We start from the raw sequence: 71,333 nt of genomic DNA, 5'->3' as shown, positions 1-71,333 counted from the left end.
GGAGCCTGTGGAAATATACAGTCAGGTACAGTTAAATCTAGTGCTAACTGTGCACTGGTGAGACATGAGTTAGCTTTGATCCAACCCTGCTGGTTCGTCAAGGTGGACCGAAGGAAAACCTACTGCAATACAAATATCTGTATCAGTCCTTTTACAAGTAAACACTTCTTTCACACTTCTGGTCTAGATTCATTCTGTGATATCTGTGAACTCTCAGTGGGGTCATGATCCCTGGTCCCTCTGTTGCCTCTGAGGAAAGACAAGCAGCTACAAAGAGCAGTTGAAACCTCCTCTGATGACACAAAGCTGGAGGAGTGGCTGATCCCTCAGAGGTCTGGGCAGCCCTTCAGAAGGGCTTTGACAGGTTGGAGAGATGGGCAGAGTAGAACTGTCTGAAACTGAGCAATAGCAAATGCAGGGTCTGTACTTGGGGAGGAATAACCTCAGGCACCAGCACAGGCTGGGGCTGATCTGCTGGGAAGCAGCTCTGCAGGGAAGGATGTAGAAGTCCTGGTGGACAACAAGCTGCCCCTGAGCCAGCAGTGTGTCCTGGGGGACAGGTAGGACAATGGGATCCTGGGGTGCTTTGGGAACAGCATTTACCAGCAGGTTCTGCCCCTTTGCTCAGCCCTAGGAAGGCACATCTGTGTCCAGTTCTGGCCATTCAGCACAGAAGAGACACAGAGCTCCTGGAGTGAGTCCAGCGGAGTCTGGGGAGATGCTGGAGGGACTGGAGTATCTCTCTTAGGAGGAAAGGCTGAGGGAGCTGGGGCTGCTCAACCTCCAGAAGAGACATGGAGAGGGGATCTCCCACATGTCTGTCAGTGCCACCAGGGAGGGGACAGAGGATGGACCAGGCTCTGCTTGGGGCTGCCCAGCAATAGCACAAGAGGAATGTGCAGGAACTGATGCCCGGGAAGTTCCACCTGGACATGAGGAAGAGCAACTTTGCTGTGCAGTGATCCAGCACTGAACAGATTGCCCAGAGAGGGTGTGGAGTCTCCTCACAGGGGATATTCCAGAACTGTCTGGATACAATCCTGTGCCTTGTGCTCTGGGATGGTCCTGCCTGAGCAAGGAGGGGGGACCAGATGACGCACTGTGGTCCCTTCCAACCTGACCCTTACTGTGATTCTGTGAGCTGGTTTCCCACCAGAGGGGTCTACCTCCCTCTGATGATCCCCCAAATTGCTCTTCTTGAACCAACTGCTAATTTAAACACTTTACAGAGGTGGCAAAAATCCATTGCAACAAATAAGGGCTCATATTCACAAAAGGCAATTAGAGGTATTTTAATCAGCTGTATTAAGATCCTAATTTAGAAGTAATTTTTAAAATTGACATTGAAGGCTTGGTCTGTTTTACAGAGACTGTGAAGCACAGATGTCTCCAGAGCAGAAATGCTTAAGCTTGCAGTGTCCAGTGAGACAGTATGAACATCTTTTCTTCCAAAGAAGGTGTAACAGAATCAGAGAAGGAGGTACTTGTACATTCTTCGGTGGTTGGTTGAACTTGGGTGAAGGATATTGGTGTGAATATTCATCTTGTGTGAGAAGGCAAGGGCTTTCCAGAAGTGCTAAAGCAAGCTTGTTGCAGAGTTGATGGTGACAGTGAAATTTGGGGTGGCAGGTCTGATCCCCAGCCCTAGTTGCTGGATTGTTATCACCTCCATTTTTACTGATGGCTCCCCATGTTTTTTTAGGGAACAGAAAGAACAATTTGCAGTGGAGAACACTGAGATGTTCTGGCAATGGAAGCTTGTTTTTGCTTTTTATTAATTACAGGAGTTGAGTGACTGCTTCAAATGCAACAGTGTGGCACCGGTGTGCTGTAAAACACATGGGCCCAGGAGACAGGTCTGACCTGAGCCTCCCCTGGTGTCTCCTGACATCAGACCAACTACACCTGGTTAGAGCAGCTGAGGGAGCTTGTCTCATGTGTGCAAAGCTAAGCTGTTTTCCTAAAGGGCAGCCTCAGCTGGGCTGAAGGACTTGCTTTAGGATGATATGGATGGTTCTGTACTTCCCATTTAGTTTTTGCAATGTTTGCATCATCTTACTGATGAAGTCTTGAGAAAGGGAAAAGCCAAGCCTTCCCTGATGAGTCCAGGGTAGCATGTGTTCTTTAACAACCCCAGGAAGGGAATGCTGGCTTCTCACTGTGAGGATTTCCTGGAGATAAAGCTGATCAGGTTCTGAAGGTCACTGAGTGTCTGACTCTTCTGCGTTGTCAGGAGCAGAAACACAAGTGTGCCAGGGACAGAGGCTCAGATGGTCTCTGTTCCCTCGAGTTATGGCACCAAATCTACAGCTGGAGAAAGGTAGCATAATTCTACTTTGCTGCCTTCTGTTTGAAGCTTCAGCCCTGAGGATTTGTTTATCAGCTCTTCATCATGCCATATTCTGATATGAAAATCCAGCATGTTACAATGCTATCGAGAATGGTGTTTTAATTTTAGAAGACACCTCCTTTAGGTGTGTGGGAAGGCGAGTTTTGCTGCGCTCTGAGGTGCACAATGGGGTTGTTAGCAAACATTCCCGTGCTGGTGTGAATGAGAAGCAGCACAGCTTTAAAATCAGCAAAGCTGTGCCCAGTTTAAACCAGTCTGCTTTCAAAGTCTTCACAGGGGCATTTTGCATTTGCTGTCTCAAGTGACAAAGTGAGTCCCGAGGGTTATATTTTCTCTGGAGCCACATCAGTTTATATCTGCTGAGCTGCTGCCTTGGAATGCTTATTTTATCAAGTGTGCCAGATTTGCTGCCCTGCTTTGCAGTAAATGCCTAAAGACTCGAGCGGTGCCTGGAGCAGTAAATAATAACAGGACTTGGGTACGCCAGTGACCAAGCAACAAAGATGACTTTCTGGGGAAAGAAAGACTTTTTGGATCACCTCTGCAGGGAGGGAGAGAAAGGGGAAGGGAGGGAAGAACAGTGCATGAAGCTTCCCTGTTAGAGGATTTGTGCAAGAGCTAGTGCAGAGGAGGATGAGTCACCTTCAGGCTTTGGCTTGGGTGGCAAGGGAAGCGCTCCCACCTCCAGAACGCCTCCTGCTTTTGCTTTGTCACTGCCTCTCTGCGCTCTGGCTCTGCAGTGACCCTGGATTCTCTGTTCAGAGAGGAACAGTGGCAGTGCCACACGTGTGGGAAGAGCAGAGCAGGAAAGCACAAACACCCACAGTGGGGAGGGATCTCACAGTCCTGCCTTTTCCCTGGCTGCCAGAGGACTGGCCATAGAGCTGTGAGCAACACTGACTCTCTCATGTTTTATGTATAGCCAGTTACACCCACAGTGCTGGGGGAGGAAGCACCAGCAAATCAAAGCTTCTCCATTTCTTTACTCTACACTTTACTTGCTTACATTATGATCCACAGAGAGAAATTACCTCAGAGAGCCCTCAGCAGAGAGCTTCAGACTCATGTATTTCCAGTGGTGCCATCAATATCCAGGACTCGGGGCAGGAAGAGGGACATTTCTCTCTTCTGATTTGAACTATGCTACTTAGGCATAAACTCTCAGTTAGCTATCTAGGCTCTTTCTTTTGTGAGTACAAAACCTAGGCACTGCTAACTGGTGATTCATGGCAGATCTGACAGGCACTGTGACTAGTCCCCTAATAATGCTGGTTTGTCTCCACTTGGCTGTGGGTTTGCTGAAGACATCTAACTTTCAAGTGGGTAAACTTAGGTGAGATGAATCTTATCCCAGGAAGCAATTTCTGCTGCCATCTCTTACCTTCCCCTGCAAACACCTCCAGTGCAAGGTGTGCAGTGACTTGTGGAGGAATGTGCTCTTCAGTATGAAGCAGCAACTCTGAAATGAACATTGTGAAAAGTCAGTGGCCCATGACCACCTTGTAAGAGAGTAACTATCAGAGCTGGAGGCAGCCTGAGGGATGTCAGGAGTAGAAAACCACCAGTCTGAGGGCTCAGCTTGTCTCTACTCACACAGATTCAGTTACGGGCTGGGATCTCAATGGTTACTCTGAAATCCACAACCAAGTTTTATTTATACACAAAGAAAATTTGCCTATCGGAGCAAAGCTGAATGATCAAATGCCCAAATCAATGTAGTAAAAAACCCAAACCAAAACACCCCCTCTCCCCCCGCCCCCACAATTATAAACAGCACTATTGTTTTGGAAATACCCATCTCTTTTGACTACTTTAGAATAAAAAAATATTTTTCCAATAGCACTAAGTACAGCCTTTATGCATAGGTGAGGTACTTTTTTCGGACTACCACCACCAGGGAAGATGTCAGATGTGCTATAGCTTCAAATCAAATCCACAAACAAGCTAGATGTGAATATTTATCCCTAAATTTCTATTTATTCCTAACCTGAAGCTACCTGGCTGGGTGTTTGTTCAGCACATCCCAATCTAAGCAATATTACACAAGGGATCATTCCACGAGTTTTAGAGAGGGCTGAGGAAAGTTGCTCACTTGCAGAATGCTGTAAGATTTGGCTATTAAGGGTTTTCTCTTATTAAACCACTGAGTAGTTGCTTATTTGAACATGTTCTGCCATTGGCAGAAAGTTGTCTTCCGAAGCTGAAATTAAATATGTAGAAACTTCTTTAAAATCATTATGCAGGTTTGTACTCATGGTACTGTTGTTCCATTGACAGATAATGTGGATTTTTCCAAATGTGCAGCACATTACAGGCCTCTAGTGGTAGAAGTAAAAAAAAACAAATCTACGTTAGGATCTGTCCTAACTGTAACAGTTCCTGATGGTACTTAATTCCAGGCTTAATAAATTGCATAATGCTTTCTCTTTATAGATTTGGCCTGCTAGTTTGCTCACCTGAGGGAAATGGAAATTCTGCAGAGGTTAGAGATATCAGTGACAATTTTCTGTTAATTTGAAAAACACAATGAGAAAGTAAACTAGGTTAAAAAAATGAGAAAAGTACCTGGTGTATAGTCCTACTCTTGCTTAATTAAGGTCTCTTTGCAGTAGCCAAAAGAGGTAGAATGCCATGAGTCTGGCAGGTGACAAACAAGCCAAACCATACCTGCCTTACCACCACTTTTTCTCCCAGGTCTGTGTGTGCCTCAATCCTGCCAGTACATCCTAAAGCCTAGTTGGTACCACCTCCCTGACAAATTCCCAAATGTTAGTTGTCCAGCAGCATTCTCCTTACAGTCCTTGTAAAGGAGCACACCATCCTGCCAGGCTGATCTCATAGCATTTAACATTTTATTTGCTCAGCACAAATTTATTTATCTTGCACAAAGTACAAGACAGTGACTATGCAATTTCCAGGGGGTTGATAGGTGATTTATTTTTAGTTTTCCGCTTGTTTTTAAATATTTTTTATTTACAGTTTTTTCACTAATATTAATAATAATAATATTTTCAAATAAAGCTTCATTTCTGAGATAAATACGGTATGAAGTTATACCTCCTAAGGCTGGACTTCTATTCCATTTCCACTGCTGCCTTTATTCTCAAGCTTGCATTCAAAAGAAGCTGAGAACTGCAGGTGAAGAGCAGAAAGAGAGATTGTTTGAAGGATGTGAAGGTAGTGATTCCTGTTTCTTGGGCAGTATTAAATGCAAGGTAATCTTGAAACTTAAGAGGACTGGAGGGGAAATTCCATCAGCTGGATAGAACAGAGCTGGGAATACCTGCATATACTAAACAATGGTGGTAACAAGGCCAGTGGTTGTCATACAGTGTCTCGAAATGAAAAGATTTCAGAAAGCTGCATGAATGTTAGTGATCCTGTAAGGCTTGCAGGTGGCCTGTAAGGAAATTATCCCTGTTTTATGGAAGTGATACCAGTGAAAGACTAAAGGTGAACACAGCCTGGCTCACACAGGGCTAACTGAGAGCTGTGGGCTGTAGTGGACTGGACTGACATGGTATAACCCAGGTTTAGGCTCTGCAAACACTAGTGCATGCCTCAATCTCAACATTTTATTACATTTTTAAGGGAGTTAATGTTGCTGTCAGGAGTACTATATGCAAAAAAAGGAAAAAGTGGGAAGTGTCAGAAGTGATTCAAGTTAGATAAATTACTCCATTTTTTCACTTAAGTGTTCTTTATTGGTCACTGGCATTTTAGGGGAGAAGTAGGCAAATTTGAGAGGCTTCAGAAGAGATCATGTGGAATGCTGTATCTCTGGCAAGTAAAGAGCTGTGGAGGAAAGCTTAAGGCCATTCTGGAAGACAAGAGACTGAGGGGATGTGTAAGCAGAATCTACATCAAAATGGCCTGTGTGACCAGAGGCCATGGAAGAATTGGTGGCAGAAGAGGGTAAAATTCTGTTGAGGGAGGCATTCAAGTCATATTTGGAAGTGAATGCATTGCTATTGGAGGCATCATCTTGGGCTAAAATGTCTTTAGATCCTCTTGGGGATCTATGGAAAGCACCTGGTTTAGTGGAAGGTGTCCCTGCCCATTGCAGGGGGTTTGGAACAAGTTGATCTTTCAGGTCCCTTCCAACTGAGGCCATTCTATGATTTGTCTCTGCTTATCAGACAGGAGAGGAAGTATCTACACTGTTGAAGACTCTGAGGTAGAGTGAAAAAGAACTTGCTTATCCTTTCAGACAGTCATGTATTGCTTTCTTTTGTCTTTCCTTGTTACACTCCTCATACCAGTCTGGGGGATGTTGAATTCTATCATTTTGGTACAAATAGCACCCATATTTCTCAAACACTCCCTCTCATGATCTGAAGTGAAATTCTAATCTCCAGCCACAAGCTTGGAAACCATCACTCTTTGTGGTACCTGTATTCACACATCCTATTGTAGTTATGTTTGAAGAGAAGCCTTCAGTTGCTGTCCAGTGAGCTGAAATCCAGTCCCTTACTGGGAATCACATCCAGTTCATGAAATTCTGTGCAAAAAGTGAAAACTTCTTCTGTACTATTGAGTAGTACCTGGTTATAACAAAAAAAAACTTCTATCCCAGTATTCCAGTTGCAGGGCATCCTGAGGGAGACCAGATAGCTGTCCACAACTTTCTCAAGAGGGAAAGTGGAAAGGCAGACACTGAACTCTGCTCTGTGGTGACCAGTGACAGGACCTGAGGAACAGCTGGAGTTGTGTCAGTGGCAGGTTAGGTTTGATATTAGGAAAAGGTTCTTCCACCAGAGAGTGGTTGGGCACTGAACAGGCTCCCCAGGGCAGTGGGCACAGCCCCCAACCTGACAGAGCTCAAGCAGTGTTTGGACAAAACCCTCAGGCACATGGTGGGATTCTTGGGATATCCTATGCAGGGCCAGGAGTAGTGGACTTGATGATTCTTGTGAGTCCCTTCCAACTCAGAGTATTCCATGGTTCTATGATTCTATTGCTAAGTCAACTCATTCAAACTTTTTGAACAGATTTTTTTGCAGCAGATGCAGCCTTGAAATGTTCCCAAGTACAAAAGAAGAGACTGTAGTGCCTGGGACGAGAATAAAGACTCATGGTTACATGGTAAAAAAGTATTCAATTAATAAAATAACTGGCATCAATCCCTAGTCCACAACTGAGCCCTGGCATCTATGGCTGACTTGCAGGTGGCTCAGAGGGAATGAGATCTGCATGGTATCTCTAATAATTCATTTAGTGATGTATAAAGGACCTGACAGAAGTGATTCCCTGATAGTGCTGAGGGGCAGGTTATTCTATTCATTTAGGACCACCAGTGGTCTATCCTCTGTGTGACAAATCAGTGTCTTTCATGAGGATGGAAGGGATGGAATCCTTCTTGCCACATCCCACACACACTGCTGAGTGACCTCTCAGGCTGTATCACCACCTTCCCAGGATATGACTGCATGCACTTAGATGTGACATTTGGCCCTTCTCTCATCACCTTTTACTGTGACAGCTGTTTTTTGGCTGGGCAGATGAAGCTGTGAAATCCTGAAGTGAATATGTTTAAAAGCAGGGTGGGAGGGATCTACTGATGAATTATGTTGAGGGTAATTCTGGCACTGCACAAACCAGCCTGCTCACTACTTGTGATGGAACTTATCAGAGTCCTAAATGCATGCCTTTGGATATGTTTCTGCAGGGAGCAGCAGTAAACCTTTAAATCTGTGCTTCTGCCTTACCTACTTAGCATAGAGATGGAACTCTGTACCTGGGGCTCAGCATATTATTCTAATTTGAGTGTACAATCTCTTTAATCTTCAGGAAGCCCATAAGCCATGTGGATGTTTTTTGCAAAAGGAGGCCCTTTTTCTTCTGTCAGCTCTCTTTATATCATTAGCTTAGGCACTGCTAGCTATGCAGTCATTATATCATGTTTTAATTGTCTAAAGCTCCTCATGACAGAAAGTCATTTGAAAGCCTTCCTTGATTTGTTAAAAGACAATTGAAGACAAATTGTACACCATCTATTAAGAAAAAAAAAAAAAAGAAAAAGAGACAGAGGTATGTGACCTGCATAGTCAGAAACAGACTTACTATCAAATGTCAGTGCCTGCTCTGTATTCCATTGTATCTCCTGTGACAGAGGTCAACATTTTCCTATCAGAGGGGTAGTTTGTTGACTTCCAACTAGGAGTATACTCTATCATTAGGAGTGTTTTTCCTATAGTGATATGTAGAAGACTGTGACTCAGAGCCCCATAAGGGCGACAAGGACACAACCACCAACTCAGGAGCATGTGCAATCCCAAATGGATCAGTTCCAAACTTCTTAAGTAATTAAGTTAAGAAGGAAGGATGAAGTATATTGCAACTTGGAAGTACAGTGAGCTACCAAAGCAGTATTGCTGGTCTACACCATCCCTCAGGGTTTGGCCTATAGCCTGGAAGTATGACAGAACCTGTGCCTATAGCGTAGGTTGACTTGCCCTTGTAGGTAATGCCATTGCAGAGGAATGGAAAACAGGAGGTTTCCCACTGCTGTATCCTGCAGCAGGAGGAGAGGGAATTCCTGCATGCCCCTCTGGCTGGTTTGCTGTCACCTTTACCAGGACTGCATTAGCCAGCAGCAGCAATGATATTAATGATGCCTCCCATGAACATATTGTCTTTATATGAAGATCTCTAAGCATATGTAAACAGTAATTAAACCTCGCAACACCTCAGGGAGTTCCAAAGGGTTCACATCAGTTATTTTGACAGTGCAGCTCTGCAGCTGTTTGACTGCATATGGCCCTGCTAGTTCTTGACTGATTCACCACAGGACTGAGGAGTCTGCTAGAGCTGGAGTCACAGCCACATCCTTTCCCTGCAATAAATGGAGGGGGAATAGCACTTTTTTTTCTCCACTCTCTTTCCATAGAGTCACAGAATGGTCTGTGTTTAAACGGGAGCTTAAAGATCCTCTTGTTCCAATCCCCCTGCCATGGACAGGGACACCTTCCACCAGACCAGGTTGCTCAAAGTCTCGTTCAACCTGGCCTTGAACACTTGAACACAGTGTTAATTTCTGTAAAAGCAATATATAAAATCCAGTAAAGTCCTCCACAGTGAGGAAAACCAAACTCTGTCAGTGTGAAGGAAGGTAGATTGCCTCAGAAAAGATTCCACGTCATTATGCCTTCTGTTATGAGTTAATTCGAGGTGAAGTCTTCTATTTCACATAGGCCATGCATAGATAGAGATTCAGGATGTACCATGGCAAAACTGAATATTTTTGCTGTTGTAAATGCAAGGCAATTTCAGGGAGGTGTCTGCCTGCTCTCCAAACAGTAATTGCATCAGAAGGACAGAGATCAGAACATTCTGTACTACCTATTGGCTACACAATCCACCATTAGAGGTTGGAAAGTCAAACTGCTCATTTTCTGGCTCCTATAAATATCTGCTCTATTTGGCTTCCAGATCACTGGGAGCAGATGTAGCAGATCATTAAGGGAGCAAAGAGGATTTTGCATCTTCAATTTTTATTGCTACCATAAATACTTTGGTAGTCACCACATGGGGAATCGGACTCTGCAGAGCTTGCAATCTGCATGTTAGACACAATCAAGTGCTTTGCAGACATGGGCAAGATAAAGGCAGGAGTAGGCAAAGAATAAAAAGTAAAGTGTTAAGAGTTGAGGAGACATCATGTCCTGGTTTGGCAGTTGCCTGCTGACCACCACATGTTGGGGATTTTCAGGCATAATTAGAGTGAAAGATTTGATGATGAAAAGGAGTGAGACAGTAGCCTTACTAATTTCCGTGGGGAGGTTTCTCCAGGTGTAGGGCTGAAACAGAAGGGGATGAAAACATGGTACCATCACAGAGAGATTTAGGTAAGACTAGTTTAGTGGGGACATCTTCGCACATTATTTTCTTCTAACAGCAGCATTTGAATTACGAGAGCATCCTCTTTCCTGTAGTGGGAGCCCCAGTCATTTGCAGGTGGCCTGCACAACATCTGTGCACCATTTATATCTCTCTTAAGCCTCTGAAGTAAAGTCTAGTATGACAGGCCTGTTTAATCAGCTAGGTGCACATAGTGGAGGAACATCAGAAGGTAGAGGAGAGGCAAAGGAGAAGAGAATCCCTTCTCCGGTGAAGTGGATGTTCAGTGGCAAGTTCTATTATGTACTTTCCCTTCCATAGGAACAGCTGGGTGGAATTAATTTCTCAGTTCAGTGCTGTTTGTGAGTTTGAGTGGGAGTGAAATGGAAGAAGAAAATTCTGAAAAGGACTGAAGCATTCAAGTATTACCAAGAGAGAGTTTTATAAAGATTTTATACTCCCTTGATTTCAGATGGGAAACCAAGAGATAGGGGTCATCATTCCAGACCAAACAGCCGCGTTATATGGATACTTCACTACTTGTATCAGGAATTAAATGTGTGTTCTGCCCATGGCTCAGGCATATTGGAAATGCCATGAGGTCTGGGTTTGAAGATCCATATGCTGCTTATAGCAGAGGCTTTGAACAATCTGGTTCATTCTGTGTCTTTGTAGAGCTCTAGGACTAGAACAATGCTCCTGGTAGCCCTTGGACTGGGATTTCTCCCTCCAGTCTTATTGCCCTGATTCACAGTTCATCATCAGTGACTCCTTCTATAGCAAACAGAGAGAGAGGTGCAAGTCCAGTGGACAACTCTTTTCTAAGACTGATATTTAAGTTATGGCAGATAAGTAGGTTACTAGTGGATCCTGTTTCTCTGTCCAACCATTCCTGGGTCTTGCAGTCACCATTTCAGAACTGAGAATGTAAAGCTTGGTGAAATAACCCCCAGTGGCTCATCACCTTCTGTTTTTTTCAGCTTCTCATGTCTAGCCAGTTTTTAGCATAAAAACCTTGTTGCTACCACCATGCCTAAGGATTGCAGCTTTTTTAATAAGAAGCTGCTACTACCCAGTTGGTCAAGACATAATTTTGAGCTCATTTCAGGGACCTTTTTGAATGATGTTTGGGATCGGCATTAAGTCACTTCTGCTTGCCAGTCACAGTGCAACTTTGAAAGTGATACTGTTTCAAGACATGCTGAATGGACAGGATATTTTGAGATGAAAGCCAAAGGTTTCTTAGGAGATTTTGGGAACACATTTTGGGAGACGGGGCTGCTTCAGGTTCCTGCAGCCATGGTCACAAAAGCACATAATGAGAAAAGATTCTTATCTCAAAGAACTGGTTGAGTAAGTTGGCAGGATTAACAAAAGGTGGGTATAGACGCAAAGGGGACTCAATGCGAATGCCTATACATAGTTAGGTACCTAGTGCCACTGGAGATGCCTTAAAATAGCTCTGAGATCCATGTGGAGCTCACAGATATGACACAGAACTTGCAGGAATCCTTTGACTACCAGAACAACGGGAGGTCAGGTGAGATACCTTAGGGCATCCTGAATGTCCATAGGTTCTTATGTGTGGGCAGCTGGACCAGTCCTTAGAACTCCTCTAAGCATTGTAGAAGTTAATTAAATGTAGGCATCTAGATTTAGTTGTCTTGTAAGATAATTCACACTTGAAATCACTTGCCCAAGGTCACAAAGATAACAGCCTCAGAGCCAGGATCTGGTTTGCACCTAAATGGGTGGAATATGGTGGATTTGGTTCTACACTAACTGCAGGTTGCATTCACCACATTCCTGTGAGAGAGGCAAGGTTTTCTTCTGCTTTACAGGTCTGGGAACTGAGGCATGGGGAGGTGAATGACTTTTTTGAGACCTCAGAGTAAACTTTATATATTGTATGCAGGAAAATCTATGCCAGTAAAATTAACATTCTGGTATTTAAGCCCACGAGAACTGCTGTAATCTTCCAGTCCTATGCATAGAGACAGACTTCTCAGTAACTCTGCCAAATCTTTCTTCCTGTAATCTGTTCTAAACCTTTCAAACTTTTCTGTGCAATTGGTTACATGATGCATAAGTGAGGCAACTGAGAAACAGAATCCCTGTGCCAGAAGGAGCTTCTTCCTTCAACTGCTTCACTGTGCATCTTAAGGACTTCTGTTTGCTCTAAATAGATGTGAGTTTGAACTTTTTCGTGCATAATAGCTTTGTGCACTAGACCCAAATATACTGAAAAGTTTGGTTAGGTTTTCAGAGGGCTTCAGTGATGGTTGATTGTCACCTGAAATCACTGTATTTCTCCAGAAACATATAAGCTTGTAATTGCATATTAGCAAAACAAATGCAGTCATTCAGTTATTACTCTGCAGGAAATTCTATTGCTGTAAAAACACCTATTATTGTGTTACCCCTTGTTGAGCATAAAGCCAGCTGTCATTTATTTCTGTTGTTGGCAATTGAAAGCTGATGTGATTGTTAAAATGAAGTAGAGGAGATTACATGCACCTCCCTTGACAAATGTGCACATGAAAATGCCATTCCAGAAGTTCAGAGCTTTCTCTGGAGGACAGTCTTGCCAAGGAGCAAGGCAGTGCTTCATCTGCTGATAGTGCTGACAATCTGTTGCTGTCCTTGAACTTCTCATGACTAGGAAGTACATTATCCTATAAGTGGCTGTAGACCTTGTTTACCAACAGTGCAGATGTAGAAATGAGCTGAAAAGGAGATTTGTGTGTTTTTCACCTTCCTTCCTGTTCTGTGGCACCTGCAGCACTGATATTTACATCTTGTTGAAGCCAGTTTCATACAGAGGTTACAGTAATTTTAAATATCTGCACTCCAATGTGAACATCTGCATGCATAAAACACTTGAGAGGTTTGGTTCAGTTAAATTGCATAGGAAGTGATTTTAATGCCATTCAGGTTTTCCAAAGGCCAGGTATATGCAGGTTTTAGAAGGTAGCAAGACATCTCAAAACCTTAAATGTGGGCTGGTAGTTAAGGTTGTGGTGCTTTAACTAGTTAGATATTCTTGTTGCTTATTGATGTTGTATAAACACACCTTACACTTTTATGTGTGTGTGGCTCAGCTAACACAGTGGAAATACACATAAATGGGATATTGGCTTTGAGACTGTCCTGCCCTATAGTACTTGGCCTGAATTCAGTGGGTAAATACAATAACATACTGATGTTATTAAAGACTGAAAAAGTAAAAAATGAGGTCTTAAATTTGCTTGATTAACAGCAAGAAGTTTCAAGCAATATTAATTTTATTAGACGAAACTTTTTAGGTAGGTAAGAAATTTTGATCTATGAGACTTAGTTAAATTGCTGACAGCTACAAAGAGCATCGCTATGAGAGGTGAGGTTTAGATGTGTACCACAGCACATCTTCTCTGTAGGAACTGCAGGTAGGAATAGCAGCACACAGGATGGTCAGATGGATTAGAGGGATGGAGCAGCTCTCCTATAAGGAAAGACAGAAAATTGGGATTGTTCAGCCTAGAGAAGAGAAGGCTTTGTGGTGACCTAGTTGTGTCCTTGCAGTGCCTGAAGGGAGCCCCCAAGGAAGATGGAGAGAGACTATTTCCAAGAGACTGGAGTGACAGGACAAGGGGAATGGCTTCAAACTGACAGAAAACAGGTTTAGATTGGATATTAGGGAGAAATCCTTTCCTGTGAGAGTGGTGAGGCCCTGGCACAGGTTTCCCAGAAAAGTTGTGAGTGTCCCAACCCTGGAAGTGTCCAAGATCAGGTTGGATGGGGCTCTGAGCAACCTGGGCTAGTGGAAGGTGTCCCTGCCCATGTCAAGGGTGTTAGAACAGGATGATCTTTAAGGTCCCTTCAAGCCCAGGTCATTCCACGATTCTACAATCTGCCAAATCTCTGCTGTGGTATTGAGAGCATCACCACAATGTCAGGAAAAAGTTCTTTACACAGAGGGTGCTTGGGCACTTGAGCAGGTCACCCAGGGCAGTGGTCACCTCCCCAAGCCTGATAGAACTCTAAAAGCATTTAGGCAACACTCTTAGGCATTTGGGGTGATCCCTGGACTGTCCCATGCAGTGCCAGGAGTTGGGCCTGATGATCCTTGTGGGTCCCTTCCAGCTTGGGATATTCTATGATTCTATGACATAGCCTGGATATCCAGATGAGACTGGCTCCTTCCTCCTTGCCTTTCTCAAGTGTTGATATGGGTCTGTTTTGCTAATTTGTGCTTTTAGTACAGTTTTGGTCTGTGTGTGTGGCTCAGCTTCGCAAACGAAGATTTGGGAAGGGCTGTCCCCACATGGGTGTGCCCTTCCAGCCTGCGCAGTGGATTTTAGGTGAGGCTCAGCGTGTGCAGAACTGGCCCCACCGTTTAAGTCCTGAGGTTCACCTGCCACGGCCGAGCAAGCTTGGACGGTGCCAGTGAAGTCCTCAGAACTAGAATCTACAGCACCCGGCATTTCCCAGGAGGTCTCCCATCCAAGTACTAATCCGGGGCTGACCCTGTTTAGCTTCTGAGATCTGATGGGATCGGATGTCAGGGAGGCATTTAACTCAGGACTTAAATGGTGGGGCCAGTTCTGCGCACGCTGAGCCTCACCTAAAATCCACTGCGCAGGCTGGAAGGGCACACCCACGTGGGGACAGCCCTTCCAAACCTTCGTTCGCGAAGTTTGGCCATACATATACATACAGTTTTGGTTGAAAACAACAGCAAACAGAGGACCAAATAGCAAAACCTCCATCATCTAGAAGCATTCAGAGTTGTTTTACTGTTATTGGTAATGATTTTGTGGCAAAGACCAATAAATGCAGGACATAATCAGGTTTTAAATTGGTTAAAATATGCCAAGTTTTAAATCTCTGATGGAGTTTTCTGACCTGTCACATACTGTGCACAATGGAGTTGCTTATTACTATGGCTGTAATCCATGTTCCTGCAATTCCCTTTTTTCTTGACAAGTCACTGAATGAAAAACCCAATTCACTTTGGCATTCAGAGCTCCACTAAGACTATTCCAGTGAAGGAGCAATGCCTTTTTTTTTCTTCTCTTGAGTTTTTGCTGAAAGTGAAAGCCCTGAGGCTTTTGTGTGTGGTCCCTGCAGAGCTGACCTCATAATTGTACTGGTATTCATCAAAGGGCACCCATTCCTGGAGTATAAAAGTACCATGTTACTGGAGTTATTTCTCCATCTGCCAGTCAGGCTAGTGAACATCTGCAACAGCACCTCTGGGAATACTTCAGGAACAGGGCAGGTTTTAAAAAATGAAATTTGCTTTATGGTATTTAAAAAAAAATCCAGCCTATATGAACAATAAAACAGTTTTCCCCAAATTAAATTTGTGCAAATTCACTTCAGATTTTTTTTGCATTTTTTTTTTAATGGAAAAGTTGGTGTCTGTAACCTGAGTCTTATACATCAATACAAATAGCTCAACAAACTTTACTTAAAGTTACCAGATAGATGTAATAAAATACAGTCCCAGTTACACATAACAGACAGATAGAAAGAGCCGGTCTGATCTGTTATCCAATTCACACAGATATATCACCAAACCTTTTTAAGGAGTGGGGCACCAACATTACAGGATTTAAACCTGTTGATTCATGAGCAATTAAAAAGTTTCAACTTTATAGGAAGCTCTGAAAAAAAAAAGGGTATAAAGTTCACTATCTTTGTCTCCCTGAATCTGAATCAACAAAATACTGGCTCAACAATATGACACCAAAGGTCAGTCAAACCTTCTCCTAAACTAGATTGCCCTTCTGACCCACTGACCCCCGAAATTCAACCCGCTTCCTGATTCACCTTTCCCTAAAGTATCTATTTCAACTCTTTCACGGTGTGCACAAGTCATGGAAACACAGTAGTTGTACAACACCATCAACAAGTGATGTGTTTCAAGGAAAAAAATTCCACCACATGATATGCCTAATTCCCAAAGCTGCTTTTGAAAGCTAATCTTTGGTGTTTTGCCCTTCAGAAGTGCATGTGATGTATCTGGTGACAGGCATAAGGCAATTTTTTTTTGAGTTCTGCTAATAAACTGTGCTGACTGGGAAAACTGAAAGACATATTCACATCCCAGGGGCAGGTTTACTTCAGGTGACCAAGCAGAACCCCATCACTTGGCTTTGAGCTCTTTCTTGGTGGGTTAAGGTTGTGTTCCAGGGTGCTGGTTCTGCCTAGGCACCTCCACATGTAGTTGAATCACATGCACTGCAGTCACTGAGTGGACCTGCTGCTGATCACAACTCTCTGCATTTTCACTTGTTATGTTGCTGGAGATCACAGAGGGGATAATGTGGTATTGTTGTCAAACCCCTCAAAATATTTTCCTGTATCTTTAAAAGAAAATAATAGTATCTTTAAAAACAGTTAATGTGACTCCCCTAGGGACAGAGGATGGATATGAGGGGGTGACTCCAGCTGAGTTTTCTCTGCCTTCCCTGAGTGAGTGTGAGTGAGTGAGTGAGTGAGTGAGTGAGTGAGTGAGTGAGCGAGCGAGCGTTTCCATTGTTTTCTGCTCCCTCATTTGGTGGTTTGGACATATTTTGAGCACACAAAAGGCTTGTTGACAGTTTCCTTTGATGGGCTGATGGAGTGCTCCAAACAGACTAGTTTCCAGGCATGATCCTTCTTCTTTTGCTGCTTGCAAAGCTGTGATGACATGTCCTGAAGAAACCTGCAGAAGAAATGCTGGCCTGGTTCCCACTTGGCCAAGCTCCCAAGCATGACACTAAAGGTCAGTGGTTCCCTCCTGTGGAATCCCATTCTGCATTTGTTTCCCTCCTCTTCCCAGTCCCCTAATCTGATAAATCATGTGGGGAGAGGCAAGAGAGGGTGGGGGAGGAGTATGTGATGTAACCTCTGCTCTGGCAAAGTCACGAGACAACACCATGGTGCCTGCAGCTCACGGTGGGGTTTTGGTGGCTGTTGCTGGGATGCTTGAATAAGAGACATGAAGATACATGCCTGAGAGGCATGAAGATAAACCACAGCTCTGTGGGACCCAGCAGGTGATGTACTCACCTCACTTGTGGAGAAGGAAGCTGAGCAGAGTGTCTGCAGCTCCTTGTTTTGCTGCTTCTACGTGCACCCAGAGTGAGGAGACCAGTGGCTGCATTCTGAGGACTTCCCTCAAGAAAGGGATGCTCGAAGCCAGCTGCACTTCTGGGGTAAGTCTGTTCCTTCTTCCTGGGCTTTTCTGAAGGTTTTTGGGGAAGGAAAGGAACTAGAGTGAGCTAGAATGTGTATGGATTATTTGAGGGCATGTAGCTGTACGAAATCCCTGCTGGATTGACTCTGAGCCAGCTGATAATCACCCACTAATCTTAAATGCTGGCAGATTCTGCCTGGATTACAAGGGCGTGTGTCTGTGTGTCAGGATGTGTAGATCTGCTGGTTGTCTTGGGGCATGTGTCAGGGAAACAAAAAGGGGACTTGAATGCAGTGATTGACTGCAGGAGGGAAATTTGGGCAAGTGTGTGTCCATCACCTCCATGTGCAGGTGCATGTTACAGTCTGTGAGGAGTCAAAGGAGAAAATGTGCCTCTCTCAATACCAGCAGGGTATGAGACTGGGGGGAGGCTGGTCCTGTGTATTTGCTAATGGAGTGAACTGGATCAGGTGACACAAGATGTTGAAAGTAACTGCAGCAAAGTGTTTTCTAGGTGAACTTCCAAGTGCCATTGAAAATGTCTCCCTGCTAGAGGAAAGGGAAGAGGAGGAGCATCATATTATATATGAGTATTCTGCTTTAATATAACATATTGTAGAATATATACAAGGTAAAACAAAGTTAATGTATAAGCTGGACTTCAGAAAGCCAAAGAACAAACACAGCCGTGTTAACACCTCTGGAGTTGCAGCAGTACTTAATTAATCTCTAAGTGCCTTCTAGCATTGGGAATATCCAAGAATGCTTGCAGAAGGATGCAGTTCTGCCACCTGGTGTGTGTCTTATGTGAATGTTGTGCCCATAATGCTTTAGAAAAATATCATGTGACTGATTTCCCAACATGGTACATGAAGCTACTGGCTCTGGTAGTTCACATGCAGCTACTCAGAGTATTTTTTTAGAGGTGAAATGTCAATGACACATCAAAATCTAGAAATTAAATAATAAAATGTATTAAATAAATACAATCTGGAAGTTAAATAGCTAATTTTTGCAGGGGGTTCTCTTATTTCCTTTTTCAGATGTGACTTTAATCCTGGTCTAAAATTTCAGTTCCTAGAAAGCAAACTATTTTATTTCCATTAGCTGTAGTCCTGAGCCTTTGTCTAAGGAGTCTCCTTATTCAAGGCTCAGTCAAAGTTAGGATAAACGGGGGTGATATGATCCTGCAGATGCTAATTCTAATTTATTTCCAGAGTTTGTGATGGCTTCAACTTGGCATAAAACTCAGGAATTCTGCAACTGGGTTCTTGAAAGTGGAGGTAGGTAGAAATGCAGTTTTAAATAGGAATTTCTGCATAAATAGCATGATCAAGAACAAACTTAAAAGGAACATGATACTTATAACATCCCACTTTTTTTTCCACCAGGTAGATTTCTCCATGGTCACAAACTTCCCTTAAGTCTTGAAATATATCTTAGGGACACTCCAGCTGGATCAGAGAAATCAATGAGAGAATTGGGGATTTCCCCTGTCTCAGCAGCTTTCTGTTCAATGTACAACAGGCTCTGACAGTGCTCAGGATTCCCTGTTAAGTCTGGAATACTAAAGGAAGTGATTTTTTTAAAGTGCATATTCGTGTGTCATGGGAAAGCTTAGTAGACCAAAAGAGTTAATACTTTGAGATTTAAACTCTTTGTGATGCCAGTAAAACCTATTATCAAATGCAATATTGACAGACACAACTCCCCGGTGCTTGACATTTGACATTTTGCAGTGAGGAGACTTCAAATCTTCAATAGCTAAATGTTTTGCCAATCCAGTTTGGACCTGGAGGGCTCTGTTTGGTCCCTGGATATAAGGAAAAGCCACAAAATGCCATCAAGGTAGAACAGCAGGGTGGCTTTGGCAGGAGGAGGACACGGGGCATTATGCTCAGGCTGTAAATGTTTCAGGATTTGAATTTCAGAAAGGAGTGTAAATTGGGATTCAGGACTTCTGACAAACTGTTAAATACAGAAATGGAATGTGAAAGAGCTCTTGACACAGCCATAGTAAAGAACTGGAAGACTTAGAAGGAATGGAAATTAGCAGAATTATGTGGATAGATATGGAATTTAAAAGAACACCTCAAGGCCCATGGGCTCACCAGTGAGCCAATGACTAGAATTCAATAGAGGATTTCCACAAGGATCCTGGGGCTGGAAGAGTGTGAGGGCTCTGGGGCTTGGGACTGGTAGGTCAGGATGCAAAGAGAGATGCTGAAGAAGTTTAGCAGAGCAGTGACCGCAATAGGAACAGGAGAGGAAAGCTTGAATGGGAACTGGGATGTTTTGCAGATAAAATGTGTCTTGCATTCCTGTGGGTAATGGGACAGGATAAGAAGGAGGTGGCATGACAGAAAATCCATTGAGTTTCCCTCTTCTGTTGGACTGAAGAGCTGTTTTAGAAGAGATGAGAGTTTGAATGTCATTTCCCAGCCAATTCAGGTATAAAAATGAAGGTGTGGAGAATTTCAGATGTCTTGAGGATTGCGTGGCAGAAAGGAACTAACACAAGTGATTGAAACACTTCTGTTATTTAGCAGTAGAGATTTACACTCCTGAAGAGCCACTGTTGGTTTGGTTGGTTGTGCATCCCTGCAGTCTTGGACTGCTTCTTTTGCCCAGGTGTGGGACAGTCTTGCAGCCTGTGGGGAGAGCTCCAGCTCGTCACAGGAAGGGTCTGCCTTCCAATAATACAGTCCCAATCCAAGGGCTGTGCTAAAGCCTTTTGGCAGAGTCTGGCATGTGGAACTGCAGGGCAGGAGAAGGGCTGTGGTACAACTTTGTAAAGACACACAGGATACCAACCTTCTTTCTATCAGAGGGTGGGCTGGAGGGAGGTAAATAAACACATCTGCCCTACAGTGGGTGGGATGTGCCAGCTTTGGCTGTGTGCTTTGCTTTACAGATCTAAGGACAGATCCGTGGCCACTGGTCTACTCTCCACTTCCAGTCACACTTATCTTTGCCTCTTACCTCTTGTGGCACTGGGGCCCTTCTACATGTAGCAACGGAGACCTCTGGAGCTGCGAGGTCTGCTCATGTTCTACAACCTATCCATGATGGCATTATCAAGCTACATGTTTTATGAGGTGAGGAGACAGGGTTGGCTCCTAGGCAAGCACCTGGGAAGGGTTTGAAACCAGAACTGTTCAAAACAGCTTTTGGTGACGGACTTTAGTGAAGAGAATGGGAACTGACTTGAATGTGTCCATGTTTTGCCACAAGAGAGGCAGTACTGCCCTGCTGTACCTCATTCCCTCCCCTTTCTCAATCTTCCTGTCATTCATAAAATTAACACTGCAAGGCTCCTGAGTGAATGAGTTGAAAGCTGAGATCTCTCCATTAGACACAGAATGTATGGAGGATGTGGAACTTCATTTTGTTTTGTGTGTGGCTGCTGAGGGGACCCATCTCTGAGAATGATTTTCTCCTTTCCGTTGGTTATGTAGGTCACCAAAAACTCTTTAAGGGAACATGGGCAAATAGGTTTAAAAAACATTTTGCTGTTGACAAATATGTCTTTGTAGTTTGTATCACTATTGTTACAATAACACAATTTTTTTGAGCAAATGCTATTCCATCTGAAGAATAGTGTGAAAATTTCTTGTCTGTGCTTTGTTGTTTTGTTTTACTGGTTACCTGGTTCAGATTTTGCTTTCCAATTAATAGGCAAATGCAACCAACCAAAACAAAGCAGTATGGGATCTTTGCAAACGAGAACAGTGTCTTTTCAGAGAGATTCTGAAGCCTAGAATTCACTATTCCTGCTGAAGTAATTTTGAGCACTCCAGGGATTACACAGTTACAAATATGCTAGGCCAAATTTTCTCTTTGAGATTCCATCAAGGATGTGAAGTACTTTGTTTCGAGTTTTTACTATTTGCTCAGCAGCATAAATTACACGTATTTTCTCTCAGTGAGTCTATGATTGAGACCTTATTACTTTAACATTAATATGCACATCTTTTTGAAACAGATACTATTGAACAGAAGACTGATTTCTATTGCTTTTCATTTATTTCAGTTTTTGGTAACTTCAGTCTTGGGCAACTACAGCTACCTGTGCCAGCCAGTGGATTACAGCCGGAGTGAACTAGGAATGAGGGTACAGTTCTACAGAAAGCTTGCCTTAGGCCCTGCCCTCCCATGAGTATGCAGATTATTTTGCTCATAAAGACCAATCTGCATGCCTAAAAGAAGGCTTTTACTCCAGTTTTTTGCTTGTAAATATATTTCACTAAGTCTGCTTCAGTTGTTGCATTTTGCTTTAGTTCTCCAAAATTAATCATCTGTCAACACAACCATCTCAGTTTGCTCTTTGATCACTGCAGAGAGGTTGATCTTACTATCTGAAGATAGATGTTTATTATAGATATTTCAGATTACCTCTGAAATATATGGGACTGATTGTAAGAATTCTGGGTGATCACTGTCAACAAGAAAATCAATTTTTATATCCTCAGCTTTGCATGACATAAATCTTGCTCATCATTTCTTTTAGCACAGGAATTTGGATAAAATTATTCTTTGTTTGGTCATCACAGAGTAGTTGGGTCACACCAGCTTCAGGCTTTTCAAAATGCTGCATGAGGGGTTTTTTTGTTTGAATTTGGAACTACTATGCTTTGCTTTCACATGTAACCACGCTTTGAACAGATGCAAGCATGGATATTATCTTTTCAGGTTTTCAGGAAAAAAAAATCAACGAAAAAACCCCAAATAACCTAAAACAGAAGCAAAAGAACTCTTTTTCCCTCTTCCCGGGTGGGCAGGGTTCACATAGTGCATGATTGAAAATGTGTTGATTTTGGGTAGAGGTCTAACTGCGCTGCCTTGTGCTGCCCAGCAGATGGCAAGAGTGTGTTGGTGGTTCTTCTTCTCCAAAGTCATCGAGCTGCTGGATACGGTAAGGAGTGCTCAGCTCCCCAGCAGGACTAGCTCTGGAAATAACTCACTTCCTTGTCAGAAAGGAGCAGGGTGCCAAAAGTTAATGTCCTCGGCTGATCCTGTATTGATTTGCTTGATGCTTTTCAGTAAGCGCTGATTCTGTGTGTGATGCTCTGCCTGTTTGTGGGAATAAGGCTGATGCTGTGAAAGAAGAGGGCTCAGCTCTGCAGGCTGCAGGCTGCTTTTTGGCAGTATTTGGCCTGTAAGATCCCACCAGCACCTCTGGATATTATGCTGCAAGGCTTTCTCCAAATCTTCTTTGCAGGAAGGAATCGCTGCTGTCTGGTTTGCCTGTCTCTGTCCCAGTGGCTGCACATTGAGGCTTTAACTTTGGCTGTTGCCACATGGTCCCACCAAATTCTTTGCTGCTGTGCCACTACCTGTCTGGTAGTAGTGGTTTAATAGTGGTTAGTTGGGCAGCAATGGAACTGTGAGTGGAGAATGTGTCCTGGTATCTTTGCTGCCACGGATTGTCCCAAAGCTGTGCACTAAAGGTTTGTGTCCCATGTGAAATTGAAAGCTCACCTGAAGGAAGCACCACTTTTTAACTTCAGGTCTACTCCTAATTGTAAATGAATTAACTAAATGACTCAGATAATAAGGGAATGCCACCTCCCTGCTTGTTCAGCAGAAGAAAGCTGTGTCCTAGCCCAAAACTCCACAGTCTAGTTCTCTTTGGGGACAGCACTGTCTGAAATGTGAATCACCATCAAGAGCCCTCCTAGGCCCATTGCCAGTGGTTTGGCCATTCCTTCTCTGTTTCCATCAGAACAAAAGCAGCTCTGATAGTCCTAAGTCCCTGAAAAGCGGGTTCACTTTTTGTTATGTGCGTGTAGGCACATGCATGCTGAAATACAGTGACCTGATACATATTCATCTGACAAAACTGCTTTCTTTACTAATTCAAATTCCAGAAGGGTTTGGGCATTCAACACAGCACTTTTTCTTTGGATCATTATCTGATACCAGTAAACATCTAACCTATGTCCTGAAAAACAAAACCTGAGCACCTACAAATTGTATGGCAGCTCAGTCAGAGTCTCAGATGTGTCCTCTTTGGACCTTGAGACCTGAATCCAAAGATAAAAGTCATTGCAGCTCTGTGGGAGAAACTATGCTTTCCAGTTTCTTCCTGTTTCAGATAATATAAAATCTATTGCATGTGTTGAGTTTCACCAGTTTTCATCAACAGCAGAGGAAATGGTTTTGGGTTATTAACTATTTTTATAACTTTTTATTGTGAAGTATTTAGTCTAAACAAATCGACTCAAGGTTTTTCTTTGTCTGGCTTCTTTCAGGTTTTCTTTATTCTTCGCAAGAAACAAGAGCAGGTGACCTTCCTGCATGTGTACCATCATGGCACTATGGTTTTCAACTGGTGGTCAGGGGTGAAATGTGTGCCTGGAGGGCAAGGTATGTAAGAAAACCTCGTGTTTCAGGGGTTTTGGGGGGCTGTGGAGGTAGCATTAACAGTGCAGATGGGCTGACTGGCAGGTAGGAAGCTCACCTACTTCCAAAGGTGAGAAAAACATGTGCATTTGAGAGGATACCATCTGCTCAGCTCTTTGGGCTATTTACACTGCCATATTCACTGCCTCATCCAGGATGAGAATGTGCCAACAGAATGTGTCCAAATAGAAAAAATAACATCCTCCACAAGGTCTATGTATACCTCATCCCAGAGCAGCACTCCTTCACTCCCCACTCAGAGGGCCTGGTGCAGCAGCCCAGGTTCTGGCTCTCCCTGTTTTTCCTGCTCTGACTGTGTCCCTTTTGCACTCTGTACCCAGAGTGCTTCTTCTTTTTGCTCCACTGGAACAGAAGGATCTGAGTACTAAGCCACTATAAGTAGGCCTATCCAAGGTGCTGCGGTGTTCTTTTTTGGGAAGCCATTTTGGCCACAAAGCGTTGACACCAGAATGGTATGAAATGCTTAGTCAGAATATCAAAAATTCTCTCCTCTACCTTTGGAGCTCTTCTCTGTCTCTAAACACTACATATAGGGTGGATATATTTGGATGCCTCAACCCTGGAAGTGATCAAGGTCAGGTTGGACGGGGTTTTGAACAACCTGGTCTAGTGGAAGGTGTCCTTGCACATGGCAGGGGGTTGGAATGAGATGATTTTTAAGGCCCCTTCCAATCCAAACCACTCAATGATTCTGTGATTCTATATGCTTGAAAGGAGAAGGAAGAAGAGGGCGTTGCTTCCAAGACACAGCCCAGACTGAAGGTTCATGTGTAGGGTTGATGTGATATGTTTTGAAAGCATCATCACAGTGGCTGTGAGCTCTTCACAAGGTTAATCTTGGATGGGTTGTGTGTCTTGTTCATCCTCACTTCTTTACTCCTCAGCCTTCTTTATTGGGATGCTAAACTCCCTTGTCCACACCTTCATGTACAGCTATTACACCCTGGCCAGCTTGGGACCACGGATGCACTGTTACCTGTGGTGGAAGCATTACCTGACCATCATGCAGCTGGTAATTAGTTCCATGTGTTCATCTCTGCCTTTCCCTGGTTGGGTGTGATGGCCCCTGCTCAGGTCTTTGTTTGCTGCCCACAGAAATTACCATGTCCTTAGGTGTCCTCATGTACCACTGTGAGAGGTGAACCTGCTCTGAGTTTCAGAAAGCTAGCAAGAGCACTTGAAATAGTAAGCTCCAGCTTTGGGAAGGAGAGGAAAAAGGTCAACCCTGTGGTCTTTCAATTATATTTCTCCCTTTTACATTTCCTCTCTGGAGCCCTGAAAGCACAGCTCAATTTTGGGAGGTGTGGGGCAACTCAGGGCAACTGGATTTTCAGTAGGACAGCAGATTGGGAAGCCTTCATTCAGTTTCTTCAGAAGGGAAAGGTATGTCTGACAGAAGACAAACATGTGAGTTAAACAGAAAGATGTGGGTTTGACTCTTTCTGCAAAGAATCCCTTTGGATTTTCTTTCCCTCATTGCTGAAGAAGTAACAAATCCTGAAAACCCTGTGTTTTTTCAAAGATACAGCACAAATGCAATATTCCAGACAAGGACAATAATTGTAGGAGTGTTATTTCCACAGAAGGAGATGTTATGGAAAAAAAAGTAAGAAATTACTAGAGGGGAAAAAAAGAGGATAGATAGATGATAGATAGATAGATAGATAGATAGATAGATAGATAGATAGATAGATAGATAGATAGATAGATGATAGATAGATAGATAGATAGAAAGAAAGAAAACAGTGGTGCAGTGAAGGCTTGTCCAGAGTTCTTACTTATCCTGAATGGCAAAAGGGAACAAGATAACATTGCATGAAATGAAAAGGTATTTGTAACAATTCATAGCATAGGAAATGAATTTTTATTTAACATCCATTTGGTAGGTTGAACTCATTGCTTTAGGTATTGAGACAGGTGACAATATAAAAACAAATGATTAATGTTTAAATTAATAAAGGTAGTATTGTAGTTCCTCTCTGTAAGTTAAAATGTAAATCAAAATCATCATGAGTATAATAATCTGATTACCACAGGGGAGGAGGAACCTCCCACCTCTATTCTCCATATTCCAAGATCTGTTACTGGCCCACGGCAGAGAAGTGGCACAAAGGGAGGGATCTGCTCCTGGGCAGGAGAGTCTGGATTCTAAACCTGTGGACAAACCTCAATGTTTGATGGACACCTGACACCTTTTCATGTTGGGAAAACACTGTTGGGCTTGAAAGACAAGTTTTTTAGGGATGTCAGGAGAGGCAAGATGGTGATGCTCTGGTTGAGGGCACTATTGGTATGTTGTGATAGTTGTGATAGCCCTAATGGTCCCTTGAGGTGTATCTCATGTAGTTTCCTTAATCTGGCTGCTTCTTTTTTCCCTCCTCTTCCAGTGCCAGTTTGTGGCCATTGCTGCTCATTCTTCCTACAACCTCTTCACAGAATGCCCATTCCCTGATGGCTTCAACACTGCAGTCTTCCTCTACATCCTCAGCCTCATGGCTCTCTTCCTGCATTTCTACTATTGGACCTACGTTAGGGGAAAGCAGAAGCAAACTTAAAGGAAATCAACGAGGACAGTCTGATGAAATTCTCTGCTGCTTGTAATGTGGTTGCTTGAAGAAAATGTCTTTCAGGGAGTGTGTGTGAGGGTCATGTCTTGCCTTCAAATACCACAAGTTGGGGAGAGAAAAGGAATGACAAACGCAGGGATTAAGGTATTGAGGAGCACATTTGCCTGAGCTGAGGCAAAGCTAAGCTACATGGTCACCAGCACAGCAGGCTTTATGAAATTAAGTCAAGAAGATCTTTATTCCCTTTCATCAGTTTCCAAGGTCTAGCATCCAACCATGACTCCCTTGTCTCATTTCTTAGGCTACAGAGAGTTTCTTTGCATTAATAAGACTATCTCAGCTTGCTGCTCTACATCAGGCAGAGCCACATGCCTCCAGCCTTGTCCAAGCAATGTCCAAGTAGCCAGGAACTCACTGGGACTGCTGGATGCACCTGTACACTGCATCCTAAAGCTCCTGATAGGACTGGGGTGAATTACAGCTATAGGACCCTGATGGTTTAACTTTATATTAGCATGAGCTTGAAGGAAGTTGGACACTGAGTTGCCTGGCTGGACAAGAGCCTTCACTGTGCTGAAGTGAAAGAAGGCATTATTAGCACTTTCATCCTCAGGAACTAATGCAGAAAAACCACCATGTACCATTTTCTGGAAAGCTTATTTTCCTTTGGTAACTCTCATAACAATAGAGAAATTTAATTGCATGAAGATTACCAGGCATTGCTCCTTATTACAGATGCCATAATTTTACTAGAAAGAATAGATTGAGGTTCCGTATTAATAACTTTTTCCCTCCTATATCTTATTATTTTAATATTGTTATTCTAAAATTTTGCATCTCGTCAAACTTAAGGAGTTTAACAGCACCATAAGCAACCACCTCCACTACCTAACTATGTAAGTATTATTACAAAGTGTATAAAGTCAATTCATTGCCTAGTGCAAAGCTGCATAGCTCCATTGACTTTTAACACATCATTTATTGACTTCTTTTTTTGCTCCTTAATCAATTATAAGTAGAATTTTGCACTTACATTCATCTTCAGACAGCTAATACTGTTAAGGTTTTGGTGTGGTAGTGCTTTGAAAACCCTAAATTCAGATTTTAAACTATGAAGTGGTATTTATTTATGGCACTCTGTATTATAAAGTAGTGATTTTTCACAGTTGAAACGCAAAGGTCTTGAAGGAGAGGATTAGAATTAGTAATGTGGTGCATTGCCATTGCCAAGCCAAATCCACCTTGAATGTAAAGAAGTCTAACCCAGCTGGAAAAGTCCAGAGGACTAGAGCTAGTCTGAACCCCAATGACACATCATAGAAGTCATTCCTTTGACTTGAGCAGTCTTTCTTCTGATTGTCACTGGTGAATATGGAAAACAGGGCAGGGCTTATTTTATATCTGTACTAGTTGGTTTTCTTCCTCTCAAATATTTTTTCCATGCTAATTACTAAATAAATGGTAATTTTTTGGCAAGAATTTTAAGTAGCACATCTCTGAGTTGGTCCTTCATTCTTTCTTTTGGTTGGAAAGGCAGGAAAAAAAGACCAGTGTATCTAACACATTGTACTCATGCTGAGGGTTTCCTCTGGGCCCTCTCCAGCGTTGAATACTTAGTGAAAATAAAGCTGTTTCATTACTCCTGTCCACTTAACGATTCATTTACAGCCCTCCTGCTTAAACCATCAGTACATTTGGCCCTTTAAATTCATAGTAGAGCATAATTTCCTGTAGCTGGATGAATTATTTGTGCTTACAAAGTGATCTAATGCTCCTTTTCCTGTACATGAGGGGATCATGAGTTGGTCTCAACCACAGTTTCCCCTCACATAAACCTTTTCAACTAATTTCAAGGGCTTCACAAATAATTTTATGCCAGTTTAGGCATCACATATTTTGATTTTCCTTGATTCATTCATAATCCACAACTGCTTAAAAATTTAGGAGCAAGTTGAATGGGATTATTCAATGCTTTTGCAAATCCACTCCTTAAAATATATAAATTTGCAAGCATGTTGTCCATTTTTTTTAAAAGCGTTCTGTGCACATTAGTTTGTGTTTCTGTATGACCCTTCAGATTCCACTTACTTGTCTTCATTCTGTTTTAAATTGGGTTATCACACTTGGAACTCTGCACCTGGGCCATCCTGTTGTAACAGCAGCAAAAACCTCAGAGAACAGGTATGTGCCCCTGGAATTTAGCAGAAAATAAAGGCACAGAATGGGATTTCCCCTCTAAGATCAAGTCCCTGGAGTTAAAGATTACACCAGAGCAAAGCTCTGGAAGTCAAAAGGGCTGGAAATTATAAATTGCAAGTTTGGATGGCTCATGCTGTGTGGCAGAGTCCAAAGCTTTGAGGATGAACTGAAAATATCCTGTCACAGTTGGATTTGTAAAAACCTCTGGGCCAAATGCTGATTCCACCAGTATCAGTGACTAGGGCTGCAGAATTCTCTGGAAAAAAACTGGCACATCTGTATGAAAACCAACACCCTCAGCTCCACAGCCTGGTTTGTTGTGAGCAGGATGGGGGGGTTATCCAACTTAACAGATGACTTTTAAGGGCACAGTTGTAAGTCTCCCCCTTATAAAATGTGGGTCATTATACATTCTTAGAGTAGTTTACATGAACAAGAGGTAAAGCACAATGGAAGTAGTCTGTTTAAATGAATAAGCTTGATATCTGGTAGTGCTGAGCATCTTTCCTGCTGTTCCAGTCAATGTAAATTATGGATGTTCTGATCAAATTACTTTTGAATTAACCAGACCATTTACTCAATGCTTACTTTCTGTCTGAAGATAAATGAGAGGGATTTTCATTTTAATCAAAACAAAATAGAGAAAAGAAAATCAATTATTATTTAATGTTTTTTCCATCCCTGTGTGATGGAAAGTTTCCAGAGGAACTTGGGCTTAAAATTGCAAAGCAATATCAAAGGCAGGAACGTGGTTGGGTTTCAGCTATTGCATTTTTATATATTATCAGAAAATATGGCTGTGTGTGTTTAAAAAAGAAAAAAAGCACAATAATCACTCTAAACAATTAATCTAGCAAAAGCAGAATGCAGCAGATTGCTTTGAACAAAAAAATAAAAATCTGTTGATATAGATGTAAAACATCTACAAGCCAACAACCCTATATATAGAGCAATGTGAATTTGCTGAATTCATTAATGAATAACTTCGTGGATTAGGGCTTGATAGATGGAGTGCTCACATCCAGATGTTTGCTGTGATTTTTCAATGGCCTTGTACTTAATCCTCCAGAACAGGAAATACGAGCCTTTCCCCTGGGGTCTCTCCTGGGGGCTGTGGCAGTCTCTCTCTCTGGCCTGAATCGTCTCAACACGTGATCAGGCTGCTGGGGAATTAACCAAGTGTCGGGGCCACGGATTTGCCTTTAACCCCTTCTGTTTCTTCTCGGCTTCACACGGATTTGCCTTTAACCCCTTCTGTTTCTTCTCGGCTTCACATGATTTCCTAACCATCTGCCACAATGGCCCTATTATTTAGTGGAGAAATGAAAAAGGAGTCACCCCATGAGCCATATCTGTAGGGTCCCTGTCCCCACAAAATATGCCAAGGGAGACACACTGAGTCCCACTGCCACAGAGGAGGAGGGCTCTGGGCAGATTAAGCCTCAAGAGGCTGGTGTGCATCTCTCCACTTCTCAGAATTTTATATTTATTTTTGTGGTGCTGCAACTCACTGTCAGTGATAGGGATGGCCCAAGAGTGAGTATTTGTGAAGACTGGTCGTCCCCAAGGTGTCCTTAGATGCACCAGAGGGTGTGTAGTGTGTGTGTTTGTGTGTGGATAGATAGAATCACAGAATCACAGAATGGCCTGGGTTGGAAAGGACCTTAAAGATCATCTCATTCCAACCCCCTGCCATGGGCAGGGACACCTTCCACTAGCCCAGGTTGCTCAGAGCCCCATCCAACCTGGCCTTGGACACTTCCAGGGAAGGGGCAGCCACAGCTTCTCTGCCCAACCTGTGCCACAGGCATGTATTTTTCATGCCCCTGACATGATCGGTCTACTGGGCATAAGGATGTCATCCTTGTTTTTTCCCCATAGAAGTGTTGGTAAGGTAGTGTTGTGGATACAGCCAGCCTGTAGGTGAAAGAGAATCTCTACTGGGACAGTGTTCCCTCTGCAAAACTTCTATGACCCTCTCCTAGGCTTTAGTTGGTAAAGTAGGGAATCTTAGAAGAATTGGATTTAGGCAGCCCTTTGATGCTGACTAACCAGGTGACTCTCACTTGTCCACCCTTGGGAGAAAACCTGCAAATGACGCTGTGGAGTAAGTCACTAATGGTGCCACATGGAAGAGATGTGGGGAAAAAAGCAACACCCCAGTCGGGGCCAGGACAACAGGTGCTACAACTGGACTAGGAGATTTGAGTTGTGGTGGGAGGTGGAGAGAATGCTGAATTTTGGTGTGGATGTACTGGAAGGTAAGGGACTGATTTTGTGTGTGCTTGTTCTCAGGTTACTTTTGGCTAAATCACAAGTATGGGGACAGATAAATCCTATGTCAGAGAGTGCCTGGCTAAAACATAGTAACACATCTTAGCACTTGATATGTCTCCCTATCCTTTGTCTCCGGTACCTTGACTTTCTGCTGCTAGGACTGCTCTTCAAGAAAGAGTTTGGGGCCTTCCCACCAAGTCCAAATATGAAGGATAATAAATAAAAATTGTCCTTTAAAATTTCCTGCTCGGAGCAGATGTTTCTTCCTCTTAAACATCATCCTCCCACTTTCTTTTCACCCTTTTTTCCTATCTTCCTTTGTACCCACATCTGCAGATACCATATTAGATTCTCAGAACTGGAAAAACTGCAAAGAAAGTAGTTACAAGTTATTCAAGTGCTTTACAAGCACCTGTATTTCCCTGAAATATCAATTAATAATGTACATTTTCTTCATAGGGTTTTCTGTGACGCTTTCATCCAAATGAATTTGGGCAAATCTTTCTCTGCACTTTAGCATAATCCCATCTGCCTGCACATTCAGGATGTGAGCACTGCAACACAAAATTTAGAAAGGCTAAAAGCCTGGGTTTGAAGGAAGAGTTTAAATTCAGCATAGTCTCTCCCAGGCATTCCCTATTATTGATGAAGGAATGACAGGATGGATACAACCATCTGAGAGGCAGCAAGTTTACTAGCTATCTGCACTTGATTCTGGTCTGTGTAGTGCCCACCATCACAGATGTCTGGGGATGTTTCCTCTTGAAATATTATTCCTGAGGCAATGTTTGGAGGGAGAATCCCCATTAGAGGACCTGACAGAACTGGAAAACCAGAGTAGTGTTCCAGTGTGTAAGCCTTTCTCTGGTTATAATCCCTGATATGCCTTGGTAACAGATCAGTCACTACTTGTTGGGTGCACAGGTGTGTCTGTATTTATTGTGGATTTTCCCAATCCCAAGGGGTGTTATACTACATTTTACAATTTGATACATTCTTCCATTAAATAGCTGTAAACCAGAGGGCCAATCTTTTCAAAGGGCTGCTCTAGAAAACTCATCTGTAATTTTGCTTCAAGGAATTACTCGTATGAGTAAAGTGGTCCTTCACTGGCACAGTGACAAAATAGGTCTGTGAATCTGTGCTCAGTTCTGAGGTAAATTACAGAACTTAGGGAAATCATCACTTACAGAAACCATTTAATACAATTATGGTTTTCATGTTGTCACTGCCTTTAATATCTTTAGGCATATTTCATACATGGAATGTTTTAAATTAAGGGGAAGCCAGTATTCACAGTGAGTCTACATAAACTACTTGATGGAGCTATGAATACTACCATAAGGATTCAAATGTCACTATAATGATGCCAACGGGAAGGCAAAATGGTTTTTCACTTCATATTTACACTTGATTTTGTTAGAAACTCAGAAAACACTACAACAGTGGAATGATATATATACATATAGGTTCTAACCCAACAGTATTTCTATATATATTTAGTATATTCACCTGTAGACCTGGAATGGAATGGATGATTTCATGGTTTGAATATAGATAGAAAGATGTTAGCATGGATCGTATTACTGAACTGTAATTAACTGAAGTCACTGTGCAAAGCTGCAATTCCTCTTCTCTAATAAAATGTGAATCTAATGGAACGTTTCAAACTTGGATGTGGATTTAAGAATGCATCAGAGAGAAAGAATAGCCCCGTTTGCAAATGCTTACATGAAGGTAGCCTGGTAGAAATGTCTGCTGGCTTGGGAAGCACCTTTTGGAGCTGCACTAATTCCATGAGAAACGGGGGGAGAGGAGGAGAGGGGTAGAGCAACGGCAACGCTGAGTAAAAATACCCAATCCCTTCCTTTGTTCTCATTCCACTGAGGAAAGGAGGGAGCTGGGGGGGGGGGGGGGGGGGGCACACGCCGAGAGGCGCCAGGAATCCCCGAGGCTTTCGGTTCTCATTTTCATTATAGGTGAGTGGGGTTTTGCAGCCAGAGCGCTCGCTGCGCGCAATCCCTTTAGCGAGTAAATCCACGCATGGGGGCTGCTCCGTAATCCCCCGCCGCGGCGTGAGCGAGGGCGAGGGCTGGGGAGCGGGTGAGGGTTCAGTCCCCCTCCCCGGGCACAGGGACCCCCAGCACTCGCCTGCCCGCATCTCCGGAGCGCTCCCTGCGCTGCGAATCCCTCGCAGCGGCACCTGTGGGTATCCCCGCGGCACCTGTGGGCATCCCCACGGGCTGGTACCCGCTCCCGGAGCGCATCCTCGCCCCGACGCGGATCCCCTTTGTGGGGCGGGGCGGAGCGGGGCGGGGCGGGGCGCGGGGGGATGTGCGGCATCCCGGCTACCCTGGGGATGCTGCCGCTGCCTGCACGGGGGCGCGGAGCAGGAGGGATCCTCTTTGACGTCAAGCGACCATAATATAATGATCGTTCGTTCATATCCGGGTCCCCGGGCGGCTCCCCCGGGCCGCGCTCGGCCGCGCTCGGCCGCGCAGTGAGGGAAGGCGGGTCGGGCAGGGCAGGACAGGGCAGGGCAGCGCGGCCGCCGGGAGGTGGCCGGTGGCGGCGGCGGTAGCGGGGCCGGCGAGCGCAGCATGCCCGCCGCCTCAAACGCGCCTGCCTCTCGCCGCCGCTGCTGCTTCCCATGGAGATCGCGCTGGTGACTCTGGAGAACGGCGGCACCACGGCCATCGCGGGCGGCGAGGATGCCGCGGCCCCTGGCGGCCGGGCGCGCTGGCGGGGCAACTTGCTCCACATCGCCGGCCCGCCGCAGCTGAGCGACGGCAAGGAGGGATCCCCGCCGCCCGCACCGCCGTCGCTGCCGCCCCCGGGGGACGAGGAGCAGGAGCGGCCCCCGGCGGGTCCCCGCGGGGGCGGCCCCGAGGAGCAGGCGGAGGGACGCGCAGCCCCCGCGCCGCCCCGGCCGCCGCCCCGTGCCCCGCGCCCCGGTGCCGACATGGGACCCCCGGAGGAAGGGGGACACCGCCGGGGCATGGCCATGGCGGCGGCGGCGGGCAGCGAGGAGGAGGAGGAGGCAGCGGCGGCGGCGGCGGCGGCGAACCCGGGAGCCATGCACCACCAGCGGGTGCTGATCAACATCTCGGGGCTGCGCTTCGAGACCCAGCTGGGCACCCTCAACCAGTTCCCCGACACGCTGCTGGGGGACCCGGACAAGCGCATCCGCTACTTCGACCCTCTCCGCAATGAGTATTTCTTCGACCGCAACCGGCCGAGCTTCGACGGCATCCTCTACTTCTACCAGTCCGGAGGCAAGCTCCGCCGGCCTGTCAATGTCTCCATCGACGTCTTCGCCGACGAGATCCGCTTCTACCAGCTTGGTGAGGAGGCCATGGAGCGCTTCCGAGAGGACGAAGGCTTCATCAAAGAGGAGGAGAAGCCCCTGCCCCGCAATGAGTTCCAGCGCCAAGTCTGGCTCATCTTTGAGTACCCTGAAAGCTCCAGCTCAGCCCGGGCCATCGCCATCGTCTCTGTGCTGGTCATCCTCATCTCCATCATCACTTTCTGCCTGGAGACCCTGCCCGAGTTCAGGGACGAGAGGGAGATGCCTGTGCCCCTGCCCGCACAAGGTGGAGGTTTGAATGGCACGACCGGGGACTCCCCACCCATGCAGCCACCCAGCAGCCTCGCTGATCCCTTCTTCATCATAGAGACCACCTGTGTGATCTGGTTCACCTTCGAGCTCCTTGTCCGCTTCTTTGCCTGCCCCAGCAAGCCTGAGTTCTCCCGCAACATCATGAACATCATCGACATCGTGGCCATCATCCCCTACTTCATCACCCTGGGCACTGAGCTGGCCCATGAGCAGCAGCAGCCCGGGGCTGGCAGTAGCAATGGGGGCGGGGGCCAGCAGCAAGCCATGTCCCTGGCCATCCTCAGAGTCATCCGCCTGGTCAGAGTCTTCAGGATCTTCAAGCTCTCCAGGCACTCCAAGGGGCTGCAGATCTTGGGACAGACTTTAAAAGCCAGCATGAGGGAGCTGGGCCTCCTTATCTTCTTCCTCTTCATTGGGGTGATCCTCTTCTCCAGTGCTGTCTACTTTGCTGAGGCTGATGATCCTGAGTCTCATTTCTCCAGCATCCCTGATGCTTTCTGGTGGGCAGTAGTAACCATGACTACTGTGGGCTATGGGGACATGAGACCTGTCACTGTGGGGGGCAAGATTGTGGGTTCCTTGTGTGCCATCGCAGGTGTGCTCACCATTGCCCTCCCTGTCCCTGTCATTGTATCCAACTTCAACTACTTCTACCACCGAGAGACTGATCACGAAGAGCAATCTATCCTCAAAGATGAACACAGTAGTGCTCAGGGTAGCACAGCAGGGGCAGATGGGAAGAGAAGACCTAGTAGAAACTCTCTGAACAAATCTGTTGTGCACTTGGAAAACAGTGAGGAGTTCAACAATGGCACCAACACCATAGAGAAAGCCAATATCAAAGCAAAAAGCAATGTAGATCTTAGAAAATCCCTCTATGCTCTCTGTCTGGACACCAATAGGGAAACAGACCTGTAAGGAGAGGAGAGAGTTCGAGTTCAGAAATGCAGAAGGATTTTATGGGCGTCAGAAACTTGCTACTATAATTATTCTTTTAGTACCAATTAGTTTTTTAAGTCAGGTTGTATTTTATAAATTGATCACTGTCCTGAGCAGTCCTCCAGGAATACATGTTTTTATGTTCTTTTTCCATGACATAAGGGGTCACCTATTTTTAAAATAGACTAAGAATAAGCTACGCTCCATGATGCAGGAGCTGGTAAATTATGACAGTGAAAAATCTAATTTGTAGAAACTCATTTTAGCAAATGGTGTTTGGTTTTAAATGAGTAACTTGTAACCAATTCAGTTGCTCCAAGTTTAGTATTAAAGAGTTGGGGGATGTGTGTGTGGAGAATGAATGGGTTGGGGGGGAGGGAGTTTGAGGGCTTTTGTACTGTAGTTTCAAATTGAAATTATTCCAATATATTTTATATCTGTATGAGTGTATTTATGGTTGAAAGGGGATTTCTTATTCCTGTGACATATGACATCACTGAAGCACTAGGAACATTAGCAGATCAGCACTTTCAGAGTTTTCCACTTGTGATCAGTACAGATCTGGTTATCCTGTATGTGAAGTGAATTTGGTGCTTTGAACCCTATAGCAGAAAACTTCTGTTGTCATTGATATGTTAGTTTCTTGTGAGCCTTAAATTATTAAATATTGTAGATATACTTCTTTATATAAATAATTTTATTAATTTCCTTCCTGTTTCAGAATTTCTAAATAATTCAATCATGTGCTTACTGTCCCCACTCCAAAAAGTATGTGCAGGGCTTTTTTGTTTGTTTGTTTGGGGTGGGGGTTTTTTGGTTTGTTTTTTTTTTTTTTTAGTTTTACAGTTTTATACCTTTGTTATATTTTTGAGACTGAAAGTATCTTTTCTGACTGCTGTTACTGGTTTCAATCCAAGTGCACAACAGATCTAAAGCATGAGGGAGCAGACAGACATAACAAAAAAGTAGAATATCAGTGCAATATCTGCAAAACTGTGTTCATTGTACGCTCCAGATTACTTTGGCACATGTATCAGTCACCTTTATGTATCCACACACCATTTGTGTACACAGTTCACTGGTTTTAGTTATCACAGACTGGGAATGGATGGCACTTAAGGAGTCTAATGTGGCATGCCATGCTACTTAAATAACAGTTGTGTGGCTTGTATCTTGGACTCAGATGGAAAGCATCATCTTTCATCAGAACACATCCTTGTTTGCTCTTATTTCCAAACAAAACCTCCTGAGCACTGTGGATTTTACAGTTATGATGATGTTGAAAGACAAATGAGACATTGTCTTCATCAGCGTGATCAACAGCTTGCTACTGAAGATTGACACAAAGTTGCTCTTTTAACTCAAAGAGCTGTGCTACCTTTTTATCTTGCAAAGGACATCTCTCTTTTCCCCTCAAACTTCTGTTCCATTGCTGAAGGATGTTCCATGCCTTTCCTGCACACAGTGGCACAGCAAGACCAGAAGAAAAGAAGTTTTGGTTGTCAACACTCCAGGTGTGTTTTCTGACACGGGTTTCTTTCTGACAAATTTTCTAATGTAAGTAAATGCTCAGTCTGGATTATAATTTATGCAAGTACCTCAGATGTATGTGCTGTGAGAAACTTAAACCAGCTCTGCAGAGCACCACTCTGACATTGTCTCAGCCAGACACAAGTGCAGTTTGCCCATCCCTTACCGTGCCATTCAATGGTAATGCCCAAGTGCGGATGTTTTTTTCCTACCTATTCAGTAAAATAAGTGCCAGGCACATCTTATTTTGCATGAACGCAGAGCTTGGCCCAAGCCCCAGGAATGAGAAATCTGATAATAGAGAACAGAATCTTTCACATTACGTTTAGTTGTTAGTTTCTTGTTTACTTGTTTAGGTGGGAAGTGATGCAACAACATGCTGAGAAGCTTCAACAAGACTGACAGGCAAAGTGCCCTGTGCAGCTGCACTGCAGACTCAGGCAGTTCTCCTGTGTGCTTTGGTGGGAGTTTTTACGTCAAGGGGAAGGGCAGAATCAGCTCTTTGGTGAGGCTGACTCTAAGATTAAACAAAGAAGTGCTATAATTCCCTGTTGCACGTGCTGAGATCTAGACTACTGATGGACTTAAAGGTTTTGCTCAGACAAGTAATTTGATTTGCTTTCAGTGATCAAATCCATCTGAGCCACCTGAATAAGTACCAAACAATTCCCTGAGTCTTTTAGGATAAACTGTTGGGTTTGTCTTTCTCTAACTACAACCCCCACTTTCCTCACCACTTTTGTCATCCAGAATTTGGTCCTCCAATTGCATGTTGTGTTGAATTGGACTGCTAGTTCCTCAGAGCAGGGACAATGTGTCCATACAGTCCCTTGCTCAGTGGTGGAACCCTGAATATGGATGTTAGTGATCTGAATTACATCTCTATAGTTACTGCAGTTAGTGACGTAACACTAGTGTAAAGATGGTGAAAAGCAGATCAGGGCTAGGGGGCGAGTGGGCTGAGCTAATCTTAAAAGCCCACTGGTGATCTGAAGGGAAAGCCTTGCCTTCCTCCTTTTCAGTTTTCTTCTTCCCACTGTGTGCCCTATTGTACCTTATGCTGAACTGGCTCTGTCCTTGTGGAAGTGCAAGTACTGCCTTCTCTTCCAGGAGCTGCTTGAGATCACTCACCTGACAAAATCCAATGCAGCAAGAACAAAGTAGATATTTTTCTGCAAATTAGTGAGTTGGGAAGCAAGTGAGTGCCAGAATCAGTGCAATTAAGGGATGGGGAAGGTCAGTGGTGTAGGAAAGGGGAAAGGTCGGTGGGAAAGTAAGAATGAAATCCTCACCCTTCTGTGGCAATGAACTGTGATATTATCACAGCTGCTTGTTGAACCCTACTTTGTGTTTGCAGAGATACCACAGGGCTGAGTCTTGCAAGGTGCTGAGGGTCTTTAACTTTCCACAAAAGGTTGCAAAATTCATCTTCAGATTCCAGCATATAGCATCAGCATGGTTTGGGATGGAAAGGGCCTTAAAGCTCATCACATTCCAACACCTTCCAGTAGACCAGGTTGCTCAGAGCCCCGTCCAACCTGGCCTTGGACACTTCCAGGGATGGGGCAGCCACAACTTCTCTGAGCAACCTGTGGCAGGGCCTCACCACCCTCACAGGGAAGAATATTTTTCTACTATCTAATAGGTGCCCTGCTACAACTGAGAGAGTTTTTTCCTACAAAACTCAAGCCTAGTGAGAGCAAAATACCCTGACTGCTGCACAGGGTTCTGCACAAACATGTCACATCATTCCTCAACATTCAGTTTGAATATGTGTGTTGTTTCATAATAATACAACAGAACTTTTCAATTAAAAAAAATCAATTATTCTCAAAATGTGGTTGAAAATATTTGTTTGGCTTAGTTTTCTTGACAGTTGCCAAGCACAATTCAGGCAAACTCAGTTTTAACACCTTTACAAATAATGCATAATTTCATTGGCTTGTAAGGCGGTAAAGGATTTGCTTTCTAGTGACAGAAACTACTGCCAAACACTGAGTAATATGACCAGAAACATGGCTAGAGCAGAGTTCAGCAAAGCATTTAACATGGGATCAGCTTTAAGCACATGCTTACAGTACCACATTGTTCAGCAGGTGCTTTAGGGGGACTGATCTTTGGGAGTGTGAGTTTTGAGAACAGGAGTTGGACTTTGATGATCCTTGTGGGTTCCTTCCAGCCCAGGGTATTCTGTGAGTCTGTGATGGTTACTTCAAACCTAAAGAGTTCTCCTTGATCTTTGGGGCAAATATGTAGGAATGTGGTACAGTTTGTGAGTCGGAGAACAAGTGGTGCTGTAGGACACTATGTTGGGATCACCAGATTGTTACTACAAAATGTGACTGATTCTGGAGCCACTAACTCATCAGAGCAGTCCTCTTGACATGGTCCACTGATCCTGTCAGGATCCCATCAGGATCAGTTGCAAACCAAGCACCAGGATTGTCTGAATGGAGAACTGCAGCTCTGACCTGGGTGAGGGTGTAATTCCACTTTCCAGCAGGGAGAATCTGCTTTTGCTGTGATGGATTTCAGGATCAAGAAGCTTCACTGGGCTCAGCAGGCAGAGTGTCTGTGCTTGGGATACAAAGCAGTGCAGAAGTAACATAATGATGCAAATTTCTGCCAGAAAAGAGTATGAGAGTAAGAGAGAACTGAATCACACTGAGAGCTCCTGGAAATATGAAACAGGAAGAGAGTTTCAGCTAAGGATGCCAATTTTAGGCCTATTACGAGAAGGAAATCTATTACTGATTTTATCTTAGCTGACCTGAAATGAATAGCAAGCTGAATAAAACCTCTTTGTCATATCAAAAACATCAAGATAGAGCTTAATGAATAGCAAGTCATTGCAAACAGATAAAAAATTCCCAAACAAACACAACACTTTTTTGTAGTCTTTTGACTAGGAGCTACAATATGGAAGATTTCTCACCCCACACATGCCTACATACCATTGTTACTAATGGTTTATCATTTTGTGTGGGAAAGTATGTGCTAAAATGGATTCCTCCATGTTGGGGATGCTGAAGTGAATACTCATTTGGGTCACCAGTAATGTAAGTTTAGTTTGTCTTAGCCTGGCCTCAAGGGGAGTCTGCATTTCCCTTGCACTTTTCCATCATTCTAAACAATTGATAAAGCAGTAACTAGCAGTTATATAACACCATCCTTCTCCTAGTGCTTTATGAACAATAGCGCAATGATCTGTATACAAATACAGTGAAGAAATGGCTGTGGAAGGGAAGACAGAACCTTTCAAAAGCAGAGAGGGCTTGGAGAGGCACAAATAGGAATGGGCTTGGCTCAAATGGGACATCTAAAGTGTAGATCTCAGGGAAGAGAGAGATTCTCCCTGTGGTCTCTTGCATGGCTCCAAAGTGGCTCTGCAGGCAAGGGCTGTGTGCCAGCAGCTGTGCACTGTGACCCATCTGCTGGGGTCACTGAACACAGAGGGGACTTAATGCTGCTCTGAACAGCACAAACAAATCCCTCTTTGGTGTGCTTTTTTCATTTGGACCCTGTAAGGAGAACATGGCACTTCTGCTGGCTGTTCCCTGGCCTCTCATGCCACAAACACTTCTCTTCTCGTGGAGGAGGTGGTGATGAGGCTCTTGATCTGCACTGAGCACAGCTCTGGAGCAGCTTCTCTTCTCCATGTGCTGACATTCACTTCTCATTAGGTAACAAAGTGCACCTTCAGTCTCATGGGAAATACATGTGCACACAAAGAGTCTTTACTCTTCTGAAATGTATCACAGAATCATTTAGACTGGAAAAGAACCCTAAAATTGAGTCCAACCTGTGACCACTCCCCACCTTGTCACTCAGCCCAGAGCACTGAGTGCCATGTCCAGTCATTTCCGGGACACCTGCAGGGATGGAGACTCCATCATCTCCCTGGGCAGCCCCTTCCAAAGCTTAACCACCCTTTCTATGAAGAAATTATTCTTCCTCTGTAGTAGCAGTGAAGCTCATGCTGAGGTCAAACGGGGAGAGCATTTATCGGCACGTGACAGTGCCACTGGGCCATCGTGAGGGACAAGCTCCCTCGCTGACATCTGTTCCAGTCGTTTAGCAAGATGTCCTGACCAGTTGTGAGATTTGACAAGGCCCTCCAGGCTGATTGTTGCCAGGCTTGGGGAATAAAAAAGTAGGGCTGTAAGCACCTAATCAAGACCTTGCTACTTGGCCAGTGGTGGGATCTAGATCTTGTTAGGCATTCAGTGTGTTGGAGGGACATCACAAATAGCGAGGTTGGTCCTGTGCAGGACAGAGGGACAGCGAGGAAACTGTGAGGCAAAGTTTTCAGAGCATCTGCCGGCCTTTGGTGCAGCTTTAGCCTGTCATGGTGTGACCCCCAGCCTCACTCCATAGGCTACCATAGCTACAAATATCTAAAAAATGAAATAGAAAAGGTCTTTGTAATAATAGAACCTATGAACAACCAAAATTATTGTTCCAAAATCATTCTGTCAAGGCTTATGCCTTCAGCACCACTAAATTATTTTTAGAACATGGCATTTAGTGTATTTGTAGCTTTTGTAGTATTTGCTATGTGGCTTGTGGGGTTTTCTTTTCACTTTCTTGCTGTATCCATTAACTGCTCCCAAGTTCTCCCTGTCAGCTTGTTAAAGTTCTGTTGCTCTTGCCTAAATCTGAGACCTCAGGGTGCTGATACTCTTCAGTGAATACCATGCTCTCTGACATTATTGTGTCAGTTTCTAGGAGGAATAAACACAAATTCTCTAGTAACTACCTGTGAGTCCATTAGCCAGAGCATCCCCCATATTGGTATGATGAAACATGTGGGTATTGTATCATAAAAATCATATAAAATAAAAAGCTTTATGTTAATTGAAATAGGAAAAAATAAAGCTCATAATGTTATGAGTAAAAAAGTAATTGGAATTAGAAATTGCAAAGAGAAATATCAGCTTGTTTAACAAAAAAAGAACAGCATTCAGACACAATTAGTTTGCAGTGCTTTCTTACATGAGTAATGTAGTAATGTAGTGTCTTTGTTTGATATTTTTTGATTCCTAGGTGTCTGTACTGTATTTTTACCAAGGGTGATAAGACAGAATCAGAGACAGACCCAGAGCTGTTGTGAACCAGGGCCTTGGAATTAACTTGTCTACCTGGAAACAATTTTTTTTCTCAGTAATATCAACTGATGCAATAAAAACTCATTTTTCTCTCCATAAGCACTGTAAGCAGGCATGTTGTACAGCTAGCACAGCTTGGTGGAAATCACCTAAGGATGGAATCCAGTAAGTAACCTCAATTTCAGCAAATTCACCTGATTTCCAGGAATGACCAGATCTAATGGTAAAAGTAATAACCTTCCTAGCTGGCAATGAAATTATTTCATTAAAGCATGGGCTTCCCAGCACACATAATCTATATGATAACTGCAGAATTAATAATTTCCCAGATAGTATTTAAAATTTACCAGAAGTAATCTTCAAATTCTCTCCTGCATTAATAAATTGCTTTCATCAGGAGGACTTATCCAAATAAATCAGTGCAGGTTTTAACACTTGACTGACAGGCAGGAGACAGAAAAGAAAGGTATATCTTATTTCTGTCTTTAAACTATGGTGTGCCATGGAGACTGTAATTTACAGTCTTGTGGGAAACAGTGTGATTGTGTCAAAATTCCTTTCGATGGTGGTGTCCTAGCAACCTTTCCCCCCCAAATCCTCACAAATCCATACAAGGGTTTTCCTTGCTCCCTTCAGAGTTGGTAGAGATTATTTATATTCTACAGTACTTCATTCACTCAGGCAAGTTCAACATTGTAAAACCTCTTCTACTTCTTCATTCCTCTTGCTCCTCCCTGTTTGTAAGTAGATTGGGAACGTAAAAAATTATTTGAATTATGTAAGCAGTGTTGCCTTATAATTTTTTTTCGGTCCTGTTTAAAATGATTTGAAAATCTGTGGGGGTGTAATTGAGGGAAGGCTTTACCATGAACTTGCAGAGCAAATTTATGGGTTTTTTAGTTCAGAAAACACTAATTTTCTAGACAGTGCTGCATAAGAGGCTTATTTAAAGGAAGGTTAATGTTAAAATACATGTTGTTTTATTATGCAAGAGAATGATGGAAAGAAACAGTCAGTTTGGAGGGTGACAAAGATCGTTCTGGGAAGGAATACCCTCTATCTAAAGCTCAACCACTGTGCTTTAAAGGAGACAATGTTCCTTGAGGCAAATAAGTAGAGGAAGGAGCAGGAGTCTATAGCTGAGTTATTACCAGGGCATTTGCCTAAGAAAGGGATGGTTGCTCCCATAGTTGTTTCTGGATTTCAGCCACTGGGCAAAATACCTGCACAATGTCTCTCAGGATCATGTTTTAAAAGTCTGCTCAGTGCTTTGAATAAAAAGGATACAGGTACCCATCTTGAAGTGGGTGTGCTAAAGTGTGGATCCAAAGCAGACACTGGCACCTACCTGCAGACCTGGGGGAGTAAGTCCCAGCAAATGACACAATTTTGGTCAGATTCCTGTTGCCCACTTGTCTCGTAGGGTATCTCCATCTCAGTGAGGCATACTGGCAACAGAGCAGAGGCTGAGAAGCACAGGATTTTGAACCATGAGAGAGAAATCTCTCTGGGAGGCTTGGAAACACTGTGTGTTTCCAAATGGAATTTGCACTGCCTCCTGCTAGTGGAAAATGGGGTAGGTTCTGTTCTTAATAAGGAAGCTGGATATTCCACTAAGGAGGAGATATGAATTCTCATAGACATGCTGACTGCATCTATATTAGAAAACGAAATGTGCCCAGGACCATTCCCTGGCACTGAGACCAGCTGGCAGCAGCAGCCTGTGTTCATGCTCTTGGAGGCACCCTCTAAAACAAGGTGTTTGGCACACAGCCTAATGGGCTCTGTTCCTGGCCTCTACTGGTTCCCACATTGTGCCTAGGAAGTATTTCAGGAGAGAGTTCTTGGGTACAGACTTATCAGAGTGACCAGGAGCCTTTAACAGTGTAGTTGTTTGTGATTAATTGCTTGGGAACATTCCCTCAAACTGTTTTGGTGGCAAGTGCAGATATAGCCCTGCTTTGATGCTACACAGCATCTTGCCCTCAGGCAATTTCTTGGGGTATCTTAAAAGCTTTACATGTTCCCCGTGTTGGTACATTCTTACCTTAAACATTAACCAGTCTCTATTCACTGAGCACAGTTATTTCTGCTGAAATCTGTCCCCAAATAACTCTGTTTCCACCTGTACTCATCATTATTCAAGTCACCACACAAACCCCTGAATTTTTGAACTGTGCATAGGGGACCACAAGCGACTCTGAGAGTGAGAGTGAGATACTGTTGTTTTGTTTTTTGACTGATTTTCCCGTTTGCACAGCCCTAGTGTGGGATGTACCTTGTATTTCAGTCACTGCATCTTATACTTCTGCTTGGAATCACAGCTGAGTCTCTGGTGGGCAAGCACATTTCCTGGTCTTGCTTATTCATCAGGGTGCACCAGAAGATAACTGGAAATTAAAACAAACAAACAAACAGTAAGTAAGGAAGGGATAGAGACACACTGCATGCAAAGTTCATGGTCAGCCTCACCTCAGTGATCACCTGCAGATATTTGCATGACCTCACTGACATGGACAAGACCCTTCTATGATGGTCCATAATGTTGACACTGTGGAATAAGTTTACTTTCCTTTGCATTTATGCTAAGAGGATAATTTGGTCCTAAACTAATGGCAACCTGAAAGGGAAGTAACGAAAGGAAAAGACAAATCTGTACATCTGAGCATCCTTAGCTTCCACATGGCTTTGACTTCTGCAAATGCTTTGAAATAGCCTCAGAAAAATGGGTATGCAGGGAGTGGTATGAAAGCATCACTAAGCTTCCCTTACGAAGTATTGGGATCTTGAACGTAACACTGGAAGCACAGACATTACAAGAATGTATAACTGTATTGTAGCACTGTAGAAACCATGGACCACCCAGCATGGGCAGGGAGTGGACCACCACTAGCATTCTTCTGTGACTTCAAAGTGAATCTGTGTCCCAGCACTTCCTTTGCTGTGGTCCCCAGGGACTGGATCATGAGTTAAATTCACTCAGATTGAGAAGAAAAGTGCATGTCTAGAAGTAAACTTCCACTTAAAATCTTTTCTGACACTGTAATCCATGGATCTTGACAACTCTTAACTACTACAATTTAGGATGTTAGTGCTGTCAACCATACCAACAAGTGAGTGAGAATAAGTACCTCTGAAGGGGCCACTAAGGACAGGTGAACCTATCAATGGGTTTTGCTTTTTGAGTTGGTGTTTTTTGTTTTTTTTTTTCTCAGAAGCATCCCACATGATCTTCCATTGAACATAGTCCTGGTGACTCAGTTTTCTGCATTCTCTCAGTCCTCTGACACAGGTTGTCATTCTTCAGTAGGAGTGACAGAACAAGACCTCTGAATCCTGAAGGGCTCTTTCATGATGGCAAATGTTCTGGACAAGAGAATTTCTGAGGAATTCCTGGTGTGGAGGTGGTTTCCTTCGGCAGATAAGTGGGCAGATGGTTTAGTGTGGGTGTCATATAGAAAAGACCACCATGATGTGGAGTCTGGAACACAGAGGTCCACCCTCTGGAAGGCCTAATGAAACTTTTCATGTCAGAGTATCAATCATGGAGGTATTTTTCAACAATAAGTAAGGTTAAAAACTCTGTTTATCATATTTATGAATTAATATTTAGAGACAGGGCACAGAGTTAAAATGTATATGTAGAAAACGTGGATTTGCAATACAGCAAACATGTTTAGTACTTCATGGAAGAAGGAAAATTCAGTCACCCTCAAAGCCTCAATGCCCCAAATTTCCCTGATAGAAGGCAATTGTAATTTCTTCAGCGTTCATGGGCAGTGAAATATGTATTTAAGATATTACAGAGGCACATCCTGCTCTCTGTTCAGTCTGTAGTTATGGATTAGTCCTACTGAAGTCAACTTCTGTTCCATTCTAGGAATCCTACTCAAAGATGCTCAAGGTCTGCAGTCACATCCTTTGTTTTCCTTGACTCCTGACAGACCAAATTAAATTGAGGTCTCTCTTAACAGTGATGGAATGCTGATGGCATGTGCTGTCAGGACAGTGTGGAAACAATATTGCTTATTGCCTGAACTCAGCTTGCAAAATGGCAGCAGGGTATGTCTTGTCTGCCCAAGTCTCTCAGGCAAAGCAGGTGATGATGGGGAGGTGTCTGAAGGGTCTGAATTTGGAAGAGAAAATAATACTAGATTGATGACTGGAACAAAATGCTCAAGCCAAAATGCTTTCTCCCTGGGGAAGCTCTCCCATAGTCAGATGCAGTGTTGTTTAGCTGTCTGGATTTAATTCCAGGACTGCACTTGGCTCTTAAGGTCCTGCCTGTGACTTTTTTTTTGTGTGTGTGTGTGTGTGCTGTTGGGTAACAAACTCAAACATACAGGCCTGAACGAGAATCTCACATACCATCCACTTCTCATCCCTGTGAAACCCTTGTCTAATTTTCTAATGGAATTGTCATGAGTGTAAAATCACTCTGTAAAATTTCCTCCTCCTGTTTGCATAAAGCTGATTTGCAGTGAATCAAACCTGCAGTTTTCCATTTCCTGGTGGTGGAACTTGGAGGATGAGTTGCAGCTAATTAATGATGCTATGAGTGTCAGTAAATTTTATAGGTTTTACAGTGTGCTCGTGTTAACTGCCTCATCAGAGCTAATGTCTCGTTAGCAGCTCAGTGAGTGAGCAGGGGTTAAACCAGTGCAGGATGTGCTCTGAGGGTGCATTATCAGCTTGCTGAGAACAGATCTGCTATGTCTATATCCAGGGCTGCAGCCAGCTCCCGCTGAGTTGCTGGCTCTGTTGAGTTTGGATCTCAGTAGGAGCCTGGAGCCAGGAGCTGGTGCTTTCCACTAAGGCAAAACAGATCTCAGTGAGTGGCAGGGCCCTGCAGCTCCAGCAGAGCTTGGTGCTGAGCCTGCTCTCCTGACCAGCAGTTTCCTGCCTCAGTGAGAAGGAGAATCTGCTGAGTTGTTCCATGGTCAGTGGTGGCTCTCCCTGTGCTTTGGTGGATGCACCACAAGCAGCCATCCCTCTGCTCTCCCCTGCTGGATGGCAGGGTGCTTTTCTGCTTTTCTGCAGTGTGGTCTTACATGCCATCCTTCTGCCCTCACTCTCCTCTATTGCAGGGCCAGCAGGCTCTCCATCATCATAATCATCGTCGTCATCATCATCATCATCATTATCATCATCATCATCTCCCTTCTGCTTACCTTACACTCAGGTATTTGCAAGGCCAAGGGGATGTGGCTGTGCTCTCTGCTTCATACACCAGCCCATGTGCTATGGAGCACACATTCTGGACCTGGCAGTGCTCCCAGGGTTGTCTTATGTCATGGATGGCTCCCCACGCGGGGACACTGAGGCTCAGTGGTGGCTTAGGTGGGACAGCTCTCTCAACCAAATTTGGCAAAAGGACACCAGCTTTAAAGAAAATAATGTCTTTTTACAGCTTTTGGAAAGATAGCTAACTGCTTTGGGGAAAGGAAGACCAGATCTAAAAGTACTTCTCTTAGACGAAAGATGCAGCATTAGCTCTTCCAAACTGTTGCTCTATCAAAAATGGACAGATAGGGTGAATGAAATGCACTGTCAACCCCAGTATGACCACAGACACCCGTGAAGTGCTATAAATACTGATTAGATGGGATTTTTTCCTTCCTTCCTTCCTTCCTTCCTTCCTTCCTTCCTTCCTTCCTTCCTTCCTTCCTTCCTTCCTTCCTTCCTTCCTTCCTTCCTTCCTTCCTTCCTTCCTTCCTTCCTTCCTTCCTTCCTTCCTTCCTTCCTTCCTTCCTTCCTTCCTTCCTTCCTTCCTTCCTTCCTTCCTTCCTTCCTTCCTTCCTTCCTTCCTTCCTTCCTTCCTTCCTTCCTTCCTTCCTTCCTTCCTTCCTTCCTTCCTTCCTTCCTTCCTTCCTTCCTTCCTTCCTTCCTTCCTTCCTTCCTTCCTTCCTTCCTTCCTTCCTTCCTTCCTTCCTTCCTTCCGCCACTTCCTTCCTTCCTTCCTTCCTTCCTTCCTTCCGCCACTTCCTTCCTTCCTTCCTTCCGCCACTTCCTTCCTTCCTTCCTTCCTTCCTTCCTTCCTTCCTTCCTTCCTTCCTTCCTTCCGCCACTTCCTTCCTTCCGCCACTTCCTTCCTTCCGCCACTTCCTTCCTTCCGCCACTTCCTTCCTTCCTTCCTTCCGCCCCTTCCGCCCCTTCCTTCCTTCCTTCCGCTCCTTCCTTCCTTCCTTCCTTCCTTCCTTCCTTCCTTCCTTCCTTCCTTCCTTCCTTCCTTCCTTCCTTCCTTCCTTCCTTCCTTCCTTCCTTCCTTCCTTCCTTCCTTCCGCCCCTTCCTTCCTTCCTTCCGCCCCTTCCTTCCTTCCTTCCTTCCGCCCCTTCCTTCCTTCCTTCCGCCCCTTCCTTCCTTCCGCCCCTTCCTTCCTTCCTTCCTTCCTTCTTTCCTTCCTTCCTTCCTTCCTTCCTTCCTTCCTTCCTTCCTTCCTTCCTTCCTTCCTTCCTTCCTTCCTTCCTTCCTTCCTTCCTTCCTTCCTTCCTTCCTTCCTTCCTTCCTTCCTTCCTTCCGCCCCTTCCTTCCGCCCCTTCCTTCCGCCCCTTCCTTCCGCCCCTTCCTTCCTTCCTTCCGCCCCTTCCTTCCTTCCTTCCGCCCCTTCCTTCCTTCCGCCCCTTCCTTCCTTCCGCCCCTTCCTTCCTTCCTTCCGCCCCTTCCTTCCGCCCCTTCCTTCCGCCCCTTCCTTCCTTCCGCCCCTTCCTTCCTTCCTTCCTTCCTTCCTTCCTTCCTTCCTTCCTTCCTTCCTTCCTTCCTTCCTTCCTTCCTTCCTTCCTTCCTTCCTTCCTTCCTTCCTTCCTTCCTTCCTTCCTTCCTTCCTTCCTTCTGCCACTTCCTTCCTTCCGCCACTTCCTTCCTTCCTTCCTTCCTTCCTTCCTTCCTTCCTTCCTTCCTTCCTTCCTTCCTTCCTTCCTTCCGCCCCTTCCTTCCGCCCCTTCCTTCCTTCCTTCCTTCCTTCCTTCCTTCCTTCCTTCCTTCCTTCCTTCCTTCCTTCCGCCCCTTCCTTCCTTCCTTCCTTCCTTCCTTCCTTCCTTCCTTCCTTCCTTCCTTCCTTCCTTCCTTCCTTCCTTCCTTCCTTCCTTCCTTCCTTCCTTCCTTCCTTCCTTCCTTCCTTCTTACCTTCCTTCCTTCCGCACCTTCCTTCCTTCCGCCACTTCCTTCCTTCCTTCCTTTCTTCCTTCCGCCACTTCCTTCCTTCCGCCACTTCCTTCCGCCACTTCCTTCCGCCACTTCTTTCCTTCCGCCACTTCCTTCCTTCCTTCCGTCACTTCCTTCCGCCACTTCCTTCCGCCACTTCATTACTTCCTTCCGCCACTTCCTTCCGCCACTTCCTTCCGCCACTTCCTTCCGCCACTTCCTTCCTTCCTTCCTTCCTTCCTTCCTTCCTTCCTTCCTTCCTTCCTTCCTTCCTTCCGCCACTTCCTTCCGCCACTTCCTTCCGCCACTTCCTTCCGCCACTTCCTTCCTTCCGCCCCTTCCGCCCCTTCCGCCCCTTCCGCCCCTTCCTTCCATCCTTCCTTCCTTCCGCACTTCTGCACTTCCTTCCTTCCTTCCTTCCTTCCTTCCTTCCTTCCTTCCTTCCTTCCTTCCTTCCTTCCTTCCTTCCTTCCTTCCTTCCTTCCTTCCTTCCGCCACTTCCTTCCTTCCGCCACTTCCTTCCTTCCGCCACTTCCTTCCTTCCTTCCGCCACTTCCTTCCTTCCGCCACTTCCTTCCTTCCGCCACTTCCTTCCTTCCTTCCTTCCTTCCTTCCTTCCTTCCTTCCTTCCTTCCTTCCTTCCTTCCTTCCTTCCTTCCTTCCTTCCTTCCTTCCTTCCTTCCTTCCTTCCTTCCTTCCTTCTTACCTTCCTTCCTTCCGCCACTTCCTTCCTTCCGCCACTTCCTTCCGCCACTTCCTTCCGCCACTTCTTCTTCCTTCCGCCACTTCCTTCCGCCACTTCTTTCCTTCCGCCACTTCCTTCCTTCCTTCCGTCACTTCCTTCCGCCACTTCCTTCCGCCACTTCATTACTTCCTTCCGCCACTTCCTTCCGCCACTTCCTTCCTTCCTTCCTTCCTTCCTTCCTTCCTTCCTTCCTTCCTTCCTTCCTTCCTTCCTTCCTTCCTTCCTTCCTTCCGCCACTTCCTTCCTTCCTTCCTTCCTTCCTTCCGCCCCTTCCGCCCCTTCCGCCCCTTCCGCCCCTTCCTTCCATCCTTCCTTCCTTCCGCACTTCTGCACTTCCTTCCTTCCTTCCTTCCTTCCTTCCTTCCTTCCTTCCTTCCTTCCTTCCTTCCTTCCTTCCTTCCTTCCTTCCTTCCTTCCTTCCTTCCTTCCTTCCTTCCTTCCTTCCTTCCTTCCTTCCTTCCTTCCTTCCTTCCGCCACTTCCTTCCTTCCGCCACTTCCTTCCTTCCTTCCGCCACTTCCTTCCTTCCTTCCGCCACTTCCTTCCTTCCTTCCTTCCTTCCTTCCTTCCTTCCTTCCTTCCGCCACACTTCCTTCCTTCCTTCCTTCCTTCCTTCCTTCCTTCCTTCCTTCCTTCCTTCCTTCCTTCCTTCCTTCCTTCCTTCCTTCCTTCCTTCCTTCCTTCCTTCCTTCCTTCCTTCCTTCCGCCACTTCCTTCCGCCACTTCCTTCCTTCCTTCCTTCCGCCACTTCCTTCCGCCACTTCCTTCCTTCCTTCCTTCCGCCACTTCCTTCCTTCCTTCCTTCCGCCACTTCCTTCCGCCACTTCCTTCCGCCACTTCCTTCCTTCCGCCACGTCCTTCCTTCCTTCCTTCCTTCCTTCCTTCCTTCCTTCCTTCCTTCCTTCCTTCCTTCCTTCCTTCCTTCCTTCCTTCCTTCCTTCCTTCCTTCCGCCACTTCCTTCCGCCACTTCCTTCCGCCACTTCCTTCCGCCACTTCCTTCCGCCACTTCCTTCCTTCCGCCACTTCCTTCCTTCCGCCACTTCCTTCCTTCCTTCCTTCCGCCACTTCCTTCCTTCCTTCCTTCCTTCCGCCACTTCCTTCCTTCCGCCACTTCCTTCCTTCCGCCACTTCCTTCCTTCCTTCCGCCACTTCCTTCCTTCCTTCCGCCACTTCCTTCCGCCACTTCCGCCACTTCCTTCCGCACCTTCCGCACCTTCCGCACCTTCCGCACCTTCCGCACCTTCCTTCCGCACCTTCCGCACCTTCCTTCCTTCCGCCACTTCCTTCCTTCCTTCCTTCCTTCCGCCACTTCCTTCCTTCCTTCCTTCCTTCCGTCACTTCCTTCCGCCACTTCCTTTTTTCCTTCCGCCCCTTCCTTCCGCCCCTTCCTTCCTCACCTTTCTCACCTTCCTTTCTCACCTTTCTCGCCTTCCTTCCTTCCTTCCTTCCTTCCTTCCTTCCTTCCTTCCTTCCTTCCTTCCTTCCTTCCTTCCTTCCTTCCTTCCGCACCTTCCTTCCGCACCTTCCTTCCGCACCTTCCTTCCTTCCGCACCTTCCTTCCTTCCGCACCTTCCTTCCTTCCTTCCTTCTTTCCTTCCGCCACTTCCGCCACTTCCGCCACTTCCGTCACTTCCTTCCGCCACTTCCTTCCGCCACTTCATTACTTCCTTCCGCCACTTCCTTCCGCCAATTCCTTCCGCCACTTCCTTCCTTCCTTCCTTCCTTCCTTCCTTCCTTCCTTCCTTCCTTCCTTCCTTCCGCCACTTCCGCCACTTCCGCCACTTCCGTCACTTCCTTCCGCCACTTCCTTCCTTCCTTCCTTCCTTCCTTCCTTCCTTCCTTCCTTCCTTCCTTCCTTCCTTCCTTCCTTCCTTCCTTCCTTCCTTCCTTCCTTCCTTCCTTCCTTCCTTCCGCCCCTTCCGCCCCTTCCGCCCCTTCCTTCCTTCCGCCCCTTCCTTCCTTCCGCCCCTTCCTTCCTTCCTTCCGCCCCTTCCTTCCTTCCTTCCTTCCTTCCTTCCTTCCTTCCTTCCTTCCTTCCTTCCTTCCTTCCTTCCTTCCTTCCTTCCTTCCTTCCGCCACTTCCTTCCGCCACTTCCTTCCGCCACTTCCTTCCTTCCGCCACTTCCTTCCTTCCGCCACTTCCTTCCTTCCGCCACTTCCTTCCTTCCGCCACTTCCTTCCGCCACTTCCTTCCTTCCTTCCTTCCGCCACTTCCTTCCTTCCTTCCTTCCGCCACTTCCTTCCGCCACGTCCTTCCTTCCTTCCTTCCTTCCTTCCTTCCTTCCTTCCTTCCTTCCTTCCTTCCTTCCTTCCTTCCTTCCTTCCTTCCTTCCTTCCTTCCTTCCTTCCTTCCTTCCTTCCGCCACTTCCTTCCGCCACTTCCTTCCTTCCGCCACTTCCTTCCGCCACTTCCTTCCTTCCGCCACTTCCTTCCTTCCGCCACTTCCTTCCGCCACTTCCTTCCGCCACTTCCTTCCTTCCGCCACTTCCTTCCTTCCGCCACTTCCTTCCTTCCGCCACTTCCTTCCTTCCTTCCGCCACTTCCTTCCGCCACTTCCGCCACTTCCTTCCGCCACTTCCGCCACTTCCTTCCTTCCTTCCGCCACTTCCTTCCTTCCTTCCTTCCTTCCTTCCTTCCTTCCTTCCTTCCTTCCTTCCGCACCTTCCGCACCTTCCGCACCTTCCGCACCTTCCTTCCGCACCTTCCGCACCTTCCTTCCTTCCGCCACTTCCTTCCTTCCGCCACTTCCTTCCTTCCTTCCTTCCGTCACTTCCTTCCACCACTTCCTTCTTTCCTTCCGCCCCTTCCTTCCGCCCCTTCCTTCCTCACCTTTCTCACCTTCCTTTCTCACCTTTCTCGCCTTCCTTCCTTCCTTCCTTCCTTCCTTCCTTCCTTCCTTCCGCCACTTCCGCCACTTCCGCCACTTCCGCCACTTCCGCCACTTCCGTCACTTCCTTCCGCCACTTCCTTCCGCCACTTCATTACTTCCTTCCGCCACTTCCTTCCGCCAATTCCTTCCGCCACTTCCTTCCTTCCTTCCTTCCTTCCTTCCGCCACTTCCGCCACTTCCGCCACTTCCGCCACTTCCGCCACTTCCGTCACTTCCTTCCGCCACTTCCTTCCGCCACTTCATTACTTCCTGCCACTTCCTTCCTTCCTTCCTTCCTTCCTTCCTTCCTTCCTTCCTTCCTTCCTTCCTTCCGCACCTTCCTTCCTTCCGCACCTTCCTTCCGCACCTTCCTTCCTTCCGCACCTTCCTTCCGCACCTTCCTTCCGCACCTTCCTTCTGCACCTTCCGCACCTTTCGCACCTTCCTTCCTTCCGCACCTTCCTTCCGCACCTTCCTTCCGCACCTTCCTTCCTTCTTTCCTTCCTTCCTTCTTTCCTTCCTTCCTTCCTTCCGCCACTTCCGTCACTTCCTTCCGCCACTTCCTTCCGCCACTTCATTACTTCCTTCCGCCACTTCCTTCCTTCCTTCCTTCCTTCCTTCCTTCCTTCCTTCCTTCCTTCCTTCCTTCCTTCCTTCCTTCCTTCCTTCCTTCCTTCCTTCCGCCCCTTCCTTCCTTCCTTCCGCCCCTTCCTTCCTTCCGCCCCTTCCTTCCTTCCGCCCCTTCCTTCCGCCCCTTCCTTCCTTCCGCCCCTTCCTTCCTTCCTTCCTTCCTTCCGCCCCTTCCTTCCTTCCGCCCCTTCCTTCCTTCCTTCCTTCCTTCCTTCCTTCCTTCCTTCCTTCCTTCCTTCCTTCCTTCCTTCCTTCCTTCCTTCCTTCCTTCCGCACCTTCCTTCCGCACCTTCCTTCCGCACCTTCCTTCCGCACCTTCCGCACCTTCCTTCCTTCCGCACCTTCCTTCCGCACCTTCCTTCCTTCCTTCCTTCCGCTCCTTCCTTCCTTCCTTCCTTCCTTCCTTCCTTCCTTCCTTCCTTCCTTCCTTCCTTCCTTCCTTCCTTCCTTCCTTCCTTCCTTCCTTCCTTCCTTCCTTCCTTCCTTCCTTTCTTCCTTCCTTCCGCCACTTCCTTCCGCCACTTCCTTCCGCCACTTCCTTCCGCCACTTCTTTCCTTCCGCCACTTCTTTCCTTCCGCCACTTCCTTCCTTCCGCCACTTCCTTCCTTCCTTCCGCCACTTCCTTCCTTCCTTCCTTCCTTCCTTCCTTCCTTCCTTCCTTCCTTCCTTCCTTCCTTCCTTCCTTCCTTCCTTCCTTCCTTCCTTCCTTCCTTCCTTCCGCACCGTCCTTCCTTCCGCACCGTCCTTCCTTCCGCACCTACCTTCCGCACCTTCCTTCCTTCCTTCCTTCCGCCACTTCCTTCCTTCCTTCCTTCCTTCCTTCCTTCCTTCCTTCCTTCCTTCCTTCCTTCCTTCCTTCCGCCCCTTCCTTCCTTCCGCCCCTTCCGCCCCTTCCGCCCCTTCCGCCCCTTCCTTCCTTCCTTCCTTCCTTCCTTCCTTCCTTCCTTCCTTCCTTCCTTCCTTCCTTCCTTCCTTCCTTCCTTCCTTCCTTCCGCCCCTTCCTTCCTTCCTTCCTTCCTTCCTTCCTTCCTTCCTTCCTTCCTTCCTTCCTTCCTTCCTTCCTTCCTTCCTTCCTTCCTTCCTTCCTTCCTTCCTTCCTTCCTTCCTTCCTTCCTTCTGCCACTTCCTTCCTTCCGCCACTTCCTTCCACCACTTCCTTCCTTCCTTCCTTCCTTCCTTCCTTCCTTCCTTCCTTCCTTCCGCACCTTCCGCACCTTCCGCACCTTCCGCACCTTCCGCACCTTCCGCACCTTCCGCACCTTCCTTCCTTCCGCACCTTCCTTCCGCACCTTCCTTCCTTCTTTCCTTCCGCCACTTCCTTCCGCACCTTCCTTCCTTCCTTCCTTCCTTCCTTCCTTCCTTCCTTCCTTCCTTCCTTCCTTCCTTCCTTCCTTCCTTCCTTCCGCCCCTTCCTTCCGCCCCTTCCTTCCGCCCCTTCCTTCCGCCCCTTCCGCCCCTTCCTTCCTTCCGCCCCTTCCTTCCTTCCGCCCCTTCCGCCCCTTCCTTCCGCCCCTTCCTTCCGCCCCTTCCTTCCTTCCTTCCTTCCGCACCTTCCTTCCGCACCTTCCTTCCGCACCTTCCTTCCACACCTTCCTTCCGCACCTTCCGCACCTTCCTTCCGCACCTTCCTTCCGCACCTTCCTTCTGCCCCTTCCTTCCTTCCTTCCTTCCTTCCTTCCTTCCTTCCTTCCTTCCTTCCTTCCTTCCTTCCTTCCTTCCGCCCCTTCCGCCCCTTCCGCCCCTTCCGCCCCTTCCGCCCCTTCCGCCCCTTCCTTCCTTCCGCCCCTTCCTTCCTTCCTTCCTTCCTTCCTTCCTTCCTTCCTTCCTTCCTTCCTTCCTTCCACACCTTCCTTCCTTCCACACCTTCCTTCCTTCCTTCCTTCCACACCTTCCTTCCTTTCGCACCTTCCTACCTTCCGCACCTTCCTTCCACCCCTTCCTTCCTTCCCTCCTTCCTTCCTTCCTTCCCTCCCTCCCTCCCTCCCTCCTTCCTTCCTTCCTTCCTTCCTTCCTTCCTTCCTTCCTTCCTTCCTTCCTTCCTTCCTTCCTTCCTTCCTTCCTTCCTTCCTTCCTTCCTTCCTTCCTCCCCTTCCTTCCGCCCCTTCCGCCACTTCCTTCCTTCCGCCACTTCCTTCCTTCCGCCACTTCCTTCCTTCCTTCCGCCACTTCCTTCCTTCCGCCACTTCCTTCCTTCCTTCCTTCCGCCACTTCCTTCCTTCCGCCACTTCCTTCCTTCCTTCCGCCACTTCCTTCCTTCCGCCACTTCCTTCCGCCACTTCCGCCACTTCCTTCCTTCCGCCACTTCCTTCCGCCACTTCCTTCCTTCCTTCCGCCACTTCCTTCCTTCCACCACTTCCTTCCTTCCGCCACTTCCTTCCTTCCTTGCTTCCTTCCTTCCTTCCTCCCTCCCGCTCTCCTTCCTTCCTTTCTTCCTTCCCCTCTTCCTCCCTTCCCTCCTTCCCTCCTTCCCTCCTTCCCCCCTTCACTCTTCCTTCCTTCCTTCCGCCACTTCCGCTAAGGTGCATTGTAATTGGGAAGAGAGAGAAGGGCAGTTATTGAGAACTCTCCTGATTTCAGTGAGTTTGAGCTCCAGTTTGTCATGGTCCAAGTCATGCCATCCTGTTCTTTGACAAGTTTGGGAACGAAACCCATGGATTTAAAACTTTCATCCTGTTTTGCTGTGCTGCAATGGTGACCTTGAAGGGGCAGGAGGACGAGAGGGAAGAGTTTACAAGAGTGGACCTTTACTACTGGACTTTAAACATGTTGGAGTTTAGTCTCCCTTAGGAGACCTGCACAACAGCAGTACTGACTACAGCTCCTTCACCTTCTGGAGCTGAGTAATAGCTCATTTTATTTGCTTTTCTAAGCACAAGGCACTCTGCAAAGAGTTGGTTGATTCTTACCCACCCACTAACCAACTATCCATACCTATTATGCCACTGCTGGCATTTGCTGTAGGACTTTTTGGGCTAATTTGAGTATGGACAGGAAGAAAAGCAAAGCATTATCACTATGCCATGTTAAGTCTAGAACTGAGCATAACTGAGTTCTAAACAACTTTCCCAAGATGACACAATGCTGGGATGCAGAAGAGTAGGGCTCATTTCCTGATGGGGAGGCTAATACTTTAATTTTAAGGACCACTTTCCACCCACTTGTTTTATGGACATAAACTAAAATGAAACTTTAAGGTACACCCAGCCAAAATAATTGCCAAATTACTGCTCTCTAGTAGGATAAATGCACTTTTCTGTGTGATCTGCAAATATATTTATGACTCTATTCACTAGGCTTTACCCTTCTGGTCTAGCAAGTTTTATTTATTTTCTTATACTGTGTTCATCACTGATTGTCTGGATGACACCCTTCCAATGATTCTGTATAGAATGTGGCTAAAAGCCTTCATGTGTTGGTTCTCTGTGAGCAGTAAAGCAGCTGGGGGTCTTAAAAGTAAAATATAGATGCATATATACTAGCAATATGTTATTGCTGAGAAGAAAGTACACCTTGGAGTTTCCTTTATCCTCCAAACTTTTTTCCCTGTCCCAAAGGAAGTGTTATTTCTCAGTCCCTTATGGTAGGAAGTTTTGCTGAGCTTGAGGGAAAAAAAATGTCTTGCTGTACCCATGAGCTTGGATCTCTGAGTTGATGTTTTTAGCACATTGGCCCAAGTTTCTCCAAGACCCAGTTCTAGGTCCAGTTCTGTTCCATATATTTATCAACAACCATGATGCGGGAGTTGAATGCACCATTAGGAAGTTTGCTAATGGTACCAAACTGGGAGGAGCTGTTGACTCTCTTCAGTGACAAGATAGATTGGAGCTTTGGGCTGTGATTGATGTGGTGAAATACAATAAGAACATATGGTGGATTCTCTGCACCTGGGACTGAGCAATACCAGGCACAAGTATAAACTGGGAGGGGATCCCCTGGACTGCTGGGGGCAGTTCTGGGCTCCACAATTTCAGAAGGATGTGAATGTGCTTGAAAGCATGCAGAGAAGATCAACAAAGTTGGTGGAAGGGCTAGAAAGAATGTCCTATGAGGAGTGACTGAGATCTCCTGCTTTGTCTAGTTTAGAGAAAAGGAGGCTGAGGTGCTGATCTGTACTCCCTGCTGTCTAGTGGTAGAACACATGGGAATGGTTCAGAGCTGCACCAGACAAGGTCTGGACTGGACATTAGTACACATTTCTTTACTGAGAGGGTGGTCAGACACTGGCACAAGCTTTCAGAGGGGATCAATATCCCACACCTGTCAGTGTTTAAGAGGCATTTGGACTATGCCTTTAATAACCTGCTTTAGCAGTGAGCCCTGGAGTGCTCAGGCAGTTGGCCTAGATGATCACTGTAGGTCCTTTCCAACTGAAAATATTCTATTTTCTATTTTTCTCTTCTATTTTCTAAAGTTATGAATCACCCAGGAGAGAGGGCACTTATACTTGATTGGTTCACAGGATTAGAATGCATTTGATCTGCTGCCATTGTTAAGAAAGACTGCAGAATTTTGTCTTCACTGTATAGATGGATTTTTGTTTAAAAAGAGAGGTGAAATCTTTTAAAAGACACTTACGAAATTGCTTTGAAAACTGGTGATGCTGGCCTGTCCAGGCCCTACCAATACTTTTAACTTTAAACCATGCAAAACATGCAGTATTTTTAACCAACCAGTGGTGAACAGCCATATTTGAAATCCAATTTTTGAATGAAGCTTATGATGCTGTGAAGTCTGACTCATGATTGTTGAACACTCAGCCTGTGCTACTTGGTAAAATGTACCCTTATTTTGAAAGAAGTGCTGTAGAATGGTTGCAAAAAAGAGGCAGAGGCCCAAACATCCTCACCTTCAAGCTGATCAGGACATTCAGGGTCTAGGAGATTCTTCAGTGAACATGATTTGTTTTCTCTTCATATTCTTTTACCACTACAAAATAAACATAACAGTCCGTTGCAAAACAAATTGAACATAATCTGCCATTTTTCTCCTGGCCATTTTGAAATAGTCTGCCCAAATAGCCAAAGAATGGCATGCAGGCAGTTTGTGAAATCATTTTGCATGAAGGGATTTCTAAAAGCTTCCCCAAAAGCTACGTACAAGTTATTAACTCATATTTGGGAACCATCTGCCTAGTGGCTTTTTAAAATAATGCTATAAGCACACAGGCTAAAAGGAAGGAATATCTTACAAAAGCATGTTTTCCAGAAAACAAAAAGAAAATAGAATAAAAAAAGGCAAATCCCCAAATAATTGAGAGAAAGACCAGACATTGTAGATAGGATTTTTCTGAAGCTGTAAGGCTTCATTTACATGGGAAGTCTTGGGAAGCATAATGCGAATGGGGGAAAAAAGTTAAAAAAGCTAGTGCTTAATTACAATGACTTGAAATGCAGCTCACCCCTTTGTGAATACTCACATTTGGAATAAAGGTAGGCCTGACTCATGAGTCCCCTTTTGAATACTAAACCAAGTTTAATCTTTAGTATTTTAAAGAGGAATGACTGCGGGGACTAAGCAGAATGAACATGGCTTTTTCCTAGATAGACAATCCCCATTTTTAGAAGTCGTATCAGAAGTCAGGGAAGACACAGAAGTCATTGCAAAGAGATCTGCCATCTCTGTAATTTGTTGTACACAGAGAACACAATTCAACAAGGTGCTGAGCAATATGACTTTAGGTGCTGCTTTCCTTTTGCCATCTGTGGGTGTTGAGGGCCATTGCTGGCTCCCATGGTGAAGTACAGATGGCACTGAGAGTGACCTGTGCTGCTCAGCACGCAGTTGGATCACAGCTGTTGTCAAATTTCAGAGGTATTGAACAAAGAGTTAGTTAATCCTATAAGGTATGAAAAAAAATTCACCATTCTTAGTTGCAGAACACTAACTCTGGTTATCAATCCAGGCTGGGGATGAACAGATGGAGCAGCCCTGGGGAGAAGGATTTGGGGGTGCTGGTGGGTGAAAGGCTGGACATGACCCATCCCAGAACCCCGCCTGTGCTGGGCTGCATCCAGAGCAGTGTGGGCAGCAGGGGAGAGGGGGATTCTGCCGCTCTGCCCCACTCTGGGGAGACACCCCTGCAGAGCTGCCTCCAGCCCTGGGGGCCCAGCACAGCAAGGACATGGAGCTGTGGCAGTGAGGCCAGAGGAGGGACACCAAAATGGTCAGAGAAATGGAGCAGCTCTGCTGGGAGGAAAGACTGGGAGAGTTGGGATTGTTCAGCCTGGAGAAGGAAGGCTTTGGGGTGGCCTCATTGTGGCCTTGCAGTGCCTGAAGGGAGCCCACAAGGAAGATGGAGAGAGACTATTTCCAAGAGCCTGGAGTGACAGGATAAGGGGGAATGGCTTCACACTGACAGAGAGTAGGGTTAGATTGGATATTGGGAAGAAATTCTTCCCTGTGAGGTTGGTAAAGCCCTGGTACAGGTTGTCCAGATAATTTGTGGATGCCCCATCCCTTTTATGGTAAAAAGCAATTAATTTTCCATTTTTAAATTTTATGCTATTTATATCACTGTCCCTGAACTTTTTTTCATTTCTTTTTTTCAGAGAACAAAAAGTGCCAGTTTATCTGATTTGCCATGCTCTATATAGCATATATTTTGAGTAGATTCTTCTTATTTGTATCCTTTATGAGGCAAATAATCCAGTCTTTCCAATAACTTTCACTATGACAGTTTATCAAGACCCTGGATGATTCCCACATCTCCTGTAAGCCTTCTCATCTGTTTTGAGCTTGAGGACTTCAAGCTGGATCCCCAAATGGTCTGATGTGCTGATCAATGTAAAGATGACATTTTCAGCTTCACTCTCTTTTCCACATGCACCCTGTCACCTTTTTAGCTTTGGCCGCACCTTGCACAGTGAACACAAGCCTTCACTTTGCAGGAAATGAAATTACGCTCATGGTCTTTCACGGTTAGAATTAGAGCACTGACCCGAAGTGGTGGCAGCCAGGTCTCTTGAATATTCACTGTGCTAAGTGTCAGGCTGATTCAGATTTAAATTTGGGCTAGCTTCTTTTTAAACAGCATATCTATACATACCTGGAGGTGCTCAAGCCCTTTTTCAAAACATATACAGACTTTTAGGTCTTTATAATATGTGTGAGGATTTTTTCTTACAGATTATGCAGCTGCAGCTTTTATTGGCCAGTTTGCTCTGTGTTCTTGTAGCTTTTCCCTCTTTTCTTTGAAAGATCTCAAAATTCCTTTTGTCCTAACTGCTGTAAATAAATTGATATTGTTCAAGCCCAGACTGGTTGGGGTCAGAGCAACCTGGTCTAGTGGAAGGTGTCACCTGAAGGGAGGTTGGAAGGAGACAATCTTTAAGGTCCCTTCTAGCCCATTTTGGGACCCATTCTATGAATCTGTGAAATGACTGATGCAACCACTGTCCTTTGAACGTGCACAAGGAGGTTATGACCTGCTGGGATCTAATTGCATTGGTCTGGTTGTTTCTGTGGGTTGTAGGAGGCCGAGTTAGGCTGTGAATGCTTTAACACAGTGAGTGATTTAGGACTCCACTGGGCACTGGCTGTGTCCATTACTCATTCTGAGTGCAGAAATCTTATTTCAGAGATGTTCAGCTGTTGCAGTGAAAGTAGAACTCTGTGCCTTGGTGGTGGGACTCTACTGAAACATCGTTTGCTCCTTTTCAATTTGTGAATGGCCTGGTTCTTTGTACAACCTCCAGAGCTGTTAGCAAGACTGTCTTATCAAGCTGTCCTGTTAGTTCTGACAGCCTCCATGAGTCAGAGCAACACCTCCTACAGGCTCTAGCAGCACCTTGTGGAAGTTACACACTGTCAGACTCAACATTGCCTTGCCAGCCTCAATTTGCCTTTGCAGACAGGCAAACCTGACCTGATGCTACATTATATTAGAGTTGGAATTGTTTCAATAAACCCTGTGTTTTTCTGATGTGAAGGTGATCCTGGTCTACACTCCCAATTCACAAAGTCTGAACCCACAGAAGCCCATGTAAAAGCAGGAACAGAGGAAAAAAGATGCCTCGTGATTGCTCTCATAGTGCTGAAAGTATCAAGGCTGATCTAATTAAACTGCATGCATGGAGATGAAAGAGCTAATCCAGCCCTTACCTTGGCAGTCAAAGGGTGCAATTTAGGGAACTGTCCAGTGTCTGTCTTAAAAACAATAGTCACAGTCCCAGTGCAGTGGTAGACCCTTGGCTTTGTGTCACTGACTTCACAGGGGTCAGAACTGAGCTCAGTAGTCAGTTTAGACATTTTAAACAGCACAGTTCAAGGGGAGGATACTGATCTCAGTCAATAACTTAAAACAGAATCCAGTTGTCACAGCATTAAGTAGTTTCTTTAGGAAATTTTGTTAGACTTTTCAGTATCAACACTGGATTTCAGACATATATATGCTGAATTATTCTTTTGAGAAAACCCCTTAATAAGCATGTCTGCTCACCATCTGGTGCTGACCTTACTTGAAATACAGTGAAATTGGCAACTAATTAATTAATGAACAGAATAAGTATAAAAGTTGCCTAAATCGGTTAATATTGGAAAGTACAAAACTTGTTGTTTCTTGAAAAAGTGAACTCTGAACCTTTCCTCTTAGGACAGAAATTTTTTGTAAGGTGGAGAAATATCTGACGCACTTCTTATGCAGAAATATCAAGTAGTGATGTTTGAGTTTTGAGATTCCTTTCCTATTAATTCTTGTTCCAAATATAGTACTAGTCTTAAAACTGGTAACACTTCATGTTTGAGGCATAATTCTGGCTCTTTAATGATGCGGTTTTATTTTGAAGGCTTTAATCTTGCATCAGTAATTTTAAGTGCTTTCCAGTGATGCACTGAGTAAGGAACCAGCATCCTTCTTTTTTGTTTTCAGTGCCAGATGATATTTACATCCAATGGCAGACATTCATTTGCCATGAAGATGCAGTTACAGGGAATTCAGTGTGTAGCAGTGTTACGTGATGAGATCATTGCTCTCTGGAAATTGTAGTAATTAGGTTTATTTTAGTATTTAGTTTACCTTCCAGGTCCCAACTCCTCCCTCTGAATCACTAAAAGAAAATTATTATAGTGTTGGGCTCTGTTTTAGGAAAAAAAACCCTGTGGACTGCTCTGTTTGACATCCAGTTGACTGAAGACCTTTACAACCCACATTACAGTTCACTGCAGACTGTATTCCCATGCAGTAATCTCTATTTTCCTTTCTCCATAAACTCCAACCATATGATTTTTCATGTGACACAAAAGAAGAACAGGACACCTTATCAGTGTGAATCAATATTAGACACTTGGGTTCAAGTTCCTCATCGGAATGCTGCCAACTTTGGGTATGAAATGGCCCTTTAAAATTCCAGGGTGTTGTCTGCTGAAGGTTGGATTTCTACTGTTGCACTTTGGGTTTTTTCCCTCACAAGCAATCCTATCCAGTGCCTAACATGTATCAAAGAATAGTGTCAGTCACTCAACTCCTGGCTCCTGCATCTGGGAGTGTAGCAAGACACGGAAATCCTGTCTCGTCATTTCTCTGTTGTGATCTTCTGCTGTACATTTGATAGTGCTCACTGTTACCTTGTGAAGTCACATTGAGTGAGACCATTCTTTGCATTTAGTTAGCAACATACTTAGGCTGGTCAAGAAGAAAACTACAATTACCATCCAGGACATGGCCTTTTAGCCTACAGTGGGACCCAACAGCCACACACAGCTGTCCCAAAGAGGTGTTCCAAGCCCAGCCTTCTCCATCTTCTCCATCTTGTAGGAACTGCAAGTTACTGTCTGCTAGAGGTAGTAAAGAGCCTGTCTCCCATCTGACTGAGGAAACTCTTCCCAGAGAACTCTCAATTGAATCAGGAGTATTTCCATGGAAAATGTATCTTCTGAGGACCTAGCATTCTCCAAAGAAAACAGTTCATGGTCAAAGTCCCTTGCTTTTCTCTATCCTGTATTCCAGATAGCTATGAAAGTGTCCCCCATCTTCCTTTTCTCATGTTTGGAGGAGACAAGTGGAAGCAAGTGCAGAAACCAACCTCATGTGAATGGAAAGCTGCTTATTACAAGTGGTTTCCTGTCAGTTCTGAGCAGTTGCTTTTACAGAATCACACGATAGTTGGGCTTGAACCTCTGCAGATCATCCAATCCAACCCCCTGCCAAGGCAGGGTCACCTGTAGCAGGTGACACAGGGATGTGTCCAGGTGGGTTTGGAATGTGTCCAGAGAGGGAGACTCCAGACCTTCCCTGGGCATCTTTTCCAATGCTCTGCCACTCTCCATGAAAATAAGTTCTTCCTCATGTTGAGGTGTAACTTCCTGTGTTTTAGTTTATGGCAATTGCTCCTCATCCTGTCACTGGGCATCACTGAAAAGAGCCTGGCACCATCCTCCTGGCACCCATCTTGTATCTCTTTTCCTGGTCTTTTGTGCCTCTCAGGTGATAAGACAGAGCTGAAAAGTAAGATATTGTAAGAGTTCCACTTAATTCATACAGTCCACCTAGAAAAGCTGCAGACTAAGACAGGTTCAGGACAAAAGACTGCAGTTCTGGACAAACATTATTGAAAGGACTGCTGATAGTCAGACAGCAAAAACTTGTCTCACTCAGTGGTGCTGAGAATCCTGTCTGTTGAACAGAAAACTCACAGCAGGACACTGCTGCATTAACAAGATTTTCTCTGGCTGCTCCAATTCCCTATAGCTTTTTTTTTCTATTTTTTTTTCTGGTAATCATCTTTCAAACTGCAGCAGCATTTGTTGTCCTGAGGTGCTGACTCTAGTGGAAGGGATTTTAGTGGAAGCTTCTACTGCAGTTTGCACAGGCTTCGTTTCAGGTCACTAATCACATCCTCCTCAGGCTCTTGCATTGATCACCCTCCAGCTGGGGGAATTGTCTCAGAGGAAGGACATGACTTGTGTTGAGGTCACATTTCTGGATTGAGGGTGGACTGAGGGAAGTTTCTGCCCTTTGGATTCAGGGAAGACTTGACATTTGAGTGTGGCATGGATGTGCAAGCCTTCAGCCTTCCTTCTCTGTCATGCACATCTGCCCTCCTCCAGGCAGCCAGTTATGCTGGGAATGGACAAGAAGACAGAGCAAAGGATGTGACTGGTGACTTGAACTGGTGTCTGGGTGCTGAGGAACAAAGTGTCTCTTCTGGTTTAGGTTTTTCCACCAACAAAAGACTCATGGACTGTCCTGAGTCACCACTAGAAATCAATGTGAAGGGCTTGAGGTGACAGAATAGGAAGTCTGCCCCCAGGCAAATCTGGAGAACAAAACATTAATAGAAATAAAACATGCTTTATGTTTTCCAGTGTTACCTGTAGAGCTGATTTGACAGAGCAGAGAAGCAGGAGGCTGGCAGATCTAAAGGCTTGTGATAAAGGACTGGTTGACATCCTTTGGTATGTTTTCCTGTGAAAGCTGGAATAGCACAGTGGAGCATGACTGATCCTTCTTGCTAAACTTACTCCAGATCCAAGCTGACTCCCACTACTATCTCAGCAAAAGGGCAGGTTGCTTTGGCTGGGTACACACTAAGGTCCTTGGAGAGCTCATTGCTTCAGTACCTACATGAGAGGAATCTTGCTACTGAGTGGAATTCTCACACCTGAATTAGGATTTTACTCCCCTTTCCCCATATAAATGCCTTTTTCGGCAAGACATAGATATTCTGTGGATGAGGCTTCTTTGACTCCTTCCAATGGAGTTCATTTTTCAAAGGGACAGGGCAAAAAAGGAGAAAACAGGATTTTTTAGCCTGAGATTGACTAGTTATTTTCTGCTAGGAATATTTTTAAAGGATGTTATGGTGTTCAGTTGCTGATTTAAGTACAACCACTCTAGACTAGGGAATATTTGCTTGTTTATTTAAAGAGTGAACCTTCTGTGGTCTTGGCTTCTGACTGCTTAGAAATAGCCCTCAGGAAGGTGGAAATGAAAGTTCAGATACAGGCAAAGGAGGGAATTGTGATTCTTGAGCCAGGGGCTCTTAACAGTCACCTAAGAGGTGACTCCCTAATTTCTGGAATGTGGTAGAACTTAGGTTCCTAACTAGTGGTGTTACCTCTGGATTTAAACAGAGGCCAGAGTCGAGGCACTTGGGAAACTGAGTCCTTTAGGAAGCATGGGTGCAGGATTCTACAGCAGCAGCCTGAGCTGGGGTTTAGATGTTCTGCATTTTGGATCACGGTAGCTATATGTGCAACCAGGGAGGATTTAAACATCTAATTCCTCTTGTGACCTGGCCTTCCCAGCCCACATCAAGAAACTGTGGTTTGGCCTAAGGAAGCGTTGATCCGTGATGTCACTGTGGCATCGAGGACCATATCCCTGAGGTGATAAAGTTAACTGAGAAATGTGTAAGGAGCAGCTCTTTTACAGATATTGAATTACATTCCCCTGCCTCACCAGAGCCCTTTATCACCTCCCAGGATGAGTCCTGTGATTTTTCTTGTGCAGTGTCAGTTTTTCATGCAACTGTAACTAGGACTTCCCTCCAGTGCCATCACTAAGGCTATAAAAACAGGGAGAACTGCAACCCTCACAACTACTGAAGGCAGTTTTCTAAACATACTGCAATAGTCATAGGAGTTATCTGATAAATCAGTAAATGCTGTTGTGTCTCTCTGTTTTCAGGAGTGACCTGGAGCTCAGGCAGTAGTGGTGTTCTCTAGATGGCTTTTCCACGGCATTGTCTTCCGTAACACACCAGTGAGCCACGAGACTGAGACAGAAATTCCAGTGTGGGGAGGGTGTGAGTCATGAGATGGTGAGTGAGAGAAGCAGCAGGATAAAAATAGCAGAGCACAGTTTGATACAGAATATTAATCTCTTACCCTGTGTTATCCTAGCTTGTATTACATACACTACTGTGTTATACCGGAGATGGTCTGCTGCTCTCAACAGATCTCTCTGTGCTACTCCAAAAGATTATGGCTCAGGATGCCAGATTGCAAGGACTTCTAATACTTGTGCCTTTAAGTTGGCTGAAAATTCTTAATCAAGAAGTTTCTGCAGTAGAAAATATATAATCAAAGAGTATCGAGGTGCTACATTCATATTTTTTGTATTTTATATGAAGACATCAAGTTTGGTTAATTTAACATCAACTGGAAAAATGTTTTTATTCAAACTTTAAATTATATGTCTTTTAAAGTCCCTTTATTTTTCCAAATATCTTTTTTTAATTCTATCCCTCTTTCTTCAGGAGGAGAAAAGAAAGAAGGGAAGTAGGAAAATACCATGAAATTGTGACAAAATTCAGCTTAGATTCTAGCTAACATGAATTCATAGGAAAAAAAGGTAGGAACAGTGGAATTGGTAAAATCAAAAGAAAAGCCAAGTATTTTATTTTGAGATGTGAATGTCTATTTTTCTATTCAAATCTGACACTCTGTCCTGGCTGAGGTTTGTTCTGAGATCACTCAAAAAAATTCAGGAGTCCTTCTAGGGAGCTCTGCCTGTTAGCTCAGCCAGTGTAAGGTACATTACCTAGTCCCCTTGGCATCTCCTGTAATCACTGGAGCAGCACTGTGTTCTTCAGAGAGCTACTGGGAGCTTAGAAAGCCTATTAGTTTGTTATTTTTCAATCCAGCCAGGAATCTGGGCATTATAAAGACAGCAGGAGCTTTTCCTTTAACTTCAAAGTGTGCCAGCTCTGGCACCAAGGTTTCACTGCAGATTAACACATAGAGAACTCTTTTGATAGAGGCTGTGCCTTTTTTATTTCAGAATGGGTAGAAACATTTCTTTTATATCACACAGATTCAGTTCAAAATCTTTCCAAAGGATTTAACTTTGCTTTATTTTTTTTTATTTTATTTTTTTTCACGTAAGTCACCTTCAGGCTTTGTCAAGACTGTGGAAAAATTGGTAAAGTTGGAGTACGTGCAAATGAATGACAGGGCAACCTTCTGAGACAAGCAGTGAGGTGGTTGTGTGGTCTCCACTCTGCAGGACTCATGGTGTGAATGGCCAATATTTGTAGGGCTCTGTTTCCTCTCTGCCTTTCAGGGCTGCCTTGGGAAGGGAAGCATTTGCACACATGCTGGGAAAAGACACTGTTCAATTGTGATTGATTTAAGGTGACTTGGTTAAAGGCAAGTGTGTGTGAAGTAGTGTAGTTTAGGTGTGCAGTTATGCTCAGAATACTTCTTGCTCCTTTCAGACTCTGTCAAAACCAATTTCTTTCATCCCACTATGCTGAAGCTACTTTGAAAAATCCCTTTTTTCCCTTCTTCCTTCTTTTCTATTTTCTCTTACAGAGGCTGCCTGGGAAGTTACTTGAGAATAACTTTTCTGTTTTTAACTACCGTTCTTAAGCAATCTTCTGTTATTTTTTGCATTTATATTTCCATCCATTTAACTTATTCCTGTATACCAAGTCTTTTTATTTTCCAATACGTAAAGAAAGGAACACTTAGTTTTGAAGTTCTACAAAAATGGAACTCATTGTAATCATGATTTGATGTCCTTGGAACACACTTTATTTACTATTCAATAGCCACTGGTTTTATTAGGACATTGTTTGAACGTAACTGTAAGCCCAATAAGGTCCCAGAACTAATCTCCTGGGAGAGGATATTTATGGTCCATATTTTCAGAGAGGGAGATTGGAAGTAGAAAAAGGCTTAAGTATTTAGGCCTCGGTTCAGCTCTAAAGTCAGGGGAAATCTGTGCCTTGCAAATAGTTATTTGACCAGTTGAAGGAGTCGGTGCCATGTGCAGATGCCCAGCTCGAAGGGGCAGTTGCATTCCATGTGTTCATTCTGAGCAGAAACGTGGGCTTCGGATTGTGTATATTACTGCAGGGGAACTGACCTATTTTTCTGGAGAGAAAAAAAAATCTACCATAAAAGTCTAATTTGTGAGGACTGTAGGAGTGGAAACAATGCTGTTTTTCTCTAGGATATTTGGTTATGCAAACAAATTGATGAGAAAGAAATTTCCAGCAGGAAAAAAACCACTGATGGTCATTGATGTCGTTCAATTATTAGTAATGAAAATAAAGTGTACTAATGGTGCATCTTTATAGAATCATATAATTGTAGAAAGCCCTAGGTTGAAAGGGACCTTAAAGATCATATAATTCCAACCCCCCTGCCATGGGCACGGACATATTTCAATACTTGGTTCTAAGCCATAGTTTTGTATCCAGCGTGGAGACTGATGCTTTTCTCTCAATGTTTACTACACTTTTCACATTACAGTCTGATTGTTTTCCTCCTGCAGATCCTGACCATTAGGAAGACACTGCTGCAAAATCTGAAACCAAACCCATCTATTCCTTGTTCTCAAGAAACCTTGGGATAGAAGTTGCTGAAAAATTTCCTTCTGGATAAATAACTGTGATGTCCCCACCAAGGACACATTCTCAGTGAGTTGTATTTCTTCACTTGGATTGTTGAAACACTGTCCTGCTTTGAGGTTTCTCACGTAGAGGAACTGTTCAGCTCCACAAAAGGAGTGATCAAAGTTAGAATGCTTTGGATTCACTCTCAAGCACAAGACTTTATTATTTGAGATTTTGTTTGGAAATAAATGAATTCTTGTCATAGATCAGGCATCTTCTACCATGGTTCTTACATATCAAAATTTCTCATTGCTCTGGAAGAAGATTCAAGTCTTTGTTCTCTTTCTTTTATTGACATTAATCTTTGTTTATTTATATATTTTGTATTCTTGAGATGTACTTCATCTCTGGAGTATGTATTTCTACTTTTAACATAAAAATGCTGTACATACAAGTCTAGAATGCATCTGAAGATTAGTCTACTTTTTCATGTGACTTTGACTTGAACGTTTTTCTGTTTCTGTTTATATGGCTATTTCAAATATGTGCTGTGTTCTTTCTGCCTTTTCCCCATCTATAACTCAATAAAATAATGCACCTGTTCTGCAGAACCATATCACATGTGCGTAACAGTGACAACAGTTTTTGAATAACAATATCTGATAATTGTAAATGTGTTAATCTGTGTCTATGTTTATATCTATATCTAATCTATATATATCTGTCACAGCCTGAAATTTTTCTGATGTGGGATTTGAGATGGGTAAAAAACCTACCAGTAGCTCAGCTCAGAAATAATTCTCCTTAACGCTATTTAGACTTGAAAAGTAGATTATCCTGTTCCTTAATGGTTTATGTGCTTTATTTCAGTTCTCACCATGCTAAGTTTAAAACTGGTACCACATGAGTCAATGGAGGATTCAATGAAATGAGTCAACCCACTTCATCAGGCTGCACGTGTCTCTTATGTCACTACACCTCAGGGATAAATAAATGACTGCAAGTCCTTTGTCATAGAATATGCAAATTTCTAAGAGGTGCTGGAGTAACCTTTCAGATGTTTGTGTCAGAACAGTTCTTTCCTATGCTACTCGTTGAACTGAATGCTGTAGGACCTGGGTCTGCCTTTAAAAACTCCTTAAGGCAGATTCTCAGCTGGCATGAACTAGCCTAATTTCCTTGACATTAGTGTAGCTCTTCTGATTTTTACCCACTGAAAACCTGAGAGCTTAGCTGCATTTAAATGAAACTTACTTATATGAAGCACAGCCTTTTTAAAGGGATTTGTTTTGGGTTTTTTTTAAATCCTCTCTACTAAAGAAAAGAGTAACATGGCCTGGGGGATCTGCAGACTGATTCAAGTCTTAGGCCTTTAATTGGAGGACCTTCATCCTTGTCATGTGATTCTTTACAACTTCCTTGATTTTCTGTGCTTGTTTTTGCTGGATAGATCAAGTGAGGTGCACTGTACAATTCAAGCTGACATGAACAAATGCACAAATGGATGTGGGACTGAGGCTCTAATGAGGAGATTTTTGAGTCTTTGGAACAGTCTTTGATCTTAGAGTGAACTTATCAAAATTCTGAGTGCTCCAAGCAGTCATGGACATTAAAGTCCCTCAGAGCAAGGACTTGAATCCGTTCAATGTCTCTTCTGCTTTGGGGAGACTTAGCTTTTTTTGGCATATTTGTTAGAAGACATTCACTGCCAGGAGAAACTTGAGGCTTTTGTACAATACTAGCTTTTTACTGCTGTAATACCCCTTTGGGTCTCAAAAGTTTAGAGAAGTCAGTGGGAAATTTTCTGTCACACTCCATGTGTTGGGAACATATCCTTGCAAGTAAAACTCCACCCAGTACAGTTATTTACAAAGCAGTCAAAGAGGGGAAGACATTTCTTGTCCTTGTCCATTTAATGTTGTTTGCCAAACCTCTGTTTGGGATTTTAAATCCTATAAGTTACAAATTTTAAATAGAATGAAGTCTGAACCATTTGAGTCTGCTCCTCTGAGGGATATTTACCACAGGGGAAGGGCAATGGGACCTCCAAGGAGACATCTGAGGATTGTGAGTGATGCTGTGAGAGACTCCCAACAAAGCAGGACTCTGAGCCACATTAGTATGGGATAAGATAAAAAGTAAAGGTCCTTTAATATCAGGCCTACGGCACACATGAATACATGATGACATGCACGTGCTCTCTTGAACACTGGTTTCTATGGTTTTTATAATATGGTTCACCCAATCATTACTTTACACATCTTTCGGTCCAGCCCCAGTTCCACTCCTATTCCAACCCCCCAGGAACTGAGGCTGGGGTTGTCGAGACCCTCTGTTTTTCAGCACTCCTCTTCCTTAGCACACAAAGGGCTCTGAAGTTCTTCCAGTGTTCTGATTTCTAGGTCACTCTGCCCCGTGTTTATGTCTTGTTCTGCAGGCCTTCTGATAGTTGTCAGCATTCTACCTTGAAGAGAGTCTAAACAAGATTAAATAACTAAAGGAATTTGAGCTCCCCGTTCTGGGACAGGGGTAGCGATAGAAAGACATTAAACTTAAGCCATAAATATTAACCCACTAAAAATCTACAGCTACTGTGTTCCTAAAATCTACCAAATGTGAAAATCAAAAAATTAACAATCAAAAACC

General features: G+C 44.8%; 1 protein-coding gene, 1 long non-coding RNA gene and 1 pseudogene across 2 annotated transcripts; all 3 read left to right on the top strand.

The window, feature by feature from the left end:
* The first annotated feature begins 18,355 nt into the window (after positions 1–18,355).
* On the top strand, positions 18,356–29,426 carry LOC139669340 (very long chain fatty acid elongase 4-like; annotated as a pseudogene).
* A 3,913-nt stretch (positions 29,427–33,339) lies between these two features.
* On the top strand, positions 33,340–35,731 carry LOC139669339 (potassium voltage-gated channel subfamily A member 5-like). Its single transcript, XM_071549791.1, has one exon. It carries the CDS (start codon positions 33,474–33,476, stop codon positions 35,358–35,360), a length of 1,887 nt encoding a protein of 628 aa, XP_071405892.1. The 5' UTR covers positions 33,340–33,473; the 3' UTR covers positions 35,361–35,731.
* A 43-nt stretch (positions 35,732–35,774) lies between these two features.
* LOC139669338 (uncharacterized) lies at positions 35,775–69,343 on the top strand. Its single transcript, XR_011697241.1, has 3 exons — positions 35,775–36,895; positions 66,032–66,164; positions 68,627–69,343. It is a non-coding gene; the product is annotated as an uncharacterized lncRNA (long non-coding RNA).
* The last annotated feature ends 1,990 nt before the right edge of the window (positions 69,344–71,333 follow it).

This window comes from Pithys albifrons, chromosome 3 (assembly GCF_047495875.1).
Source record: "Pithys albifrons albifrons isolate INPA30051 chromosome 3, PitAlb_v1, whole genome shotgun sequence".
Lineage (NCBI taxonomy): Eukaryota > Metazoa > Chordata > Aves > Passeriformes > Thamnophilidae > Pithys > Pithys albifrons.
This window is presented reverse-complemented; position numbering and strand designations above follow the sequence as displayed.

Excerpts from the sequence above, each read along its gene's own strand:
- LOC139669339 (XM_071549791.1), top strand. The coding sequence starts at position 33,474 with ATGGAGATCGCGCTGGTGACTCTGGAGAACGGCGGCACCACGGCCATC.